The sequence below is a fragment of the Castanea sativa genome, chromosome 7 (genome assembly GCF_040712315.1).
Source record: "Castanea sativa cultivar Marrone di Chiusa Pesio chromosome 7, ASM4071231v1".
Classification (NCBI taxonomy): Eukaryota; Viridiplantae; Streptophyta; class Magnoliopsida; order Fagales; family Fagaceae; genus Castanea; species Castanea sativa.
The window spans coordinates 26,664,375-26,736,463 of NC_134019.1; the positions used below are offsets into that span (position 1 = coordinate 26,664,375).

General features: G+C 35.2%; 1 protein-coding gene across 1 annotated transcript; it reads left to right on the forward strand.

The window, feature by feature from the left end:
- Positions 1-34,299: 34,299 nt before the first annotated feature.
- Positions 34,300-35,439, forward strand: LOC142644239 (uncharacterized). The gene is made up of 3 exons (XM_075818891.1): positions 34,300-34,391; positions 34,488-34,681; positions 34,751-35,439. Exons 1-3 carry the CDS (start codon positions 34,300-34,302, stop codon positions 35,437-35,439), a joined length of 975 nt encoding a protein of 324 aa, XP_075675006.1.
- The last annotated feature ends 36,650 nt before the right edge of the window (positions 35,440-72,089 follow it).

Sequence of the window (72,089 nt, forward strand, 5' to 3'; positions counted from 1 at the left end):
ATGCTGCATAAGCAAGTTGAAAATATGTGGATGATCTTGTAGTAAAAATGAAAAATCCTTTTAAGCATTTGGTGCACCTGAGACAAGTCTTTGAAAGATGCAGGGAGCATAATTTGAAGATGAATCCTTCTAAGTGTGCCTTTGGAGTATCTTCAGGGAAGTTCTTGGGGTTTCTTGTTCATCATAGGGGAATTGATTTAGACCCTACGAAAACTGAAGCAATAAACTACTCTTAGTCCCTACAACTCTGAAAGAGTTGAGAATTTTTGTGGGAAAAATTTCTTATTTGAGAATTTTTATTCTATGACTAGCCAAGATTTTAACGCCTCTTATGGAGCAGACAAAGAAATGAGTAACTTTTGTATGGTGTGATCAATTTCAGAAAGCATTCAAGAAGATTCAGAGATATTGGTGGATCCCCACACCATGGTGGCCCTTGTACTTGGAAAACCTTTGCTATTGTACATAGCAAATACAGAACAATCCTTGGGAGCATTATTAGCACAAGAGTAGGAAAGGGTAAGAAGCCGGTGTACTATATAAGCCGACTCATGAAGGGACCAGAGTTAAGATTTTCAACTGCTGAGAAAGTATGTTTGTCTTTAGCTTTTGCTGTGACAAAGTTCAATCATTACTTTCTAGGGCATCGTGTATAGCTAGTGACTAAGAGTAAATCCCGTGAAGTATCTTTTGATGTGACCTCAATTATCAGGAAGAATGGCACAATGGGCCATCCTGACATCATGTCTTGACATCGAATGCATACAACCAACTGTCGTCAAAGGCCAAGCAATGGATGATCTGCTGGCTAATTTTCCTGGGACAAGTGATTTTTCACCCCCTCAACAAGAAATTATGGTGACAGAGGAACAAGAGTGGTCAATTTATTTTGATGGGTCATCTACGGTTCAAGGAAGAGGTATAGGAGTAGTTTTAAATTCACCAGGGGAATAGCATACGTTTGCCTACAAATTGTATTTCCCTTGCTCTAACAATGAGACAAAATATGAAGCCTTGTTGGTAGGGCTGAAAGCTGCCAAAAGATTAGGCATAAAAGAATTGAAAGTATTTGGTGATTCTAAGTTGGTGATAAAGCAAGTTGAGGGAATTTATGGAGTGAAGAATCCTAGCTTGGTTGTGTTAGGATTAGTGCCCTTAAATCCTATTGTATGATGCTATGTATGATATTAAGTTGTGATTAATAAAGTTGTTTTATTATTACCTAAAATAATAGTAACATGAATATTCGGACATTATCATATAGTCCATGAAATGCATAGTATGTGATTTATGTGATTTAGTTACAGAAGATATAAGTCACAAGTTCTTTATAAACTCAGAATTTAAGTTTGTAGTCGGTGATGAAATTGGGTATTTCATCTGCGAAGACTATAATATATCAATTAAGATGATTTGTCTTGATCACGGAAGTGGAGACTTCTAGTTAGTATGTTGATATGTTTTCAGAGTTAAGACATATTGAACTGAACCGCTGTGAGATATATTATTCTCCTAATGACTGTCAAATGAATAATAAATCTCACGACTTCTACTTGCATGAACTCTTAATCCTAAGAGAATAATGGACCTGATCATGAGGTGTAGGTTGCTTTAATATATCAGGAGTGAGATCTAAAGTAACGGTCAAAATCTCAGTATGTTGGGCAGCCACATTTAGTGTTGATGGAACATATATTCTCAAGATAAAATTCATAATCTCTTAACGGAGATATAAAATATTCCATTGAGATAAGTTTAATGGGTTTGATTATTCAGAGTATTAGGCCTAACCACTTTATTAAAGAAATACTAAATTATATATTTATGAAATTGGATTTCATAAATATATGATGAATAACTTAAAGGATTAAGATGTAGTAATCTTCAAAGTGGCAGTCTACATTTATGACTTTGTATTACTACGAATATTTTATGAAGGGGTTGCATGTATTATAAAGTCTTGGGATATAATCTATTAATAAGGCCTAGAGTGCAATTATATTTATATAGTGGTATTAAATATAATTAATGATAACTTTGGACTTGTCAAGAGTTGACAGAAAAGCCTATTGGAGTTAGTGTCTTATTGGTCCCTTTTGGTCTCACTCTAAGCCACACACTAAAGCCCAATTGGAAAGGCCCAATAGGCCAGCCCAATTAGATAATCAGTTAGTTATAAAGGGAGAAACATACAAAATTTTTTATTAGAGAAAAAGAGAAAAGGAGACATCATTGTGAAATGGTGGATATGTGCGAGTGAAGCTACTTGATAATTCTCCCTTGGAAACTGATTGAGAGATCACATTTCTTGGGCGTAAAGTGGAATTAAAGTGAAGATTAAAAGTGTTCTCAAGTACTTCTAATTTTTTGTTTTGAATTTCACCACAACAAGGGACGCTATCTTGTTCTTAAATTCTGAAATTTACATAGTGCATGTTGTCAATCATGAATGAAATAGATCCATGTTTGTCGCTTCTGCTGTGTGTTTTGTGTTAGGATTAGTACCCTTAAATCCTATTGTATGATGCTATGTATGATATTATTTATGACATTATGTATGACATGATGTATGACTTTATATTTGATTGATAAAGTTATTTTATTATTATCTAAAATAATGGTAACATGAATATGGGACATTATCATATAGTCCATGAGATGCATTGTATGTGATTTATGTGAAAAGTCACAGAAGATGTAAATCACAAGTTCTTTGTAAACTCAGAATTTATAGTTCGTAGTCGGTGATGAAATTCGGCATTTCATCTGCGAAGACTATAACGTGTCAACTAAGATGATTTGTCTTGATCATGGAAGTGGAGACTTCTAGTTGATATGTTGATATATTTTAAGAGTTAAGACATATTGAACAGGACCGCTGTGAGATTTATTATTCTCCTAACGACTGTCAAATGAATAATAAATCTCACGACTTCTATTTGCATGAACTCTTAATCCTGAGAGAATAATGGACCTGATCATAAAGTGTAGGCTGCTTTGATATATCAGGAGTGAGATCTAAAGTTACGGTCAAAACCTCAGTATGTTGGGCAGCCACATTTAGTGTTGATGGAACATATATTCTCAAGATGGAATTCATAGTCTCTTGATAGAGATATAAAATATTCTCTTGAGATAAGTTTAATAGTTTCAGTTATTCAGAGAGTTAGGCCTAACCACTTTAGTAAGAAATTACTAAAGTATATATTTATGAAATTGGATTTCATAAATATATAATGAATAACTTTAAAGAATTAAACCGGGTACTCAAGGATAAGATGTAGTAATTTATAAAGTGACAGTCTACGTTTATGACTTTGTGTTACTACGAATATTTTATGAAGGGGTTACGTGTTTAATAAAGTCTTGGGATATAATTTATTAATAAGGCCTAGAGTGCAATTATATTTATATAGTGGTATTAAATATAATTAATGGTAACTTTGGACTTGTCAAGAGTTGACGGAAAAGCCCAAGGCCCATTGGAGCTAGTGTCTTATTGGTCCCTTTTGGTCCTACTCCAAGCCACACACTAAAGCCCAATTGGAAAGGCCCAATAGGCCAGCCCAATTAGATAATCAGTTAGTTATAAAGGGAGAAACATACAGAATTTTTATAAGAAGAGATTAGAAAAGAAAAAGAAACGGTGTGTGAGAGTGTGTGAGACACTTTCATTCTCCCTTTGAAAAACTGATTGAGAGATCACACATCTTGGGCGTAAAGTAGAATTGGAGTGAAGATTAAAAGTGTTCCCAAGTGCTTCTAATCTTTGTTTTGAATTTCTCCACACCAAGGTACGCTATCTTGTTCTTAAATTCTAAAATTTACATAGTGCACGTTATCAATCATGAATGAAATAGATCCTAGTTCGTCGCTTTCGCTGTGGGTTTTGCATGAGATGCAAAACCAGTTTTTTTTTCCTTCAATTGGTATCAGAGCCAGGTTTTCATATCATGATTGTATAGCGTGTGATTAAATTTTAGAATTTATAAAAACCGTCATCTTTGTGTAGACATGGTTTGATTATCATGGTTTTATGAATTTACGTTATTAGCGTTGGAATTTATATGCCATGATTCATATATGCAATAGGATTGATTTCGTATGTTATAATATGGAATTAATCTATATTTGTGGTTGTTATCATTCGGTTATATATTCATAAGCCGTCAAGAACTAGCATGTATATAATTGTAAGCAGTTAATGGTGGAATGATATTTGCCAAATGGGGTCCACGAGATCATGCATAAAGCAAAACCTTTACACGGATTGAATGCAATAGTTTTGTAACCGTTTGGTCAATGCACTGCTTGATATTTTCTTGCACCTTTTGGACTATATTGCATGGTTTGACCATTCTTTTGCTTTGAAAGAAAGTGAATCCGTGTGGCATTGCTTGTTTTTGGCTTGCACTTTCATGCATGGTTTGACCATTGAATGAGATGGCCACTTTTTGCTTGGAAAAATGAATCCGTAAGGATTCTTCCCTTTTGACCATCATATATTGTATTATATATATATAATATAATATAATATAATAATCATATGTTGTATTATATATATATATATATTATAATATAATATTGTTTTATAATATATGAGTTTTTATTACGTTATATATATAATATATATATAATGTAATTAAATATATATTACATATATTAATTGGTATATTATATTATATATAATATAATGTGAATTTTTATATGTAATAAGGGTTTTTATTACGTTATATATATATATTTATATATGTTAATGCTAGGATTATAAAATTTATTCCTAATTAGATTAGGATTATATTTTTTCACGTGTCTAGCATTATTATCATTCTTGATCTTAAAAACCTTTATTTTAAAATATCTAGTGGGAGAGAGATACAAGGGTTGGATCTCATGGCCTCCATTGTTGGTTCATAGTAGTGTGAAATTTATACTTTGTCTTTGCCTCGAGCTTAGCATTCCATGCGGAAAGTATTTATTTCATGGTCCTACAAGATTGAATTTCCTGATTTATAGTAGTTTGATAAACACCTTGTCTTAGCTTCGAGCTTTGCATTCCATGCGGAGGGTGCTTTATCATGGTACTACAAAATAAGCCTGTTAAAGGGATGAAATGTGGTTACACATAATTCTAGACAATGGTATACACTAGACTAAGTATTATAGTATCCTCTAGGCTGAGTTCTTACTATTATTACTTAGAGGCTAAATGTAAAACGGCATATTATTAGTGTTTGATAAGAGTTATCATGATAGCACTAATAATGAGAATAGTTCTCAATCAATCATAGTATTTTATGTTCACTCTATGCTGAGGGATATTGAATATGAGATTGGGTTGTCGTTGCATATATTATTTTATGGTTTTATTAAGGTTCCATATTATATGCTTTTATGCTAAATTGATAATGTCCAATTTACTTATTATATTCATGTTTATTATTTTCAGATTTTGTCATGGCATCATTTAGCCCACTTGTTTCTATTCTTAACCAAAACAAACTAACTGGATCCAACTATGTTGACTGGAAAAGAAATTTGGACATTGTTCTTACTGCTGAAGAGCACAAGTATGTGCTTACTCAACCATGTCCTAAATTTCCTTCATTAGATGCTCCTCTTGAGGAAAAACAACGATATGATCGTTGGCAGAAATCTAATGAGATGGCCAAGTGCTACATCCTAGCATCTATCTCAAATATTCTATAGCATCAAATGCAAGATGTAGAACTTGCTTCGGACATAATGCATAGTCTAAAGGAGATGTTTGGTGAGCAAGGCCGTTCTGCAAGGCAAGAAACCATGAGGCAAATTTATAATACCAAAATGGCTGCAGCAAGTTCAGTGAGAGAGCATTGTCTTAGGATGATTGCTAATCTGAACACATTAGAAGTTTTAGGTGCCGACATTGTTGGAGAATCCCAAGTGGATATGATACTCCAGTCACTACCAGAATCATTCAAGGAATTCAGACTCAATTATAATATGAACAAAAAGATTTATTCTTTGTCTGAATTAATGAATGAGTTAGTGGCGGCGGAAGGCATCCTTGGTAATTCTAGTGTTGAAGCCAATGTGGGTGAAGCTTCTACTTCTCAACCTAAGTCGAAAGGCAAGGGTAAGAAGAAGAAGAAGAAGGACTTTACTAAGAAAGATGGTAAACAAATTGCCTTAGGGGTTGCCAACAAAGGAAAGAAAACCAAAGGAAAGTGTTTCCATTGTGGTGAGAAGGGACATTGGAAGAGGAATTGTCCAACATTCAAGGCTGCCAAGAATAAGGGTATGAAAAGTTCATTTCTTCTTGAAATATGTTTGGTACAGAATCCAACAGATTCCTGGTCTGTGGATTCAGGTTGTACTAATCATATCTGCAATTCTTTGCAGGGGTTCTAGGAGACCAGAAAGTTTAATAAGGGAGATCTATTTCTTACTTTGGCTGATGGGAGCAAGATTCTGGTTGAAGCTGTTGGAGTGTTTAATTTGTGTTTTAAGACTAGAGTTTTAATATTGGAAGACTGTTTGTATGTACCTAATGTTCGTAGGAATTTAATTTCTGCAACTTACTTAGGTAAACATGGATATTGTGTTATCCTGAAAGACAATGTTGTAATTAAGAAGGATAAAATGTTTATCTGTTCTGGCAATATTATGGATGGTCTTTATATTTTAACTCCTGATAAGCATGAATTATACAATTCTGAATTAGATAGTAGCTCTCATGTGAAATCATTAAAGAGAAAGTTTCCTTCTACTAGTGATGCATATCTATGGCACTTGCGTTTAGGTCATATTAATTCAAGTAGGATTCAAAGGCTAATCAAAGATGGACTTTTACAGCCCATGGACTTTGATGGTTTTCCAGTTTTTGAATCTTGTTTGGAAGGTAAGATGACCAAACGACCTTTTAATGCAAAAGGTTGAAGAGCGCAAGATTTGCTAGAACTAGTACATTTAGATGTATGTGGTCCTATGTCAATCCAAGTAAGAGGTGGCTATGAGTATTTCATTACTTTCACTGATGATTACTCTAGATTTGGTTATGTGTACCTAATGAAACGGAAGTCCGAAACTTTTGAAAAGTTCAAAGAGTTTAAGGCTGAAGTTGAGAATCAATTGGGTAAACACATAAAGGCCATTCGATCTGATCGAGGTGGCGAATACCTTCTTGGTGATTTTAAGGATTACTTGACTGAAAATGGGATTATATCCCAATTGACTGCACCTGGATCTCCACAACAAAATGGTGTAGCAGAAAGAAGGAATAGGACTCTTTTAGATATGGTTAGGTCCATGTTGAGTTATTCGACTCTACCAATTTCTTTTTGGGGATATGCTTTAAATACTGCAATGTATCTTCTGAATTTAGTACCTTCGAAGTCTATTCCTAAAACACCTGTAGAGTTGTGGAATGGGCGTAAGCCTAGTATGAGACATCTCCACATTTGGGGTTGTCCAGCACATGTGTTGAAAGGAAAGTCTGACAAGTTACAGTCTAAAACGGAAGTGGTATTTTTTGTAGGGTATCCAAAAGGAACAGTTGGAGGTTTATTCTATAGTCATAAGGATAATAAAGTGTTTGTTAGCACAAATGCCAAATTCATGGAAAATGACTATATGAATAATTTTACTCCTAGAAGTAGAGTTGTCTTGGCTGAAATGAATGAACCTGTAGTTGAACAACCAATGGATGAAACTAGGGATGATGTGACTGTATTAGATACACCACAAGATACTACTCATGAGATGTCTAGTACACAGGTGCCTCGTCGTAGTGGGAGAATTATTCGGCCTCCTATAAGATTCATAGGTTTGGGAGAAACTTATGAGGCTATCTCAGTAGAGGCTGAATCGGATCCTTACACTTATGATGAAGCAATGAATTATATAGATGCACATCATTGGGTCCAAGCTATGAGATCTGAATTGGATTCTATGGATTCCAATCATGTATGGGATCTTGTAAAGGCGCCTAACGGCATTAAACCTATTGGTTGCAAATGGGTTTACAAGAGAAAGAAAGGGATAGATGGAAAGGTTGAAACTTTTAAAGCAAGACTAGTGGCGAAAGGGTATACACAAAAAGAAGGTATTGATTATGATGAAACTTTTTCGCCAGTAGCCATGCTTAAATCTATCAGAATTCTCTTATCCATTGCTGCTCATTATGATTATGAGATTTGGCAAATGGATGTCAAGACTGCATTTCTTAATGGCAATCTTGAAGAAGAAATATACATGTTGCAACCAGAAGGCTTCATAGCAAAGAACTAAGAGCATATGGTATGCAAGTTGAATAGGTCCATTTATGGACTTAAACAAGCATCTAGGTCATGGAACATCAGATTTGATCAAGCAATCAAATCATTTGGTTTTGAACAAAATCTTGATGAACCATGTGTGTACAAAAGACATCGAGACAAAGTAGTAATGTTCCTAGTGCTCTATGCTGATGGTATTCTACTCATTGGGAATAATGTAGGGGTAATGTCATCGGTTAAAGTTTGGTTGTCAAGCCAATTTGATATGAAGGACTTGGGTGAGGTTAACTTTATTCTAGGGATCAAGCTTTGGCGAGATCGCAAGAATAAGATGTTAGGCTTATTACAAGCTGGATATATAGATAAGGTTCTAGAACGGTTTAGCATGCAAAACTCCAAGAAAGGATTGCTTCCTTTTAGACATGGAGTTCCTCTGTCTGATGACCAAAGGCCTAAGACTCAAGAGGAAGAAAATATGATGAGACAAGTTCCTTATGCTTCTGCAGTGGGAAGTCTCATGTATGCCATGCTTTGTACTAGACCAGATATTTGTTATTCAGTTGGCATGGTCAGCCGATATCAATCAAATTCAGGACCAAAACATTGGCAAGCCGTAAAGCATATTCTCAAGTATCTTAGGAGAACGAGAGATTATATGCTTGTTTACCATAGTGAGGATTTGATTCCCATTGGCTATACAGATTCAGACTTTCAGTCAGATCTAGATTTCAGAAAATCCACTTCAGGATGTGTTTTCTGTTAGGATTAGTGCCCTTAAATCCTATTGTATGATGCTATGTATGATATTATGTATGACATTATGTATGACATGATGTATGACTTAATATTGTGATTGATAAAGTTATTTTATTATTATCTAAAATAGTGGTAACGTGAATATGAGACATTATCATATAGTCCATGAGATGCATTGTATGTGATTTATGTGAAAAGTCACAGAAGATGTAAATCACAAATTCTTTGTAAACTCAGAATTTATAGTTCATAGTCGGTGATGAAATTCGGCATTTCATCTGCGAAGACTATAACATGTCAACTAAGATGATTTGTCTTGATCATGGAAGTGGAAACTTCTAGTTGATATGTTGATATGTTTTAAGAGTTGAAACATATTGAACTGGACCGCTGTGAAATTTATTATTCTTCTAACGACTGTCAAATGAATAATAAATCTCACGACTTCTATTTGCATGAACTCTTAATCCTGAGAGAATAATGGGCCTGATCATGAAGTGTAGGTTGCTTTGATATATCAGAAGTGAGATCTGAAGTGACGGTCAAAACCTCAGTATGTTGGGCAGCCACATTTAGTGTTGATGGAACATATATTCTCAAGATGGAATTCATAGTCTCTTGATAGAGATATAAAATATTCCCTTGAGATAAGTTTAATGGTTTTAGTTATTCAGAGAGTTAGGCCTAACCACTTTAGTAAGAAATTACTAAAGTATATATTTATGAAATTGGATTTCATAAATATATAATGAATAACTTTAAAGAATTAAACCGGGTACTCAAGGATAAGATGTAGTAATTTACAAAGTGGCAATCTACGTTTATGACTTTGTGTTACTACGAATATTTTATGAAGGGGTTACGTGTTTAATAAAGTCTTGGGATATAATTTATTAATAAGGCCTAGAGTGCAATTATATTTATATAGTGGTATTAAATATAATTAATGGTAACTTTGGACTTGTCAAGAGTTGACGGAAAAGCCCAAGGCCCATTGGAGCTAGTGTCTTATTGGTCCCTTTTGGTCCTACTCCAAGCCACACACTAAAGCCCAATTGGAAAGGCCCAATAGGCCAGCCCAATTAGATAATCAGCTAGTTATAAAAGGAGAAACATACAGAATTTTTATAAGAAGAGATTAGAAAAGAAAAAGAAACGGTGTGTGAAACACTTTCATTCTCCCTTTGAAAAACTGATTGAGAGACCACACATCTTGAGCGTAAAGTGGAATTGGAGTGAAGATTAAAAGTGTTCCCAAGTGCTTCTAACTTTGTTTTGAATTTCTCCACACCAAGGTACACTATCTTGTTCTTAAATTCTAAAATTTACATAGTGCACGTTATCAATCATGAATGAAATAGATCCTAGTTCGTCGCTTCCGCTGTGGGTTTTGCATGAGATGCAAAACCAGAATTTTTCCTTCATTTTCACCTTGGGAGGTGGAGCCATAAGTTGGAGGAGCGTTAAGCAATCTTGTATTGCTGACTCCACCATGGAAGCCGAGTACGTTGCTGCTTGTTAAGCAGCAAAGGAGGCTGTTTGGCTCAAGAAATTCCTTTCTGATCTTGGTGTTGTGAGAATGGGGCAAGTTCCCATCACATTGTTTTGTGACAATAGTGGAGCGGTTGCACAATCCAAAGATCCAAGGAATCATAAGAAAGGAAAGCACATTGAGAGGAAGTACCACATCATTCGAGACATTGTTGCTCGTGGAGATGTTGTGGTAGCAAAAATTAAAGTGCAAATAATCTAGCAAATCCCTTTACCAAAGCCTTGCCTCAAAGGACTTTCGAGTCACATTTGGAAGGAATGGGAGTTAGATTAGTACACAATAGTCTTTAGGGCAAGTGAGAGATTGTTAGGATTAGTGCCCTTAAATCCTATTGTATGATGCTATGTATGATATTATGTATGACATTATGTATGACATGATGTATGACTTTATATTGTGATTGATAAAGTTATTTTATTATTATCTAAAATAATGGTAACATGAATATGGGACATTATCATATAGTCCATGAGATGCATTGTATGTGATTTATATGAAAAGTCACAGAAGATGTAAATCACAAGTTCTTTGTAAACTCAGAATTTATAGTTCGTAGTCGGTGATGAAATTGGGCATTTCATCTGCGAAGACTATAACGTGTCAACTAAGATGATTTGTCTTGATCATGGAAGTGGAGACTTCTAGTTGATATGTTGATATGTTTTAAGAGTTAAGACATATTGAACAGGACCGCTGTGAGATTTATTATTCTCCTAACGACTGTCAAATGAATAATAAATCTCATGACTTCTATTTGCATGAACTCTTAATCCTGAGAGAATAATGGACATGATCATGAAGTGTAGGCTGCTTTGATATATCAGGAGTGAGATCTAAAGTTACGGTCAAAACCTCAGTATGTTGGGCAGTCACATTTAGTGTTGATGGAACATATATTCTCAAGATGGAATTCATAGTCTCTTGATAGAGATATAAAATATTCCCTTGAGATAAGTTTAATGGTTTCAGTTATTCAGAGAGTTAGGCCTAACCACTTTAGTAAGAAATTACTAAAGTATGTATTTATGAAATTGGATTTCATAAATATATAATGGATAACTTTAAAGAATTAAACCGGGTACTCAAGGATAAGATGTAGTAATTTACAAAGTGGCAGTCTACATTTATGACTTTGTGTTACTACGAATATTTTATGAAGGGGTTACGTGTATAATAAAGTCTTGGGATATAATTTATTAATAAGGCCTAGAGTGCAATTATATTTATATAGTGGTATTAAATATAATTAATGGTAACTTTGGACTTGTCAAGAGTTGACGGAAAAGCCCAAGGCCCATTGGAGCTAGTGTCTTATTGGTCCCTTTTGGTCCCACTCCAAGCCACACACTAAAGCCCAATTGGAAAGGCCCAATAGGCCAACCCAATTAGATAATCAGTTAGTCATAAAAGGAGAAACATATAGAATTTTTATTAAGAGAGATTAGAAAAGAAAAAGAAACTGTGTGTGAGAGAGTGTGAGACACACTTTCATTCTCCCTTTGAAAAACTGATTGAGAGACCACACATCTTGGGCGTAAAGTGGAATTGGAGTGAAGATTAAAAGTGTTCCCAAGTGCTTCTAATCTTTATTTTGAATTTCTCCACACCAAGGTACGCTATCTTGTTCTTAAATTCTGAAATTTACATTGTGCACGTTATCAATCATGAATGAAATAGATCCTAGTTTGTTGCTTCCGCTGTGGGTTTTGTATGAGATACAAAACCAGATTTTTTCCTTCATTTTGTATGAGATTCAAACCAGTTTTACCAACAATTGGTATCAGAACCAGGTTTTCATCTCATGCTTGTATAACATGTGATTGAGTTTTAGAATTTAAGAAAACCGTTATCTTTGTGTTTCAATTTGTTACATAAAGTTATTGTCCAAGAGAAATCCTTTTTAAAGAATTTCATTGCCAAGGATAACCGTTCATGATGATAACCGTTGTATTACATCTTGGTTTGTTTTAATGGTGTCGTGTCCTAATTGTAATTGCCAAGGTTATCATAGTTATTGAATGGTATTGATCAAATGACGTGTCCTAAGATTTGTCATGGACATCTTAGTTAATGAATGGCATTGATCAAGTGCCATGTTCTAAGATTTGTCAATGGACATTTTAGTTATTAAACGGTTTGGGATTGAAAGGCACTATTTTGGATTGAAAGGCATTGTTTCATGGCCCACGGTTGCATTTTTTATCTTTAAGGATTCACTTGAATCTTTGTAATATATTGTAGACCGAATGAAACATGCACTATATATTGTTATAACTGTCCTGTGCACGTTGATGTTGCACCACTTGGATTCTTATTGCACCGCTTGGCATGATATACACCAAGTAATTGTCATGTGCCTTGGAAGAGTTGAATCCGTATATTATATAAAGGATTCTAACAATCTGTAAGTTATATATATAATGTAATAATCGTATATTACATATAATAATCTGTATATTATATTATATATAATGTAATATGGGTTTATAATGTAATATGGGTTTATATTACATTATACATATTTATATATATATATATATAAGTGCTAGAATTAAAGAATTCGTTTAATGAAATTTATTCCTAATGAGATTAGGATTATGTTTTCAAAGTGTCTAGCATTTTTATGGTTTTTTTTATCTTAAAAACCTTTAATTTAAAATATCTAATGGGAGAGAGATACAAGGGTTGGATCTTACGGCCTCCATTATCGGTTCATAGTAGTGTGGATAAACACCTCGTCTTGGCGTATATGTCTCGCGATCCCAAAGGAGGGTGTTTACTTCATAGTACTACAAGACTGAACTTACCCATTTAAAGTAAAGTGGACAAACACCTCGTCTTGGCGTATATGCCTCGTGATCCCAAAGGAGGGTGTTTTGTTTCATGGTACTACAAGTTTAAACACTATAAAAGGGAGATAAAATGTGGCTACAGATGACTCTAGATAATGGTGTACACTAGACTAAGTGTAATGTTAACCTCCCAAAGGAGCTATGTCATTATTACTTAGAGGCTAAAGGTAATACGGCATATTGTTAGTGTTTGATTAGAGTTATAATGATGGCACTGATAATGAGAATAGTTCTCAACCATTAATGTGTTTATAATAAACTTGCTACCAAGGAATTATAGACATGGATTGAGTTGTCGTTGCATATATTATTTTATGGTTTTATGAAGGTTCTATATTATATGCTTATATGCTAAATTGATAATGTCTAGTTTACTTATTATATTCATGTTTATTATATTCATATTTATATCATGGCATGATTTAGCCCACTTGTTGCTATTCTTAATCAAAACAAACTAACTGGATCTAACTATGTTGACTGGAAAAGAAATTTGGACATTGTTCTTACAGTTGAAGAGCACAAATTTGTGCTTACTCAATCATGTCCAAGCTTTCCTTCATTAGATGCTCATCTTGAGGAAAAACAGCGATATGATCGTTGGCAGAAATCTAATGAAATGGCCAAGTGCTATATTCTAACATCTATTTCAAATGTTCTACAGCATCAAATGCAGGATGTAGAACTAGTTTCGGATATAATGCTAAGTCTGAAGGAGATGTTTGGTGAGCAAGGCTGTTCTGCAAAGCAGGAAACTATGAGGCAGATTTATAATACCAAAATGGCTGAAGGTACTTCAGTGAGGGAGCATTGTCTTAGGATGATATCTAATCTGAATACATTGGAAGTTTTAGATGCCGATATTGATGGACAATCCCAAGTGAATATGATACTCCAATCACTACTAGAATCATTCAAGGAATTCAAACTTAACTATAATATGAACAAAAAGATTTATTCATTGTCTGAATTAATGAATGAGTTGATAGCGGCGGAAGGCATCCTTGGTACTTCTAGTGTTGAAGCCAATGTTGGTGAAGCTTCTACTTGTCAACCTAAGTCGAAAGGCAAGGGTAAGAAGAAGAAGAAGAAGAACTTCACTGAGCAAGATGGTAAACAAATTGCCTTAGGAGTTGCCAACAAATGAAAGAAAACCAAAAGAAAGTGTTTCCATTATGGTGAGAAAGGACATTGGAAGAGGAATTGTCCAATATTCAAGGCTGCCAAGAATAAGGGTATGAAAAGTTCATTTCTTCTTGAAATATGTTTGGTACAGAATCCCACGGATTCTTGGTGTGTGGATTTAGGTTGTTCTAATCATATCTGCAATTCTTTGCAGGGGTTCCAGGAGACCAGAAAGTTGAATGAGGGAGAACTATTTCTTACTTTGGCTGATGGGAGCAGCATTCCAGTTGTAGCTATTAGAGTGTTTAATTTATACTTTGAGCCTAGAGTTTTAATATTGGAAGACTGTTTGTATGTACCTAATGTTCATAAGAATTTAATTTCTGCAACTTACTTAGGTAAACATGAATATTGTGTTATCCTGAAAGATAATATTGTAATAAAGAAGGATAGAATGTTTATCTATTCTGGCAATATTGTGGATGATTTTTATATTTTAACTCCTGACAAGCATGAATTATACAACTCTGAATTAGATAGTAGCTCTCATGCAAAATCATTAAAGAGAGTTTCCTTCTACTAGTGATGCATATCTATGGCACTTGCGTTTGGGTCATATTAATTCAAATAGTATTCAAAGACTAATCAAAGATGGACTTTTACAGTCCATGGACTTTGATGGATTTCCAGTTTACGAATCTTATTTGGAAGGTAAAATGACCAAACGACCTTTTAATGCAAAAGGTAAAAGAGCCTAAGAGTTGCTTGAATTAGTTCATACAGATGTATGTGGTCCTATGTCAACCCAAGCAAAAGGAGATTATGAGTACTTCATCACTTTTACGGATGATTACTCAAATTATGGTTATGTGTACCTAATGAGATGGAAGTTCGAAGCCTTAGAAAAGTTCAAAACATTTAGGGCTGGAATTGAAAATCAATTGGGTAAATGCATAAATGTCATTCAATCTGATCGAGGTGGCGAATACCTTCTTAGGGATTTCAAGGATTACCTAATTCAAAATGGGATTGTCTCCCAATTGACTGCACTTGGAACTCCCCAACAAAATGGTGTAGCGGAAAGAAGGAATAGGACTCTTTTAGAAATGGTTAGGTCCATGTTGAGTTATTCAACTTTACCAATTTCCTTTTGGGGATATGCACTAAAAACTGCTATGCATATTTTGAATTTAATTCCATCAAAATCTGTTCCCAACACACCTAAGGAATTGTGGAGTGGGCGTAAACCTAGTATGAAAAATCTCCACATTTGGGGATGTTCAGCACATGTGTTGAAAGGGAAGTCTGATAAGTTGGAAACTAAAATGGAAGTATGCATGTTTTTAGGGTATTCAAAGGAAACCAAGGGTTATTTATTCTATAATCATAAGGATAACAAAGTGTTTGTTAGCACCCATGCCAAAATTTTGGAAGATAATTATATGAATAATTTTAATCCTAGAAGTAAAGTTGTATAGGCTGAATTAGATAAACCTGTAATTGAACAATCAATGGATGAAACTAGGAATGATGTGGCTGTATTGGATACACCACAAGACATTACTCATGAGATGACTAGTACACAGGTGCCTCGTTGAAGTCGGAGAATTGTTCAGCCTCCAATAAGCTGAATTGGATTCTATGTATTCCAATCATGTATGGGATCTTGTAAAGGCGCCTAAAGGCATTAAACCTGTTGGTTGCAAATGGGTTTATAAGAGGAAGAGAGAGATAGATGGAAAAGTTGAAACCTTTAAAGCAAGACTAGTGGCGAAAGGGTATACACAAAAAGAAGGTATTGATTATAATGAAACTTTTTCACCAGTAGCCATGCTTAAATCTATCATAATTCTCTTATCTATTGCTGCTCATTATGATTATGAGATTTGGAAAATGGATGTCAAGACTACATTTCTTAATGGCAATCTTAAAGAAGAAATATATATGATGCAACCGGAAGGTTTCATAGCAAAGAACCAAGAGCATATGGTATGCAAGTTGAAAATGTCCATTTATGGACTTAAGCAAGCATCTAGGTCATGGAACATCAGATTTGATCAAGCAATCAAATCATTTGGTTTTGAACAAAATCTTAATGAACCTTGTGTGTACAAAAGACATCGAGACAAAATAGTAATGTTCCTAGTGCTTTATGTTGATGATATTCTACTCATTGGAAATGATGTAGGGGTAATATCATCGATAAAGGTTTGGTTGTCAAGCCAATTTGAAATGAAGGACTTGGGTGAAGCTAAATTTATTCTAGGGATCAAGCTTTGGCGAGATCGTAAGAATTAGATGTTAGGTTCATCACAAACTGGGTATATAGATAAGGTTCTAGAGCGATTTAGCATGCAAAACTCCAAGAAATGATTACTTCCTTTTAGACATGGAGTTCCTCTATCTGATGACCAAAGGCTTAAGACTCTTGAGAAAGAAAATATAATGAGAAAAATTCCTTATGCTTCTGCAATGGGAAGTCTCATGTATGTCATGCTATGTACTAGACCAGATGTCTATTATTCAGTTAGCATGGTTAGTCAATATCAATCAAATCCAGGACTTAAACATTGGCAAGCTATAAAGCATATTCTTAAGTATCTACGGAGAATGAGAGATTATATGCTTGTTTACAATAGTGTGGATTTGATTCTCATTGGTTATATAGATTCAGATTTTAAATCCGATCTTGATTTTAGAAAGTCGACTTCAGGTTGTGTGTTCACCTTGGGAGGTGGAGCCATAAGTTGAAGGATTGTTAAGCAATCTTGTATTGCGGACTCCACCATGGAAGCTGAATATATTTATACTTATGAGGCGGCAAAAGAAGCTGTTTGGCTCAAGAAATTCCTTTCTAATCTTGGTGTTGTGAGAATGGAACAAGTTCCCATCACATTGTTTTGCGACAATAGTGGAGCGGTGACACAATCCAAAGATTCAAGGAATCACAAGAAAGGAAAGCACATTGAGAGAAAGTACCATATTAGTCGAGACTTTGTTGCTCGAGGAGATGTAGTAGTAGCAAAGATTGATAGTGCAAGTTATCTAGCGGATCCCTTTACCAAAACTTTGCCCCAAAGGACTTTTGAGTCACATTTAGAGGGAATGGGAGTTAGATTAGTACACAATAATCTTTAGGGCAAGTGGGAGATTGTTAGGATTAGTGCCCTTAAATCCTATTATATGATGCTATGTATGACATTATGTTGTGACTAATAAAATTGTTTTATTATTATCTAAAATAATAGTAACATGAATATTCGGACATTATTATATAATCCATAAGATGCATAGTATGTGATTTACGTAATTTAGTCACAGAAGATATAAGTCACAAGTTCTTTGTAAAGTTAGAATTTAAATTCGTAATCGGTGATGAAATTGGGCATTTCATTTGCAAAGACTATAACATATCAACTAAGATAATTTGTCATCATCATGGAAGTAGAGACTTCTAGTTAGTATATTGATATGTTTTAAGAGTTAAGACATATTGAACTAGACCGCTATGAGATTTTTTATTCTCCTAACGACTGCCAAATGAATAATAAATCTCACGACTTCTATTTGCATGAACTCTTAATCCTGAGAGAATAATGGACTTGATCCTGAGGTGTAGGTTACTTTGATATATCAAGAATGAGATCTATTGTAACGGTCAAAATCTCAGTATGTTGGCACTTGCGTATGGTCATATTAATTCAAAAAGAATTCAAAGACTGATCAAAGATGGACTCTTAGAGCCAATGGACTTTGATGGATTTCCAATTTGTGAATCTTGTTGGGAAGGTAAAATGACCAAGCGACCTTTTAATGCAAAAGGTAGAAGAGCCAAAGAGTTACTTAAATTAGTTCATACGGATGTATGTGGTCCTATGTCAACCCAAGCAAAAGGAGGTTATGAGTACTTCATCACTTTCACGGATGATTACTCAAGATATAGTTATGTCTACCTAATGAGACGGAAGTTCGAAGCCTTTGAAAAGTTCAAAGAGTTTAGAGCTGAAGTTGAGAATCAATTAGGCAAACGCATAAAGGTCATTCTATCTGATCGTGGTGGCGAATACCTTCTTGGGGATTTCAAGGATTACCTAATTCAGAATGGGATAGTATCCCAATTGACTGCACTTGGAACTCCTCAACAAAATGGTGTAGTGGAGAGAAGGAATAAGACTCTTTGGAAATGGTTAGGTTTATGATGAGTTATTCAACTTTACCAATTTCCTTTTGGGGATATGCACTAAAAACTGCTATGCATATTTTGAATTTAGTTCCATCAAAATCTATTCCCAACATACCTAAGAAATTGTGGAGTGGGCACAAGCCTAGTATGAAATATCTCCACATTTGGGAATGTCTAGCACATGTGTTGAAAGGGAAGTTTGATAAGTTGGAAGCTAAAATGGAAGTATGCATGTTTTTAGGGCATTCAAAGGAAACCAAGGGTTATTTATTCTATAATCATAAGGATAACGAAGTGTTTGTTAGCACTCATGCTAAATTCTCAGAGGATGATTATGTGAATAACTTTAATCTTAGAAGTAAAGTTGTTTTGGCTGAAATAGATGAACCTGTAGTTGAACAACCAATGGATGAAACTAGAGATGATGTGGTTGTATTAGATACACCACAAGATACTACTCCTGAGATGTCCAGTACACAGGTGCCTCATCGTAGTGGGAGAATTGTTTGGCCTCCTGTGAGATTTATAGGTTTTGGAGAAACTTATGAAGCTATCTCAGAAGAGGCTGAATTGGATCCCTACACTTATGAGGGGGCAATAAATGATATACATGCACATCATTGGGTCCAAGCTATGAAAGCTGAATTGGATTCTATGTATTCCAATCATGTATGGGATCTTGTAAAGGCGCCTAATGGCATTAAACCTGTTGGTTACAAATGGATTTATAAGAGGAAGAGAGGGATAGATGGAAAGGTTGAAACCTTTAAATCAAGACTAGTGGCAAAAGGATATACATAAAAAGAAGGCATTGATTATGATGAAACTTTTTCGCTAGTAGCCATGCTTAAATCTATCAGAATTCTCTTATCCATTGCTGCTCATTATGATTATGAGATTTGGCAAATGGATGTCAAGACTACATTTCTTAATGGCAATCTTGAAGAAGAAATCTATATGTTGCAACCGGAAGGTTTCATATAAAAGAACCAAAAGCATATGGTATGCAAATTGAATAGGTCCATTTATGGACTTAAGCAAGCATCTAGGTCATGAAACATCAGATTTGATCAGACAATCAAATCATTTGGTTTTGAACAAAATCTTGATGAACTATGTGTGTATAAGAGACATCAAGACAAAGTAGTAATGTTCTTAGTGCTTTATGTTGATGACATTATACTCATTGGAAATGATGTAGGAGTATTGGCATTGGTTAAAGTTTGGTTGTCAAGCCAATTTGATATGAAGGACTTGGGCGAAGCTAATTATATTCTAGGGATCAAGCTTTGGCGAGATCGAAAAAATAGGATGTTAGGTTTGTTACAAGCTAGATATATAGATAGGGTTCTAGAATGGTTTAGCATGCAAAACTCCAAGAAAAGATAACTTCTTTTTAGACATGGAGTTCCTCTGTCTGATGACCAAAGGCCTAAGACTCAAGAGGAAGAAAATATAATGAGATAAGTTCCTTACGCTTCTGCCGTCGGAAGTCTCATGTATGTCATGTTTTGTACTCAACCAGATATTTGTTATTTAGTTGGCATGGTCAGCCAATATCAATCAAATCCAGGACCTAAACATTGGCAAGCTGTGAAGCATATTCTCAAGTGTCTTAGGAGAACGAAAGATTATATGCTTGTTTATTGGTGTGAGGATTTAATTCCCGTTGGCTATACAGATTTAGATTTTCAGTCGGATCTAGGTTTCAGAAAATTCACATCGAGTTGTGTATTTACCTTGGGAGGTGGAGCCATAAGTTGGAGTAGTGTTAAGCAATCTTGTATTACGGACTCCACCATGGAAGCCGAATATGTTGTTGCTTGTGAAGCAACAAAGGAGGCTGCTTGGCTCAAGAAATTCCTTTCTGATCTTTGCGTTGTGAGAATTGAGCAAGTTCACAAGAAATGAAAGATTGATGGTGCAAAGAAAGGATCCAAGGAATCACAAGAAAGGAAAGCACATAAAAAGGAAGTATCACATCATTCGAGACATTGTTGCTCGTGGAGATGTGGTTGTAGCAAAGATTGATGGTGCAAAGAATCTGGTGAATCCCTTTACCAAAGCCTTGCCCCAAAGGACTTTCGAGTCACATTTGGAGGAAATGGGAGTTAGATTAGTGCACAATAGTCTTTAGGGCAAATGAGAGATTGTTAGGATATGTGCCCTTAAATCCTATTATATGATGCTATGTATGACATTATGTATGACTTAATGTTGTGTTTAATAAAGTTATTTTATTATTATCTAAAATAATGGTAACATGAATATTGGGACATTATCATATAGTCCATGAGATGCATAATATGTGATTTAGTCACAGAAGATATAAATCACAAGTTCTTTGTAAACTCAGAATTTTAGTTCATAGTCAGTGATGAAATTGGTCATTTCATCTGCAAAGACTATAACATATCAACTAAGATGATTTGTCTTGATCATGAAAATGGAGATTTCTAGTTGGTATGTTGATATGTTTTAAGAGTTAAAACATATTAAACTGGACCGCTGTGAGATTTATTATTCTCCTAACGACTGTCAAATGAATAATAAACTCACGACTTATATTTGCATGAACTCTTAATCCTAAGAAAATAATGGACCTGATCATGAAGTGTAGATTGCTTTGACATATTAGGAGTGAGATCTATTGTAACGGTCAAAACCTCAGTATGTTGGGCAATCACATTTAGTGTTGGTGAAACATATATTTTCAAGATGAAATTCATAGTCTCTTAACGGAGATATAAAATATTCCCTTGAGATAAGTTTAATAAGTTTGTTATTCAGAGAGTTAGGCCTAACCACTTTAGTAAGGAGTTACTAAAGTATATATTTATGGAATTGGATTTCATAAATATATGATGAATAACATTAAAGGATTAAACCGGGTACTCAAGGATAAGATGTAGTAATTTACAAAGTGGCAGTCTACATTCATGACTTTGTGTAACTACGAATATTTTATGAATGGGTTGCATGTACAATAAAGTCTTGGGATATAACTTATAAAGAAGGCCTAGAGTGAAATTATATTTATATAGTGGTATTAAATATAATTAATGGTAACTTTGGACTTGTCAAGAGTTGACAGAAAAGCCCAAGGCCCATTGGAGCTAGTGTCTTATTGGTCCCTTTTGGTCCCACTCCAAGTCACACACTTAAGCCCAATTGGAAAGGCCCAAAAGGCCAGCCCAATTAGATAATCAGTTAGATACAAAGAGAGAAACATACAGAATTTTCTGTAAGAGAATTGCAAGAATACTATTGTGAAGTGTTGTATGTAAGTGTTATACACTTTGACATTCTCCCTTTGAAAAACTGATTGAGAGACCACACATCTTGGGCGTTAGTGGAATTGGATTGAAGATTGAAAGTTTTCCCAAGTGCTTCTAATCTTCGGTTTTGAAATTCACTACTCCAAGGTAGACTCTCTTGTTCTGAAATTCTGAAACTTACGTAGTACGTGTTAACATTTATGAATGAAGTAGATCCGCTATTTTTCCGCTGCGTACATGCATATTTCCATTACTGTTATCCCAATAGATTTGGTAAGGCCAACAGTGAAGTTGGCAGAGATTGTAGGAATACCTAAGGAAGACTCTTTGGAAATTATGAAGGAAATGCGTGACAATGCTACCTCTCATAACCGCCTTTACTAGGCTAATATTAAGGCTAGGAAGGCCAAGTCAAAGAAAGAAAGTTTCAAGTGAGAGAACTTATTTGGAAAGTTACTCTACATGTATGAGGAGTTGCTGGAGCTGTCAAGCATATGTTTTCTCCCAAATGGGAAGGAGTATACATAGTGAGGAAGCACATGCAATAGGACATTTTTTACTGAAGGATCAAGCAAGTATGAAGGCATATAGCCCCATTAGCGGAGCTTACCTTAAGAAATATTATGCTTAACTTTGTAAAAACATTTTTTTGTGGCCATAGTGATTTTGTGTTTTGCGAAACCTATACTATTATAAATAGAGACTTATATGCAGGTATCTCATATGATGTTGTTCATGAATCATAATATGCATGCAAAGTCTAAATAGTTGGTGAAATAAGGCATGGTAAAGTTAGAGTACAACCCCATGGCCTTTCAAGACCACACAAAAAATATTACAACTTTAAAATTAGAGAATGTTTGTGAGAAAACTAAAATTTTCAGGAGAGATGTCTAAATCGCTCAGAGCTCCTAGCTCGCTTTCCAACTTCTCAATCTCTTCTCTTAGAGGTTTACATTTGGTGGTAACACCTTCTATTTGAGTTTGAAGGGAAGAACTTGCTTCTTGCTAAGATGACAATTCTACTTGAAGTCTGCTGATTGATTCTTGGAGCTGAGTGATTGAGGTAGCATGCACTTGTAACGTTGATTCTGCTTCCTTTGCTTTGTTGATACATGAGTTTTCTTTAATTCTTAAATCACAAAGTGAGGACAAGGAAGTTTGTATAGAGAGTCCTGCCTTCTTTAAGTCCCTTAATGCTATGACACGGCTCTTTAACCAGCCAACATTGACACTTAGGCTCTCAGCCTTACTCAGTGTGGAAAGGAAATTGTCAAGAGAGAGAGCCAGACATTCCTCTTTACCCTTTAACTGTAGTTGGGATATGATAAACCCAATTTGCTGTAAGAGAAAGCCTCTAAGTGACAGGGTTCACTTGCTGGTATCCCTTATGGTTTTAGGATATTTAGAGAGTAATAGAGACCAAATTGCTCTAAGATTGGGAGAAACCAGTGAGAGCAAGGGATCAGATGTTGTCGGAGTGCTTTCACCCTCTTGTTCCTTGGAAGTAGCTTCTGTTAAGTCTTTTTTCTCTTGAGGATTTTTGGTGTACTCCCGATTTGAACCCTCCCTTTCCGTGTTAGACTCTGTTTCTTCATTGGAAGTCACTTCTTGTACAAAAACCTCGAGGTTTGAAGAAATGGCTTTAGCTTTGCGCTAAACTTGAGGAACAGAGCCTGTAACCTGTCAAAGATAAAAAATAAAGCAAAGAAGAAATGAGACTTGAGTTCAGGGATAAAAGAATTGGTTCCAAGAAACAGTTACTATAGAGAAGAGAATATACCTTGGGCTTCTTACTAGAAGGAGTTTTCACATTCTTCTTTCTCTTGGTACTTGAGGGTTTGGCTTTTGGAAGGGGCTTCAAAGTCAAATCTCCTTGAAAGATAGGTGGAACGTCCACTCATTGGGCACCACTCTCCCCAAAATTTCTAACACGTTCCCTAATGTCTAACCACCATGACTTGAACCTGGGAGAAGGCTGTAGACACTCAATTTTGCACCCATGATTTAATCAAGGAAGATTACTAGAATGACCAATTATATACCCAATACTCATGATTGCATTTCATGCATTAATTTGTCCATTGCATATCATAAAAATGATCTTCAGATTCTAACGTTCACGACGGTATGCCCGGTTTCCAAATTAGACCGTCGGATCGAAAGATATCACATGATCAAGTTTGCACGGTCAGCATGCATTGTGTTTAGGTAGAATCAACCACGCATGATTAATTTAAATTAATTATGATTGGTTAGACGATTAAAATTAATTAAATAATTATGTGATTGGTTGTTAGTTAGTGTCAAAAATAGGCTTTCTTGCACAGGAATAAAGAGGATAATTGGATAACAATGAGATTGTAGATAATCCAGACTTTTTGGAGTATTTATCTACAAGATAATTTTTGCTGAAAATACCTATATTATCCAAAAAAGAGTTTAATTTTTAGAATACGGATTAAAAACGCGTCTAAGTACAAGTCCCAGCTCAAAAAACCTCAAAAAAGGAGTCCAAAATTGACCAAAACTCAAACGACGGCTTGGCACTAAAAAGTGCCAGAAGTGCCGATTGGCACAAACTCCAGCCTTGGCCCGAGGGCACGTCCCAGACCGTATTCTGATCATTTGGCTAAATTTTCGAACACCCTAGCCTCTATAAACAGAGGCTAGATCTCAGAATTTAGCACACTTTTTCACACTCTCTGATTTCCCCTCTTTCTAACTCTCTTTTCTATTATTCTCTCCCTTACATTAAAGACGTTATGGAGGCTCTAGCCTTAAGAATTTCTTTTTTGTAAGTAAGGTATTTTAGGTTTAAAAGATAATTGAACAAATTTCTTTGAACCCTAAAATATTCCCTCAAGAAGAAGAGTATGCCCATGCAAGAGGTGGTTTTTCTTTACCCTTTGTCTTCTGTTTCTTTTAATTTAATGATGTATGAGTAAATTTTCTTTCAGTTTTAATTTCTAAATGCTCATATCATGTGTTGTCAATATTTTGTTGAAATATGTTCTTGATGTCTTTATTGTCATGATCTATTTTTTAGTTTAAAAAATCTGCTTAGTACTACATTGTTTTTTCAAGACAAAAAATGATTTACGTCTTCCTTAGATGCAAATCTGATTTTTTTCAAAACAAAAAACGGATTTGTATCTTCCTTAGATGCAAGTCTGAATTTTTTTCAAAACAAAAATGGATTTATATCTTCCTTAGATGCAAATCTGATTTTTTTTTTCAAATCAAAAACAGATTTGTATCTTCCTTAGATGCAATCTGGTTTTTTTTTTAACACAAAAAATAGATTTATATCTTCTTTAGATGTAGATTTAAAATTTTCAAACATAGCAGATTTTGAAATAAAAAAAAGAAAGTCATGAGTAATGTTTTGTTTGTTTTGTTTGAATGCAAGTATCATGGGTTTATTTCATGAGTGTATTTCTCTTCTAATTTTTTTTTTTTTTAATTTCACACAAAAAAACAGATTTGATATTTTTTAGTCAAAATACCTTGTTTTGCTTAACAAAAATAGATCTGATTTTTCTTCACCAAAAACTTTTTTTTTTTTTTTTTACATATAAAAAACAAATCTGGTTTCTTTTTAATGAATCAAACCAAGTTTTTCATCATAACAATAGATCTGAATTTTAAAACAAAGAAGAGGACACATTCATAAATAAACTTATGTGAATTAATTCATTTAAGTGTTTAATGTATGCAACATATCATTCATATTGTGCATAAAGGGGTACATTGGTCATGAGAGTTTAGAAGGCTAGACTCTGTCTGGGCGGAATGGTGTGCCTAACACCTTTCCATTCCGTAACCTAGCCTCCGAATTTAGTGTCTTTAGATAGGCAGACCTAGGTTTTATCTTTGTTTTTATTTTTGGGTAGATTTTAACTAGGACAAAAAGCCATGTATTTTTGGTAGTTTGGAACTAGGACCCAAAGCCATGTAATACTCAAATTATCAAGTTTGTATTTTTTATTCAATCAATGAGAATGGAACAATTCAGTCATGTAAAGTTGTCTTTATTTTTCTCTTATTTTTTGTATAAAAAATAAGTGGCGACTCCACACCACTTACCTAAAAAGAGGTGTCTTGAAAAAGCACCCGAATCTCTTTTTTGAGAGTACCAAAACTCCCAGTTCTCTCACAGTGGCGACTCCACTGGGGATGTCGAGGGTTAAACTTCGTATAAGGCTTAAGTGATCAAATATGTACCTCTGTTTTTGCATGGTCTTGCATGATATTGTTGTTTGTTTGTTTGTTTATTTATGTTTGTTGAGATTGTTGTATGATATTTGGTGGTTTGTATTGTTTGTTAAGAGCTTTCCTAAAATTTCCAATCTTTTTGTTCATATTATTTGTCATAGTGTGTGCCAGCAAAACAACAAATATGTATGCACCCCTTTCAACAACATGTGGTGATAGTAACCATGGATCACCAGTCTTCATTAGATTCAAGTACCGAGTGGTGAACTCACCAACTCATAGCCTAAAGTCACTGGATCATTTCTTATTAACTGTAAAGGACAGGTCATGCCATTCGGACCAACGCAATGTTCATTACATTACAAGTTGGGAGGTGTAATATCCTAGCTATGAGCAACAATAAAACAACAAACCCACCCTACAACGTAATGCTTAGAACCTACCCTTAGGCCAGTCCATGTTAGAATTGCATCGCATATTGTGTGTGATTGTTTGATTGATTGATATAGATGGGGACCTAGTTATGATTAACCCGACCAAGCCTTATCTTAGGGGAGAATTTGGTTAAGATCCGAAGGAAGGCTCTAAAGAGAACCTAAGGCCGACACTCAAGCCAGTAGCTCAAATTCCAAGCCCATCACTCCCATTACAGTACTAAAGCCCGGAAGTATAGAAGATACTCCACTGCTGCAACATCACAATCCCATATTCGACCTACAAGATAGTTCAAGCCACAAGAAGGCTGGAGCTCCTAACACTATGGCAAAAGAGGGAGAACATCCAAACACTGAAGAACCCATGAACACTCAGGAGCTACTCAACACCATGGTAGCTAGTCAAATCTAGTTGAAGGAGGACATGAACCTTGTGGTGCAACAATTTCAGAGTCTGAAGAGTAACCAAGAGGAGAACAAGGCTGACCATAATTCGCCAACCATGGAGAGTGAGAAGAAGATCAACAAAAGAATGAACAAAATGAAAGAGATGATTAGGAGAGCCTGTAAGATGGAAGACCTCATGGACTACCAATCCCTTTCACTTTTCCCTGATATGCACCTCCTAAGTTTAAGAGGCCGACCTTAGACAAGTTCAATGGGACTAGTTGCCCAAAGTCCCATTTAAAGATGTACATGAGGGCTATGCAGCCCCTATGTGTGATGGAGGAACTTCTTGCTCAAATGTTCCAAAACACTCTGACTGGAGCCACTCTTAGGTGGTTCCTCAACTTGGAAGATACTAGAGCAAGGAGTTTGGAGAACATCTGCCAAGAGTTTCACAAGCAATATAAATACAACAAAGAAGTGGATATAACAAGGAGAGATCTTAAGACTACAAAGCAAGAGTTAAAAGAATCTTTCTCTACCTTCATTACCAAGTGGAGGTCCAAAGCTGCACAGATAATGAACAGGCCAAGTGAAGAAGAACAATTAGTTATGGTTGTAAAGAATTTATTACTTGTGTTAGGACATATGTGATTCATGTTAGGAACATATGTTATCATGTTAGGAACATATGTTATCATGTATTAGTTAATCCTTTGACAAAACACACTTTACTTGTAATTGGGTAGAACTAGGATGTGTTTAATGCTTCAAGGAACAAGGTTTGTGATGCGAACCTCAATCGATACGCTTTGAGACCCAACAAAAATATTGGAATATTTAACCCAGGAAAGCTAAAAATCAAATTTATGATAGAAACTCTGACCCAACGTTTATAATTGAAACGCGAACCAAAGGTATAAGTTGACATTGACCCAATGATTATAAAGAATCACAAACCAAAGGTATAAAGTTTGAACGCCACAAGGAAGAATCCTTGATAAGTTCACAGTTCTTGAAGAACCAAAAGAGAGCAAAGCCTCACCTTTTCTGAATTTTATTTAATAATATTATAAAAAACGTTTACAGACTTCAGAGCCTATTTAAGGGCTCCATAAAACTTGACAGACAAGAAAATATATTCTAAAATAACTCCTAATTGATACCTTACCATACCAGGAATCAAGTTTGACCTAAAAAGCATTAAATGCACCTAAAAACAAGGAAAATACCTAAAAAACGTACTAAATAATAAAACCCTAAATAAAAGTTGATTTGGTCTGAAATTAGCAGATCCAAAATAGGAAAAAATCTGTCTTAACTGATATAGAGCTGGAAAGTCAATCAGCCATTAATTCACGCCATAAATCACTCCCAATTAAGCCAGATCAGCCCTAAATAGCTTGAATTAAATTTATTACGCTTTCATCTTCCTTTGGGTCAAGCTTGGAATGTCCTGCGTTAGAATCAACCCAAATCTCTTGAATCAGCCCATTAAGTGCTTCTTTGATCTTCTTGGATCTTGCTCTTGTAATAGGCCCAACTGGAACATGCAATGGATCCTTGAATGCTTGTTGATTCTCATCAGTTTGAAGTTCAAGTATTAAAGCCATGCAAGTCTATCCAATAATCAAGTAATGAAGTACTGGTTTTTAAAGCTCGGCAGCTAGTATCTATCGAGATTTAAAAAGCTGTCTAAGCCCGAAGCTCGACAGTTGCTTGACAGATAGGGTATCTATCGAGAATTATGAAAATCAGGTTTTCAGTTCGTATTTCATTCCAATCCATGAGTATATGTTTGGGATTTTTTTTCTCACAACCTTAAACAAATATAAGGATTATTTTTTAAGGGCCGTCACAAAAGTGCACAATTGCACAAGTGTGGAGAAAAGTGTTGTTCATGCAAATTGTGAACGGAAACCTAGTTTCCCTAGTTTTTCCTTCTCTTGACGAAGCTGCTGTGTTTGTACACCGTAGGGTTTTGTGACCAAGCAACTTCGTGATCTTCATCGTGTGATGAACTGAAGAACTTTGCAGCCAACATCCTTCTCAGGTTAGTGATCAAGTCGCATATTGGGATCCACGCATCTATTGGTTAGTCACGTACTAGGAGCCGTGCATTAAAAGGAGAGATTGTCACTCCAGAACAAGTCCAATTGGCTATTGGGGTAAGGGTTCAACTGTATGTTGGTATAAGGAACTAGGATTCCTTTACTTGTAACCGCTTGTTGTGATGATAGTGAATTCTCGGGAGTGGTGACCTTAAAATCACCCGGAAGGGTTTTTACCTTGGAGGTTTTCCCTATTAAAAAAAAAATCAACTTGTCAACTTTATTTTCTGCTGCATTTTATTTTAGTTGGTGATTTGTTTGTGCTACCACGTACATTGCATGTTAATTTAATTAATTAATAAACTTGACTAATTAATCAATTAATTCATTACAAGGGGTCAATACATTTTTGGCCATTCAACATGTATACCATAAGTACTTGTTTGCTCAGTATTTTCCTAATTTTAAAGCTTTGATCTCTGCTAGAACCCAAATTGAGGATGCAATAAATAACGGCACTATAAAAAATAAGGACCCACTGAGGTTTAAAAAGAATTTCGGATCTAGTTCTAAGGCTACAAAGTTTCTAATATTCATAAAAATAATCCTTGTCAATTGATTGCACCCATTGCACCCGTACAAATATCAGAAGGTCCACCTCCAAGGCCAAGGAGAGAGTTTCATGAGTTGTATATGCCTATGAGCCAAGTATTTGAGAAGTTGAAAGTAAAAGGGTTACTAAAACCCTTAGACCCAAGACCCATTCCAAACCTTCTACCTTCATGGTTTGATGTAAGTAAGAGATGAGCCTACCACCAAGGCCATGGCCATGATACTGACAAGTGTTTTGGCCTTCGTCATGTAATTCAAGACCTAATAGACAACAAAGTGATTACACCGCCTGCAAGGCCCTGCATCACTAATAACCTCTTACCCAACCACAATTTTGGGAGAGGACCGAGGATTAATTGCCTGATGACTGAAGAGGAAAGTAAAGAAGACCCATCTGAATTGATCTAGGACCTACCTGAGTGCTTTATGATGACATGGGAATAATTGATGGATAGAACATCCACTATAGGATATGATATATGGAGTAAAGATGTACTAGAAACTAAAAATTACCCAACATCCACAAATGGGGGGAGACACTTCAAACCCCAATCAAGTTACCCAATACCCACAAATAGAGGGAGACACTTTGAATCCCAATCAAGCAACCCAACACCTACTAATGGGGGCAGACACTTCAAACCCCAATCAAGTTGCCTAATACCCACAAATGGAGGGAGATACTTCGAACCCCAATCAAGAAACCCAATACCTACAAGTGGGGGAGGACATTTCGAACCCCAATCAAATGGCCCAACATCCACAAATAGGGGGAGACACTTCAAACCCCAAGACACCGACCTGAACGACCCGACAGAAATTGCCCACATTATAAAGGGGGAGACACTTCAAACATCTACATGTGGAGACTGGCAACCCGGTGGAAGCCTTGAATAAATCCACCCAACAAACACTCGCTAAAGAAGATGGGGTCCTTAAGTATTTTCAGAAGACACAAGCCAACATATCCTTATGGGGTTTACTTATGGCCTCATACAAGCATCGCCAAAATTTGGTTGACCTTCTTAATCAAATCCAAGTCCTTATAACCACTACTTCTCAAGATTTGAATGCTATGATTAGGCCCATAAGTAGGGAACTCACTATTTCCTACTCTGACAAAGATTTGACAAAAAATGGGAAGCACCATAATGACCCATTACATACTACTATAGATGCTAAAGGCAAGAAGATCCCGATGGTTCTCATTGGTGATGGAAGTGCCTTAAACGCGTGTCCTTTAAAAACTGCAAGTTGCTTGGGTTTAAGCATTGAACGTTTTGTGCCAACTGACCAGCATGTGAAAGCTTATGACAATAGTAGAAGGGAGGTCTTGGGAACCATAACATTAGACCTCACTGTAGGGCCAATGATCGAAAAGGTGGATTTTCAAGTCCTCAACATAGCTTCGTGCTTCAATATGCCCCTTGGGTGACTATGGATCCATGACACAGAGGCTGTACCTTCATTCTTATACCAAAAGGTTTGGTTTCCACATGAAGGAGCTATTGTAACCATATATGGAGATACTTTAACTGTGCCAAAGCCTATCTTACGTATTGATTCAGAGAAAGAGCCATTGACCTTGGATGGCTTTGAGATTGAGAGGCCTAGCTTTGAAAGAAGAGAAGAGGAAGTGGAGAAGATCTCGATGGACTTTGCTCCCTATAGCAACAACAATGTGGTAGCAATGATGAGGAAAATGAATTACCTTTCGGGAATGAACTTGGGGAAGACCGGGAAGAAGCCAATTGTTCGAGACCTAATGATTCCCACTGCCACACCACCTTTTGGGCTAGGCTATAAGCCCACTGACGATGATTTATTAGAGATGGAAGTGAGGAGAATGGCCCGTGCCGAAGCCAAAGCAAAAGGACTTCCTTGTCCCCCAAAGCCCCTAAGGCCCTATACTTCAATATTAAATGGAAAGTTTGTCAAAGCTGGAGATAGTCAACGCTATTGGGGATTCCCTGAGCCAAGATTTGACCTTGAGACCAAAACTATGATGCTTGGGTTTGAGCTACTACTTGATTGCAACAACAAACTTCCAGAACTAAAGAAGGAAGATAGAACCTGGGTTCCTACTAATTGGGCTAATTACATGGACCCTGATGCCATGACTACACTCCTTGGAGATGCCATTTGCAATATAGAAGAAGAAGAATGCTGGGAGGCTTGCCAACATGCATTGAAAAGCTCGTATGAAGCAAAAAGCGCCAATGATGAAGATAAGGAAGGGGAAGCAGCCCCTAGTGATAATGATGAAGGAAGTGATGCCAAGAGTGATAGTAGTAGTGACAACAACAGAAGTGATAGTGGAGATGGTGATGACAATAGCAACAGTGATAGTGAAGACTATGATAGCCAATACAGTGGTAATGATTAGGGTGAACTCCCTAGTGATAGAGAATATGAAGATGATACTCTCTATTATGAAGAGTATGATGATGATGTAGACTACTATGCTGAAGATATTGAAGATGATGCTGAAGCTAACAGGTGGAGCAATACTGATAGTGACCAATACAGGCTGGTAAATGTATTAGAAGATGCATGAGAGGAGATTAGAGAAGCCAATGATGTAGACTATGATGACTACCCCTATAGGCGTCCTTTAGATTGGAGCCGCATTACAGACGTTAATTCAAAGTCAAGTCCTCGGTATGACAAGCATGGTAGAGAGATTCCAGAATTGAGGTCCTATTACAATTCAAAACCCAGCTCACTGACCCCGAATACCAAAGAGGAGGATGACATAGATGCTAGATTGGCTGCTCTAGACTAAAAACTGATGGTTCACGGTCTTAGAATCCTAACACTTGAGAATGCTAAAAGTGATAATGAGAAGATGGAAGAGAACGAGTCAAAACACCTCCCTCAACACACCCACTTGAGCAACAAAGGGAAGCAAGATCTGTTTGATGAGTGGATGGATAGCATAGAGCGCCTGGATGCTTTCGTGACCGACAAGCCCATAGATATGGAGATTGATGATGAAGCCACTAATTATATGGATGAAGACCCCCAGGTACTAATGCTAAAGGAATAAGGAACTTAATGAGAGACACCTGCCATCATTGAAGCCAAAACTGAGTTGAAGAATTGGGCATGGAAGGGAGCCACCCACCCCATGGAGGACTCCATGAAGAAAATTAAGACTGTCAAGTCTGTCACTCTCGCCAAGAAAATCAAGACCGTCGAGCTAGTTACCCCTGCCAAGAACATTGTTTTTGTCCCCATTGAGTCTATTTCTGCTAGTATTTCTATTCCTGCTAAGTCTGTTTGTGATAGTATTCCTGTTGAGTCTGATTTAGTTAAGTCTATTGAGTCTGTTAAGAACTTTTTTCCTTATAATATGATTTCTGATTCTGCTTATTTATTGGCTTTGAATGTTTTTATTTCTGAAATTGGTAAAGAAACTCTTAATAATAAGGAATTAAAACAAGGACACCTAGAACCCATAAAAGGAGAAACCTAACCCATTAACCTAGGAACTGATGATAAACCTAAAATGATACAAGTGGGCAATACTCTAACCACTTCCGAGAAAGATGCATTAGTGGCACTACTGACTGAATTCAAAGAAGTCTTTGCATGGTCGTACGAAGACATGCCTGGGATTGATACAGATATAGTACATCATTGCATTCCATCAGATCCAACCATGAAGTTAGTCAAGCAGAAATTGAGAAGAATGAAGCCAGAGTGGACTCTCAAGATGAAAGAAGAGGTTGAGAAACAGTATAATGCAGGATTCCTGAGGGTGGTCAACTATCCAAAGTGGTTAGCTAATGTGGTTTAGGTGCCAAAGAAGGATGGGAAGGTCAGAATGTGTGTAGACTTCCAAGATCTGAAAAAGGCCAGCCCAAAAGATGATTTTCCATTGCCTCATATTGACATCCTAATTGACAATACAGTAGGGCATGCCTTGCTATCAAATATGGATGGGTTTTCAAGGTATAATCAAATTAAGATGGCTTCAAAAGATATGGAGAAAACCTCATTTATTACTCCATGAGGGACATATTGCTACAAGGTCATGCCATTTGGCCTTAAAAATGCTGGTGCTACTTACCAATGTGCAGTCACCACTTTGTTGCATGACTTGATCCATAAAGAAGTAGAGGTTTATGTCGATGCTATGATAGTAAAGTCCAAAGACCATGAAAGGCATATACCAGCTTTACGAAGTTCTTTGAAAGAATTTGGTTCTACAAGTTATGGTTGAATTCAATGAACTGCACTTTCGGAGTCACATCCGGAAAGTTGTTAGGGTTTATGGTAAGCCAGAGAGGAATTGAAGTCGACCTGGACAAAATCAAAGCAATTGTAGAGATGAAGCCTCCAAGAACTGAAAAGGAGATTTGAGGATTTTTAGGGAGGATACAGTACATCAGCAAATTCATAGCCCAGTTCACCAAGACATGTGAACCAATTTTTTGATTGCTCAAGAAGGAAGTTCCTACAGTATGGAATGAACAATGCCACAAAGCTTTTGAAAAGATCAAGAATTATCTTATGAAGCCACTAGTACTCATCCCACTAGTACCTAAAAAGCCATTATTGTTATATCTCACAACTACAGATACAGCAATGGGGGCTTTGCTTACTCAATACCTAGAAGAGTCTCGGAAGGAGAATGCAATCTACTACATCAGCAAGAAAATATTGCCTTATGAAGAAAAGTATTCACCACTTAAGAAGACATGAGTAGCACTTGTATGGGCAACCTGCAAACTTAGACATTATATGCTTGCTTACAAGTTCTTGTTGATTGCAAGAATGGATCCTTTGAAGTACTTAATGGAAAATCCTCTGCAGGATAGGAAGACAGCTAAATGGGTCTTGCTTTTATCAGAATTTGATATTGAGGTGGAAGCATGGAAGATGTATTTTGATGGAGCAACTAACCAAAATGGAAGTGGCATTGGAGTTCTCCTAATTTCTCCAAAAGGGACGCATATTCCATTTTCTGGTAGACTTAACTTTCCTGCCACCAACAATGCCACTAAATATAAAGTCTACATCATGGGGTTATGAGCAGCCCTAGGTCTTGGAGTAAAAGAGTTAGAAGTATATGGAGATTCAGCTTTAATAATGCCTCAGATTCAAAATAATTGGAAGATCAAGGAAGAGAGCCTAATGCCTTATCATGAATGTCTTCAAAGTTGGGCCTCAAAATTCAGTAAGATCCAATACCAATATGTGCCAAGGATGCAGAATCAGATTGCAGATGCTTTAGCAATAATGGCATCCATGATGGATGGACCTAAGGAAGACAAAACAAAACTGATAGAGGTGGAACAAAAAGAGGAATCAGCTTATTGCATGACAATACAAGAAGATGAAGGAAAGAATGGGGAAGGTGAATGGTATTCAAACATCCTACAATACCTTAAGGATGGGACATACCCACCATCTGCAAATAAGAATGACCAATTGACCATCAGAAGGATGTCCACTAATTACATCATCTATAGGGAAAGACTATACAGAAGATCATATGATGAAATTCATCTCTTTTTTGTGACCGTTAAAGAAGCACAACATATAATTAAAGAGGTTCATGAGTCAAGTTATGGGCCACATATGAATGCACACATGCTGTTAAGGAAGATAATGAGACAAGGTTATTACTGGACCACTATGGAAGCTAACTATGCAACTCATGTTCGAAAATGCCATCAATGCCAAGTTCATGGAGATCTGAAGCACATGCCGCCTATGCCATGACATACCATGACATCACCATGGTCGTTCTCTACATGGGAATAGACATTATTGGGAAGATTCACCCAACAACATCCAATGGTCATGAATTTATACTCGTAGCCATAGATTATTTCACTAAATGGGTAGAAGCTGCCTTATACAAGGTTTTGAACTCAAAGAAAGTTGCCCAATTCATTCAGACAAATATCATTTGCAGATACGGGGTACCACACGAAATTATCTCTGACAGTGAGCTGCATTTCAAAGGAGAAACAGAGATGCTGCTACGACAATTCAACATTCAGCACCATAAGTCTTCACCTTATCGTCCTCAGACTAATGGAGCAGTTGAGGCTGAAAATAAGAATATAGGGCGAATTTTGAAGAAGAACACAAAAAACTACAAGGATTGGCACCTACAGTTACCCTATGTACGTTGGGGGTATAAGACATCAATTCGATCTTCCATAGGAGCCATTCCTTATTCATTGGTGTATGAGATGGAAGCAGTCCTTCCCATTGAAATGGGTGTCTGTTAATTGAGAACAGTATTGGAAAGTGAAATTCTTGAAGTATATTGGTTGCAAAGAAGATATGATCAGTTATGCATGCTGGATGAGAAAAGACTCAAGGCCCTATATCATATTTAGGGTTATCAAAGGAGACTCAGGAAAGCTTTTAACAAAAAAGTGAGAACCAGAGATTTGAAATTGGGAGATTTAGTGCTAAAAGAGATTCGAGCCATGATTCAAGGCAAGCCCAAACATTATCAAGCAGATATACTCCGGAGAAGCAGTAAGGTTGTGGATTTAGTGTTGGAAAATACAGGGAAATACGTATTTGTATCTCATGCAAACATGCGTAGTGGAAAAAATTAACGGATCTACTTCATTCGCAATTGATAACATGTACTATGTAAGTTTCAGAATTAGAGAACAAGAAAGCGTACCTTGGAGTGGTGAAATTCAAAACCGAAGATTAGAAGCACTTGGGAAGACTTTTAATTTTCACTCCAATTCCAATTAATGCCCAAGATGTGTGGTCTCTCAATCAGTTTTCATCAAAGAGAGAATAGGAGAGTGTCCAACACTCATATACAAAACCATTTCATTCCTTGTATGAAAACACTTATGAAAAGGTCTCATGAAAAACTTAATGAAATTTTGTATGTTTCTCTCCTTATATATATATATATATATATATATATATATATATATATATATATATATATATATATAAAACTGATTATCTAATTGAGCTAGTCTTTTGAGCCATTCCAATTGGGCTCTTGTGTGTGGCTTGGAGTGGGACCAAAAGGGACCAATAAGACACTAGCTCCAATAGGTCTTAGGCTTTTCTCTCAACTCTTGACAAGTCCAAAGTTACCATTAACTATATTTAATACCACTATATAAATATAATTGCACTCTAGGCCTCATCTATAAATTATATCTCAAGACTTTATTATACATGCAACCCCTTCATTAAAATATTCGTAGTAATACAAAGTCATGAATATAGACTGCCACTTTGAAGATTACTTCATCTTAATCCTTGAGTACCCGGTTTAATCCTTTATGCTATTCATTATATATTTATGAAATCCAATTCTATAAATATATACTTTAGTAACTCCCTACTAAAGTGATTGGGCCCAACTCTCTGAATAACCAAACCCATTAAACTTATCTCAAGGGAATATTTTGTATCTCCGTTAAGAGACTATGAATTTCATCTTGAGGATATATGTTCCATCAACACTAAATTCGGCTGCCCAACATACTGAGGTTTTGACCGTAACTAATATATCTCACTCCTGATATATCAAAGCAACCTACATCACATGATCAAGTCCATTATTCTCTCAGGATTTAGAGTTGATGTAAATAGAAGTCGTGAGATTTATTATTCATTTGACAGTCGTTAGGAGAATAATAAATCTCACAGCGGTCCAATTCAATATATCTTAACTCTTAAAACATATCAACATACCAACTAGAAATCTCCATTTCCATGATCAAGACAAATCATCTTAGTTGATATGTTATAGTCTTCGCAGATGAAATGCCCAATTTCATCACCGACTACGAACTACATCTTGAGTTTACAAGTAACTTGTGATTTACATCTTCTGTGACTAAATCACATAAATCACATACAATGCATCTTATGGACTAAGATAATATCCCATTAGTTTATTTATAAATAACCTCATATAATTAAACAATTTAATTATTTATGACATGCCAATAAATTGGATTTTAGGGCATAAACCCCAACATTTAGATGCAAATCCTTTCACTAAGCCAACCAACATGGATCAATTGAAGAAGTACCATGTCTAAGGTGGTAGTCTCAAAATACCACATCTGGAGGGGTTGTAAATTAAAGGACATCCTAGGCAAATGATAAGGCAAATAAAAAATAAATGAACTACGTGATGACCTGATCCTTCTACCAAGGAGGTACGTAGGCAACCATGCATTGGTTTGGTCACAACTTTCCCAAACCCACCATTGGCCCATTAAACAAAAAAAAAAAATTCCAAAATTTAACCATTCCATTAAACCATGCCATTACACGAAATCCAAAAAACCAAATCCAAAATACCAAACCCTAAAAACTCAAACCCTAAACCAAATCCTAAAAAGGAAAAAAACCAAACCCCAAAAACCTACACCTTAAACAGAGCCTTGACCTAAAAGTCCTGAATAATTCCTAAATTTGAGTGTTTCATATCCAATTTTAAAAAATAAACATGTTCAAAGCCAAAAAATAAAATGGTCATTTTTTCTTCAGTCTTTTCCCTTTCGGTCGTTCATTGCTTTCATCTATGCTAGATACTGTGTCACCTGGGTACCTCCTTTTAAATTCATAGTTGTCAGTCTCGTGTCTTTCTCGGTTGTCTCTGAGGAATTGCTTTCTCATAGCAACCATGTCAGCCTCTTTGTCCACAATCTTGTTCACTAGCTGGTTAGAGTAGTCTATGGTCATCCTTTGAAAGTGAACCTTAACAAAGGACTGATCCACTCGGTCAGCCATCTCGAAGCCCAACAACATGTTCTTTATAGAAGTAGGATTCGTTTCTGCAGGAGTAAAAGGTTTTCTTCTTTTTCCACCAAGCATTCCTTGCTTATATTGGAAATACCTCAAGAGTCTGTCAACCTTGTAGAAAGTCACTTTCCTTAACCTAACTAGGAAGACGTGATCTGATCCCAGAGACCATAACAAAGGGGGTGGGCACTTTCACCAGTAACAATTCCATCGAATAGAGGCACTGCATTTTTTGTTCAGAAATTTCACCCAGTCATTCTTAGTTTAACACTCAGTTTTGAGAATAGTCATATTGAGAAAATTGGCAGGACCATAATCAGCAACAGAAGGGATGGCAATCATGTCCAATCTTTCCATCAAACATATTTGCAAGCCAACGGACTCCGATGAAAGTTCTGTGATTCTCCACCCTAGAAAACAGAGTCCAATCCCAGAAGAGTTTCTATTGAGATTAAAGGAACTGGATTATCACCATCTTTAATCTAATTCACAACACTTATGGCTCAAGCATCCACAAAGCTAGGCCTTCCAGAGCAAAGTAAGAACTTTCCCACAAAGTAGAGAGCTAAGAACAAATTCTTCTGCATGTTGTCAGCCACTCCGTGAGTACGTTTATTGATCAATCTGGAAAAAACCATATGAATATTCACCATGTACCCTTCAATCATGCTATTGGTAATCACAGTAGGAAGTCCTAGAGCATCAGACAAATTTTCCCTATGTCTGGAATCACAAGAAACTACTACTGACTTCTTGCTAGGATCATAACCCAAGATAGCTAAAAACTCTTCAATGTTGGGAAAAAGTTTAGCAGTTTGAAACTGGAACACACGATCTTCAGTATCCCAGAACTTCACAGCAACACGAAGAAAATCCCACTTGATCTTGATGTTCCTCAAAGCCTTGATTCCCTCTAGTTTAAAGGCTGTAAAATTGGTCTTGGTGCTGAAATCAAGGCTGCGAACCCATTTGTTGATATCATGGATTGTTGAATGAGAAAAATTTTGTTTGTTTGCCATAGATAACTCTTGCTTGTAATTATTGTGTCTTGCTAACTTTTATGTAGAGAGTTGTTGCAGGAAAGATTGCTAAGGTAAGCTACATCATTTCTTAATCAAGTTTAAATAAGATTCAAAGAGTTTGTAGCTGAGTAGGAAAGTGTTTCATGGACACAAACGAAGAAAATATTGTTCAAAAAACCTGAAAACGCAAAACACGCGCTGGAAAGACATGAGGAGGCAGTCCACCATGGCGTAGGCTAGCCCACATAATAGAGTGCCATTCGGCACTCTAAAAGTGCCGTGTGGCACTCCCAAAGTGTCAAATGGCACTCAACCCCACAAATACTCATTTACAAAATTTCATATTTTCAAGCACTCTCTTGATCATTTTTTACCTTATTTGACACTTAAAAGGATTTTTTTGGTTAAACTGGGGCATTTAGACATGCCTAACTCATTTGTTTTCAAAAAAAAAAAAATCATCACCTGCATCACTATTTTCAAAAATTGATCAAATCATGATTTTTCAAGATCATGAATACATCTCTCAAACTAGGGGAATTCAACCATGCCTCAGCCATTTTCTAAAAGAGACCACCACCATCATTTTCTCATAAAAACCAAGATTCCAAGATTTCCAAAAATCATGCATTCATTTTTTCAACTAGGGACATTCAGCTCTACCTCATTCAAATAAGTGCAAATTCCATCAAAGTCAATCAAGATAAGTTTACATTGGTACTACAAGACCTCCTTAGGTGAATTCTAAACTTATCTCATTTAAAGTTTCCACATGATCTAAAAGAATTCCAAAGGCAAAGAACTAAAAATGAAAATTAATATAAGATTGTCTAAGGAAAACTTCTTCTTGTTTTGCTGTGAAGACCTCCTCAATCCACCTCTAGAAGAGCCGCCTTCAATGTTTCCTTCTTGACTCGCATAGAATCAAGGATCATGCTACTGGTTCTCAAGCTCAAGAGTCCTAATCCTTTCCTCCAAGGATCTTCTTTGGGCATCAGCCAGCTCTAGTCGGCTCACCTAAAAAATCAAGCAAACACAAGTGCTAGATCCTTTATTAGGAAAAGTCTAAACAAGAGACACTTAGAGAGTATCATCTTATACCCAACGTGCTTCATTGATCACATATTGGGAAGACTGAGTACGAGCCACCAGTTGCAAGCCCCCAATCATCTGCATACTTTCCTCCATAAGATCAACACCGACCTAAAGTACAAATGCATCAATTCATGAACAACTCAGAGATCCAAAAGAAATGAAGTCAAGGAACTGAAAGATTCAAGAACACACCGCATCGGGCCAAGGAACATTTGGGGTGTGCTCTAGCCTATCCAAAGGCATGGAATTATATGATCCATCAGGATTCATCACTTCATATTGTCATGCAGGAAAAGGGGGATAAGTCTCCATGAAAGAACTAGAAGAGCCGCTAGCATGACTAGGAGGGGGATTTTCTTCTTCCTCCTCCTCTTTTTCAGAAGATGAAGCCTAAAAATGCAACATGTAGACATTGTCATAATGAGGAAATATGGGAAAGGAGCATACAAGGCAACAACTCAGATCGAAGTAGAAAAGCCATTTGATCGACATTTCAACTGCAAGATTGAAGTAGAAAAGCCCTTTGATCTACATTTCAACAGCAAGATCAAAGTAGAAAAGCCCTTTGATCGACATTTCAATAGAAAGATCAAAGTAAAAAAGCCCTTTGATCTACATTTCAACAAGATAGAAGTAGAAAAGCCCTTTAATTGACCTTTCAACAGCTCAGATCGAAGTAGAAAAGCCCTTTGATCGACATTTCAACAGCTCCGATTTCGAGGTAGAAAAGCCCATTGGTTACCTTTCTTCAAGATCGAGGTAGGAAAGCCCTTAGGTTGTCACAATTCCGATTTCGAGGTAGAGAAGTCTATTGGTTACCTTTCTTCAAGATCAAGGTAGAAAAGCCCCTTGGTCGTCATAGCTCTGATTCCGAGGTAAAGAAGCCCCTTGGTCACCGTTCATAAGATCAAAGTAGAAAAGCCCTTTGATCGACATTTTAGCAACTCATATCAAAGCAGAAAAGCCCTTTGATCAACATTTTAGCAGCTCAAATCGAAGTAGAGAAGCCCTTTGATTGACATTTCAACAGTCAAGTTCTGAGGTAAAGAAGCCCCTTGGTCACCTTTCATTAAGATCAAAGTAGAATGATCGACATTTCAGCAGCTCAAATTGAAGTAGAGAAGCCTTTTGATCAACATTTCAACAGTTTGGTTCTAAGGTAAAGAAGCCCCTTGGTCGCCTTTCATCAAGATTGAAGTAGAAAAGCCCTTTAATCGACATTTCAACAGTCTAGTTCCGAGATAGAAAAGCCCCTTGGTTAACTTTCTTCAAGATCGAGGTAGAAAAGCTAATTGTTCGTCACAGTTCTGGTTCCAAGGTAGAGAAGCCCCTTAGTTACCTTTCTTCAAGATTGAGGTAGAAAAATCCCTTAGTCGTCACAGCTCTGATTCCGAGGTAGAAAAGCCCATTGGTTACCTTTAATCAAGATCGAGATAGAAAATCCTTTTGGTTGTCACAGTTTCGGTTCCGAGGAAAAGAAGCCCCTTGGTTACCTCTCTTCAAGATCGAGGTAAAAAAGCCCCTTAGTAGTCACAGCTCCGATTCCGAGGTAGAAAAACCCCTTGGTTACCTTTCTTCAAGATTAAGGTAGAAAAGCTCCTTGGTTACCTTTCATCAGATTGAGGTAGAAAAGCCCCTTGATCGACCCTACAAATTCAAAATGAGATAGAAAAGCCTCTCAGTCACCTCAGTTATCAAGAATCATCAAAATTCATCAGCTATCAAGTAGGTTAAGTATTTACAAGGCACTAGTTCTATGTTCCAAGATTTTAGATTCAAGGGCTAGGTAATCTTTGAAAAATTCAACCTCAATTAAATCATGGCCACTAAAATCAGTGTCTTTGTTTTACATTGACATTCGCTTTCCAAACTCTGTCAATGAGGGGCATTATGTAGACACTTGATTTTGCACCCATGATTTAATCAAGGAAGATGACTGAAATGACCAATTGTATACCCAAAATTCATGATTGCATTCCATGCATTAATTTGTCCATTGCATATTATAAAAATGATCTTGAGATTCTAACGTTCATGACAGTATGCTCAATTTCCAAATCGGATCGTCGAATCGAAAGATATCGCATGATCAAGTTTGTACAGTCAGCATGCATTATGTTTAGGTAGAATCAACCACGCATGATTAATTTAAATTAATTCTAATTGGTTAGACAATTAAAATTAATTAAATAATTTTGTGATTGGTTGTTAGTTAGTGTCAAAAATAGGCTTGCTTGCATGGGAATAAAGAGAATAATTGGATAACAATGAAGTTATAGATAATCTAGACTTTTTGGAGTATTTATCTACAAGATAATTGTTTTGAAAAGACCTGAATTATCCAGAAAAGAGTTTAATTTTTAGAATATGGATTAAAAACGCGTCTAAGTATAAGTCCCGGCTCAATAAAACCTCAAAAAATGAGTCCAAAATAGACCAAAACTCAAACGAGGGCTCGACACCCAAAAATGCCATTTGGCACTTTTGGAGTGCAGATCAGCACTTTCCAAGTGCCAATTGGCACAAACTCTGGCCCTAGCCCAAGGGCACTTAAATCGAGGTAAAACTCATCTTTTTCGATTTTTTAGAAATAAGGACGCGTCCCAGTGCGTATTCTGATCATCTGGCTAAATTTTCAAACACCCCAGCCTTTATAAATAAAGGTTGGATCTCAAAATTCAGCACACTTTTTCATGCTCTCTGATTTTACCTCTTTCTGACTCTCTTTTCTATTATTTTCTCCCTTATGTTAAAGACGTTCTGGAGGCTCTAGCCTTAAGAATTTCTTTTTTGTAAGTAAGGTATTTTAGGTTTCAAAGATAATTGAAAAAATTTCTTTGAACCCTAAAATATTCCCTCAAGAAGAAGAGTACGTTCATGCAAGAGGTGGCTTTTCTTTACCCTTTTTCTTATGTTTCTTTTAATTTAGTGATGTATGAGTAAATTTTCTTTCAGTTTTAAGTTCTAAATGCTCATACCATGTGTTGTCAATATTTTGTTGAAATATGTTCTTGATGTCTTGATTGTCATGATCTATTTTTTAGTTTCAAAAATCTGCTTAGTATTACATTGTTTTTTCAAGACAAAAACTTATTTGCATCTTCCTTAGATTCAAATCTGAATTTTTTCTAAATCAAAAACTTATTTGTTTCTTCCTTAGATGCAAATTTGAATTTTTTTCAAAACAATAATGCATTTATATCTTCCTTAGATGCAAATATGATTTTTTTCAAATCAAAAACAAATTTGTATCTTCCTTAGATGCAATCTGGATTTTTTTTTAACACAAAAAACATATTTATATTTTCTTTAGATATAGATCTAAATTTTTCAAACATAGCAGATTTTGAAATAAAAAAAGAAAGTCCTAAGTAATGTTTTGTTTGTTTTGTTTGAATGCAAGTAGCATGGGTTTATTTCATGAGTGTAGTCTCTTCTAAAAGATTTTTTTATTTCACTCAAAAAACAGATCTGATATTTTTTTAGTCAAAAAACCTTTTTTGTTGCTTAACAAAAACAGATCTGATTTTTCTTCACCAAAAACTTTTTTTTTACATGTACTAAAATAGATCTTGTTTCTTTTTAATGAATCAAACTAAGTTTTTTCATCATAACAACAGATCTGAATTTTTAAACAAAGAAGAGGACACATTCATAAATAAACTCATGTGACTTAGTTCAGTTAAGTGTTTCATGTATGCAACATATCATTCATATCGTGCATAAAGGGATACATTGGTCATGAGAGTAGTCTCTTCTAAAAGATTTTTTTATTTCACTCAAAAAACAGATCTGATATTTTTTAGTCAAAAAACCTTTTTTGTTGCTTAACAAAAACAGATCTGATTTTTCTTCACCAAAAACTTTTTTTTTACATGTACTAAAATAGATCTTGTTTCTTTTTAATGAATCAAACTAAGTTTTTCATCATAACAACAGATCTGAATTTTTAAACAAAGAAGAGGACACATTCATAAATAAACTTATGTGACTTAGTTCAGTTAAGTGTTTCATGTATGCAACATATCATTCATATCGTGCATAAAGGGATACATTGGTCATGAGAGTCTAGAAGACCAGACTCTGTTTAGGCGGAATGGGTGTCTAACACCTTCTCATTCCGTAACCTAACCTCTGAATTTAGTATCTTTGGATAGGTAGACCTAGGCTTTCTCTTTGTTTTATTTTTAGGTAGATTGTAACTAGGACAAAAGGCCAAGTATTTTTGGTAGTTTGTAACTAGGACCCAAAGCCATGTAATACTCAAATTATCAAGTTTGTATTTTTATTCAATCAATGAGAATGGAACAATTCAGTCATGTAAAGTTGTATTTTTTTTTCTTATTTTTTTGTATAAAAAATAAGTGGCAACTCCACACCACTTACCCAAAAAGAGAGGTGTCTTGAAAAAGCACCCAAATCACTTTTTTGAGAGCACCAAAATTCCCAGGTCTTTCACAAAGGCAGTCCATTTCTAGTGGGGGAAGTAAGGGGGATCTTAGGGCTTGACACTAATATCTTGATGATATTTTCCTGAAGCTACCACAGTGGGCAAAACTAAGGTAGAGAGATGTCCCAGAATGCCTTGGTCAAAACCAAGTTGGCAGGAAAACCTATGGGGGTTGTATGTTTGAGTTTCATTATCATCTTGAAAACGAGCCTGAAAATGAGAAGGAAAAGTACAAGAAACAAAAGAAAGTTCTTCCTTAGACCAAGGGGTGTCTCTGTAATGAGAAACATAGATGTTTTATAAGGAAGTGAACAATGGAGGAAGTCCACCATCCAAGGCAGAATAAGGTCTAGCTATCAAGTCAGTTGGGTTGTTTAACACTTTATTAAGAAAATTGTTGGAAGATGCTGCTACTTTATTCCAACGCCAAGAGCGTGGCAAACCTTGGGGTAATGGTAGACTAGTCTTATGAGAGCTTAACACTCTAGGGATGGGAGCATAATTCCAAAAGTGTTCCTACAACCATATTTGTAAAACCACAACGGGTACAAATGTTTCAACTTGAAATCTTCCCTACAAACATTGCAAGTCAAGGATAAAATGATTTAGGTGAGAATATAAAGTTCCTAGAAAATATGGGGCAAGGGGGAAAAATGTTCATCTGGCTAGTTTAGCAAATAAAGGGAAATGTCTACTTAGAATCTTTTCATGAGGGTATCCCTCAAATAAATGTCAGGAAAGCAATTTCGCAATAAAGGCTTCAAATTCATAGGAACTAGAGTTACATTTTCCAACAACAAAGTTTGTACCTTCCTTCAGGGAGTCTCCATTGGCTTCCTTATCCACGCCATCAGCATATTCCCTCCAGAAATATCTGATCCATCCTCAAAAGTTGGCTCTAGGGCCTTTATCTATGCCAACACTAGCATCTTCTGGTACTTCCTCGCTGGGGGCTTTCTCTCTCTTTGCCACTTTCAGAACTGGTTTCTTCAAAGTTTTCTTCACTGCATATTCAAGGAATTTCACAGCCTTGGATTCATTAGGAGATAGAGAAATGTTGACCACCTCACCGTCTCTAAACAGGGGAAGTCTCAATATCATATAGACATCTTCCAGAGATATAGAGATTTCTTGACACCCTGTGAAGAATGTATGGGTGACAGAGTTCCAGTGGTACAGAAAGGAAAGTAGACTTTCACTGTCCTTGCTAATTTCTAAATTGGAGAATACAAGGATGGTCTCCACAAGCTTCACTCTCTGCAAGATGTCCATGAAAGGAGGATGAGCTAACTCTCTTCGACACCAACTTCTCCAACCACTAGAAACTGAAGTGTGAGATTTAAAGACCAAAACTATGCTGGAAAATCTGGTTTTATATCTCATACAAAACACACAACGAAAGCAACAATCACAGATCTACTTCATTCATGAGGAATAACATGTAGCCTTGAATTCTAGAACAAAGAATAGAAAGCCTACCTTGATGCAATGAAATTCAAAACCAAGACTTGAGAATACCTCTAATGTTCACCTCAATTCCACATAATGCCCAAAAAATGTGGTCTCTCAGTTAGTTTACATGTATGTGTTCAAGAGAGAATAATAGAGTGGCTTACATACACACCATTTTCATCTTATGAAAAAACTGTATGTTTCTCTCCTTATTCATAATTGATTATCTGATTGGGCTAGCCTTTTAGGCCTGCCCAATTGGGCTTTAGTTTGTGGCTTGAGATTGATGAAAAATTACATGTTTGTATCGCATACAAAACATACGCAGCGGAAAAATAACAAATCTACTTCATTTGCAATTGTTAACATGTACTATGCAAATTTCATAATTCAAGAACAAGAGAGCGTACCTTGGTGTGGTGAAAATCAAAACCAAAGTCAGTAGTACTTGAGAACACTTTTAATCTTCACTCCAATTTCACTTTACACCCAAGAAGTGTGGTCTCTCAATCAGTTTCCAAGGGAGAATGATAGAGTGTCTCACTCTCACATACACACTATTTCACATGATGTTTCTCCTTTTCATACATTAAAATTCTATATATTTCTCTCATTATAACTGATTATCTAATTGGGCTAGCCTTTTGGGCCTTTCCAATTGGGCTTAAGTGTATGGCTTAAAGTGTGACCAAAAGGGACCAATAAGACACTAGCTCTAATGGGCTTTAAACTTTTCTGTCAACTCTTGACAAGTTCAAAGTTACCATTAACTATATTTAAAATCACTATATAAATATAGTTGCACTCTAAGTCTTATTTATAAATTATATCACAAGACTTTATTATACATGCGACCCTTTTATAGAATATTTGTAGTAATACAAAGTCATGAATGTAGACTACCACTTTGTAAATTACTACATCTTATCCTTGAGTACTCGGTTTAATCCTTTAAAATTATCCATCATATATTTATGAAATCCAATTTCATAAATATATACTTTAGTAACTTCTTACCAAACTGGTTAGGCCTAACTCTCTGAATAACTAAACCCATTAAACTTATCTCAAGAGATATCTCCGCTAAGGGACTATGAATTCCATCTAGAGAATATATGTTCCATCAACACTAAATGTGGCTGCCCAACATACTGAAGTTTTGACCGTTACTTTAGATCTCAGTCTTGATATATCAAAGCAACCTACACTTCATGATCAGGTGTCCATTATCCTCTTAGGATTAAGAGTTCATGTAAATAGAAGTCGTGAGATTTATTTTTCATTTGACAGTCGTTAGGAAAATAATAAATCTCACAGCAGTCCTCAATATGTCTTAACTTTTAAAACATATCAACACATCAACTAGAAGTCTCTACTTTCATGATCAAGACAAATCATCTTAGTTGATATGTTATAGTCTTCACAGATGAAATGCCCAATTTCATCACCGACTACAAACTATAATTCTGAGTTTACAAAGAACTTGTGATTTATATCTTTTGTGACTTTTCACATAAATCACATACTATGCATCTCATGGACTATATGATAATGTTCAATATTCATGTTACCATTATTTTAGATTATAATAAAACAACTTTATTAATCACAATATTAAGTCATACGTCATGTCATACATAATGTCATACATAATATCGTATATAACATTATACAATAGGATTTAAGGGCACTAATCCTAACAAAGATGGGACCAAAGGGAACAAATAAGACTTTAGCTCCAATGGGCCTTGGGCTTTTTTGTCAACTCTTGACAAGTCCAAAGTTACCATTAATTATATTTGATACCACTATATAAATATAATTTCACTCTAGGCCTTATATAATAAATTATATTTCAAAACTTTAATGATATCATTTGACCCCTCCATTAAATATCCATAGTGAACAAAGTCATAATGAACTATTACTTTGTAAACAACTATTTTATCTTTGAGTACCCGGCTTAATCTTTTAGTTATTCACATTTATTGAAATCCGATTTCAATAAATATAAACTTTAGTAACTCCTTACTAAAGTGGACGTCCTGAATGACCAGATCCCATTAAACTTATCTCAAGGGGATATTTCGTGTCTCTATAAAAAGAGATTATGGATTCCATCTTGAAAATATGTGTTCCCTCAACACTACATGTGGTTACCCAACATACTGAAATTTTAACCGTGAAATATTAGATCTTACTCCAGATATATCAAAGTAACCTACATTTCATGATCGGTTTCACTATCCTCTCAGGATTGAGAGTCTATGAAATTAGAAGTCATGAGATTAATTATTCAAGTGACAGTTATTGATTGAATAATTAATCTCACAGCGGTCCAGTTTAATATGTCTTAAATCTTAAGACACATCAACACATCAACTAGGAGTCTCCACTTCCATGATTAAGACAAATCATCTTAGTTGATGTGTTATAGTCTTCACAGATGAAATGCCCAATTTCATCACCGATTACAAACTACATTTTGAGTTTACAAGGAACTTGTGATTTATATCTTCTATGACTAAATCACATACAATACATCTCAAGGATTATGACAATGTCTCATTAGTTCATTTATAAATTGTCTCAAATAATTAAATAATTTAATTATTTATGACATGCCATTAAATTGAATTTTAGGGCATAAACTCCAACAATCTATAATGGAAGCAAAATCTCCCCAACATGTGCCAAGCCTTGGAATGTGCTTCAATTCCAGGTCCATGGTTAGAAGATCATCGGGTTCCCCGCATGCTGTGTAGGGTCTTCAAAACAAAGGATTAAGTCCCAATCGAGACTTATATCAAATAAATAATCTTCAAAGAAGGGAGGTATGATCCATTGTTCTTCTATGGAAGGATTTTCATCTCCTCCTAGAAGAGTTTTGTTACCTTTTGAAGCAAAAGATTCTGTAAATTTGGCCGAGCTAGATCAAAGACGATGTTTAACACCTATGGTTTGATCTATGAGAAAAAATTTGGGTTTCGGGTTGAAGAAGGAGAAGTAAAAGACAAGGGCAAAAGGAGAAAAATAAGGGAGGAAATATTTGTTTTCCTTTTATACTTTGAGAAGTTAGTGTTTCTCTCCAAAAGAAATTGGTTCAAAATAGGAGACATCTTTTCAAAATTAACACATGTCAACATGGGAAAGAAACAGAATTTCTAACATGGAATGGCAGTTAATGGTGCTAAAATCAAGAAAACCGTCTTAACAGTTCAAAGGCAAAGGCACAACCCTTCACTAACAGGTCTGATTTAATTCATTGCATTTCACATTTTTATTAACTGATATGTGTTAGGGTTTGTGTCCTAAAATCCAATCTATTAGCATGTCAAAAATAATTAAATTGTTAATTATATGAGACTATTTACAAATGAACTAATGGGACATTATCATAGTCCATGAGATGCATTTTATGTGTGTTGTGAAATTTTAAAATACTCGCAAGTGTACGAACCGTACCGAAGTAAAGTTTGACAAGAACGAGGTCGAACCCACAGGGACTTGAATGAACGTAGGAAAATTAATTAAATCTTAACCAAATTAATCCTAATCTAGTTTAATAAAAATTGGTTGTTTTGAAATTAAATAAACTAATCAAATAATCAAATTAAGCATATAGTTAAACTAAGCAAAAGATATAAAGCAATAAAAAGATGTAAACAATCAAAGAAAATGAATTAAGGTTTTGGAATCCGCCTTCTAAGTCATATCAGCATATATTTATGATCATTAATTTTTCCCAACTCACTACATGATAATCTAGAAATCAATCTTGCTATCATGGAAAATATTCTCATTAAAATCCTTATTTTGAAAATCAAAAGTATGTTCTTCGTCGCTTCTTAAGTATAAAATCAAATCATCAATTGTATCTGTAGCCAAACAAATCATAAGATATATCCAATTCTAAAAATCAAATCATAAATTGTATCCATTGACTAACAAATCACAAACGATATCCAATTTTATAATCAAGAATTAATAAACCAAGCATTCAATTAATTAAGACAAATCCTAAATCATGAGAAAAACATGATTGAACTCATATCTAGAATCTCATCTCAGTCAATTGATATGAAGTAAGAACAATTCAAATCATTAAAAAACAATTATTGTGGGAAAAATCAAATCACATAAATATTATTGATAATCTTTAACAAGGTTTCATCCTCAACCCTAATTATAAATTTAGCTACTCATAATAATTAAAATAAAACACAAGAATAAAATACTAAATATTAAACTAGACAAATAAAACAAAACTAATTGTCATTATAGAAAACCAAAGAAGTAGCCGCACTCTCTATGTTCAGCCCCCAGCCCTAGCACTAGCCTTTTTAAATTTTGCCCTAAAGAGCCTTTAAATAGGTCAAGGAATCCTATTACAAGTTGAATTTCCGTTTGGGGAAAATCCCAGATTTTTAGGTTTCACTTAACTGACAATTTTGGCCCATTTAACGTCATAATTCGGACTTTTGGTAAACTACAAAGTTGTATCCCTTTAAGTTAAATTTCCAGCCCAACTTGAATCATCTAGATTGGACATTTGAGCCGAAAGTTATGCCAAAAATACAAACTGATGTGCAGGCTGGAATCCCAATCCGAATTGGACTTGGATTTGATGCAAATTTCCTTTGATTCCCTGCTCCAATTGGACTTAAATTTAATTGGGTTGGCCTTCTTTAACTTCATCATGGCCCTTGTAAATGTAAAGTCTATTAGCATTCTTCTTTGCACAAATCCACTTATTTAATTCCATTCTCCTACAAAAGACAAATTCACGCAACTAGATTCAATTAAGCACAAAATTGATTATTCAACATTATTCCAAAACCAAATATAAAATGCATGAATTAACTCAAAATAAGTATGATAATGCCTTTCTAACAATGATATAAATATGCAAAATTAAGCTATTATCAATGCACATCGATGTGATTTATGTGATTTAGTCACAGAAGATATAAATCATAAGTTCCTTGTAAATTCAAAACGTAGTTCGTAGTCGGTGATGAAATTGGGCGGTACATCTGCAAAGACTATAACACATCAACTGAGATGGTTTATCTTGATCATGGAAGTGGAGACTTCTAGTTAATGTGTTGATGTGTCTTAAGTATTAAGACATATTGAACTAGACTGCTGTAAGATTAATTATTCAATCAACAACTGTCACCGGAATGATTAATCTCACAACTTCTAATTTCATAGACTCTCAATCCTAAGAGGATAGTGAACCCGATCATGAAATGTAGGTTACTTTGATATATCAAGAGTGAGATCTAATATTGATAGTCAAAACCTCAGTATGTTGGGTAACCACACATAGTGTTAAGGGAACACATATTCTCAAGATAGCGTATCTTGGTGTGGTGAAATTCAAAACCAAAGATTGAAGTACTCGGGAATACTTTTAATCTTCACTCCAATTCCACTTTACGCCCAAGATATGCGGTCTCTCAATCAGTTTTCAAATGGAGAATAAAAGTGTGTCTCTTTCTCACATACACACTATTTCTTATATCACTAATAAAAATTCTGTATGTTTCTCTTTTTATAACTAACTGATTATCTAATTAGGCTGGCCTATTGGGACTTTCCAATTGGGCTTTAGTGTGTGGCTTGGAGTGGGACCAAAATGGACCAATAAGACACTAGCTCCAATGAGCCTTGGGCTTCTCCGTCAACTCTTGACAAATCCAAAATTACCATTAATTATATTTAATGCCACTATATAAATATAATTGCACTCTAGGCCTTATTAATAAATTATATCCCAAGACTTTATTGTACATGCAACCCCTTCATAAAATATTCGTAGTAATACAAAGTCATGAATATAGACTGCCACTTTAAAAATTACTATATCTTAATCCTCGAGTATCCGGTTTAATCCTTTAAAGTTATTCATTAAATATTTATGAAATCCAATTTCATAAATATATACTTTAGTAATTTCTTACCAAAGTCGCTAGGCCTAACTCTCTGAATAACTGAACCCATTAAACTTATTTCAAGGAAATATTTAATATCTTCATCAAGAGACTATGAATTCCATCTTGAGAATATATGTTCCATCAACACTAAATGTGGTTGCCCAACATACTGAGGTTTTGACCATTACTTTAGATCTCACTCCTGATATATCAAAGCAACCTACACGTCATGATCAGGTCCATTATTCTCTCAGGATAAAGGGTTCATGCAAATAGAAGTCGTGAGATTTATTATTCATTTGATAGTCGTTAGGAGAATAATAAATCTCACAGCGATCCAGTTCAATATGTCTTAACTCTTAAAACATATCAACTAGAAGTCTCCACTTCCATGATCAAAACAAATCATCTTAGTTGATACGTTATAGTCTTTACAGATGAAATGCCTAATTTCATCACCGACTACGAACTATAAATTCTGAGTTTACAAAGAACTTGTGACTTATATCTTCTGTGACTAAATCACATAAATCACATACTATGCATCTCATGGACTATATGATAATGTCTCAATATTCATGTTACCATTATTTTAGATAAAAATAAAACAACTTTATTAAACACAACATTAAGTCATACATAATGTCATACATAGCATCATACAATAAGATTTAAGGGCACACATCTTAACAATCCCCCACTTGCCCTAAAGACTATTATGCACTAATCTAACTCCCATTCCCTCCAGATGTGACTCGAAAGTCCTTTGAGGCAAGGCTTTGGTAAAGGGATCTGCTAGATTATTTGCGCTTTTAATCTTTGCTACCACAACATCTCCATGAGCAACAATGTCTCGAATGATGTGGTATTTCCTCTCAATGTGCTTTCCTTTCTTATGATTCCTTGGATCTTTGGATTGTGCAACTGCTCCACTATTGTCGCAAAACAATGTGATGGGAACTTGCTCCATTTTTACAACACCATGATCAGAAAGAAATTTCTTGAGCCAAACAGCCTCCTTTGCTGCTTCAGAAGTAGCAACGTACTCGGCTTCCAAGGCGGAGTCTGCAATACAAGATTGCTTAACACTCCTCCAACTTATGGCTCCACCTCCTAAGGTGAAAACACATCCTGAAGTAGATTTTCTGAAATCTAGATCCAATTGAAAATCTGAATCTGTATAGCTAATGGGAATCAAATCCTCACTATGGTAAACAAGCATATAATTTCTCGTTCTCGGTAGATACTTAAGAATATGCTTTACAGCTTGCCAATGTTTTGGTCCTAGATTTAATTGATATCGGCTGACCATGCCAACTGAATAACAGATATCTAGTCTAGTACAAAGTATGGCATACATGAGACTTCCCACTGTAGAAGCATAAGGAACTTGTCTCATCATATTTTCTTCCTCTTGAGTCTTAGGTCTTTGGTCATTAGACAGAAGAACTCCATGTCTAAAAGGAAGCAACCTTTCTTGGAGTTTTGCATGCTAAACCGTTCTAAAACTTTATCTATATATCCAGTTTGTGATAAGCCTAACATCTTATTCTTACGATCTCGCCAAAGCTTGATCTCTAAAACAACGTTAGCCTCACCCAAGTCCTTCATATCAAATTGGCTTGACAACCAAACTTTAATCAATGACATTACCCCTACATCATTCCCAATGAATAGAATATCATCAACATAAAGCACTAGGAACACTACTACTTTATCTCGATGTCTTTTGTACACATATGGTTAATCAAGATTTTGTTCAAAACCAAATAACTTGATTGCTTGATCAAATCTAATGTTCCATGACCTAGATGCTTTCTTAAGTCCATAAATAGACCTTTTCAACTTGCATACCATATGCTCTTGGTTCTTTGCTATGAAACCTTCCAGTTGCAACATGTATATTTCTTCTTCAAGAGTGCCATTAAGAAATGCAGTCTTGACATCCATTTGCCAAATCTCATAATCATAATGAGCAGCAATGGATAAGAGAATTCTGATAGATTTAAGCATAGCTACTGGCGAAAAAGTTTCATCATAATCAATACCTTCTTTTTGTGTATACCCTTTCGCCACTAGCCTTGCTTTAAAGGTTTCAACCTTTCCATCTATCCCTCTCTTCCTCTTGTAAACCCATTTGCAACCAACAGGTTTAATGCCGTTAGGCGCCTTTACAAGATCTCATACATGATTGGAATACATAGAATCCTAGCTTGGATCCAATGATGTGCATCTATATCATTCATTACTTCATCATAAGTGTAAGGATCCGATTCAACCTCTTCTGAGATAGCCTCATAAGTTTCTCCCAAACCTATGAATCTTAGAGGAGGCCGAACAATTCTCCCACTACGACGAGGCATCTGTGTACTAGACATCTCATAAGTAATGTCTTGTGGTGTATCCAATACAACCACATCATCCCTAGTTTCATCCATTGGTTGTTCAATTACAGGTTCATCTAATTCAGCCAATACAACTTTACTTCTAGGATTAAAATTATTCACATAATCATCTTCCAAAAATTTGGCATGGGTGCTAATAAACACTTTGTTATCCTTATGATTATAGAATAAATAACCCTTGGTTTCTTTTGAATACCCTAAAAACATGCATACTTCGGTTTTAGATTCCAACTTATCAGACTTCCCTTTCAATACATGTGCTGGACATCCCCAAATGTGGAGATATTTTATACTAGGCTTGCGCCCACTCCATAATTCCTTGGGTGTGTTGGGAACAGATTTTGATGGAACCAAATTCAAAATATGTATAGCAGTTTTTAGTGCATATCCCCAAAAAGAAACTGGTAAAGTTGAGTGACTCATCATGGACCTAACCATTTCCAAAAGAGTCCTATTCCTTCTTTCCGCTACACCATTTTGTTGGGGAGTTCCAAGTGCAGTCAATTGAGAGACAATCCCATTTTGAACTAGGTAATCCTTGGAATCCCTAAGAAGGTATTCACCACCTCAATCAGATCGAATGGCCTTTATGCGTTTACCCAATTGATTTTCAACTTCAGCCCTAAACTCTTTGAACTTTTCAAAGGTTTCGGACTTCCGTCTCATTAGGTACACATAACCATATTTTGAGTAATCATCCATAAAAGTGATAAAGTACTCATAACCTCTTTTTGCTTGGGTTGACATAGGACTACATACATCTGTATGAACTAATTCAAGCAACTATTGGGCTCTTCTACCTTTTGCATTAAAAGGTCATTTGGTCATCTTACCTTCCAAACAAGATTCGCAAACTGGAAATCCATCAAAGTCCATGAGCTGTAAAAGTCCATCTTTGATTAGCCTTTGAATCCTATTTGAATTAATATGACCCAAATGCAAGTGTCATAAATATGCATCACTAGTAGTAGAAAACTTTCTCTTTAATTATTTTACATGAGAGCTACTATCTAATTCAGAATTGTATAATTCATGCTTGTCAGGAGTTAAAATATAAAGACCATCCACAATATTGCCAGAACAGATAAATATTTTATCCTTCTTTATTACAACATTGTCTTTCAAGATAACACAATATCCACGTTTACCTAAATAAGTTGCAAAAATTAAATTCCTACGAACATTAGGTACATACAAACAGTCTTCCAATATTAAAACCTTAGACTTAAAGCATAAATTAAACACTCCAACAGCTTCAACCGGAATCTTGCTCCCATCAGCCAAAGTAAGAAATAGTTCTCCCTCATTTAACTTTCTGGTCTACTGGAACCCCTGCAAAGAATTGCAAATATGATTAGTACAACCTAAATCCACACACCAGAAATCTGTTGGATTCTGTACCAAACATATTTCAAGAAGAAATGAACTTTTCATACCCTTATTCTTGGCAGCCATGAATGTTGGACAATTCCTCTTCCAATGTCCTTTCTCACCACAATGGAAACACTTTCCTTTGGTTTTCTTTCCTTTGTTGGAAACTCCTAAGGCAGTTTGTATACCATCTTTCTTAGTGAAGTCCTTCTTCTTCTTCTTCTTACCCTTGCCTTTCGACTTGGGTTGAGAAGTAGAAGCTTCACCCACATTGGCTTCAACACTAGAAGTACAAAGAATGCCTTCCGCCGCTACTAACTCATTCATTAATTCAGACAAAGAATAAATATTTTTTTTTATATCAGAATTGAGTCTGAATTCCTTGAATGAATCCGGTAGTGACTAGAATATCATATCCACCTGGGATTCTCCATCAATGTTGGTACCTAAAACTTCTAATGTGTTCAGATTAACAATTATCCTAAAGATAATACTCCCTCGCTGAACTTCCTTCAGCCATTTTGATATTATAAATTTGCCTCATAGTTTCTTGCCTTGCTGAACAGCCTTGCTCACCAAACATCTCCTTCAGACTAAGCATTATGTCCGAAGCAAGTTCTACATCCTGCATTTGATGTTGTAGAACATTTGCGATAGATGCTAGGATATAGCACTTGGCCATCTCATTAAATTTCTGCCAACGATTATATCGTTGTTTTTCCTCAAGAGGAGCATTTAATGAAAGAAAGCTAGGACATGGTTGAGTAAGTACATATTTGTGCTCTTCAACAGTAAGAACAATGACCAAATTTCTTTTCCAGTCGACATAGTTGGATCCAGTCAGTTTGTTTTGATTAAGAATAGCAACAAATGGGCTAAATGATGCAATGATATAAATCTGAAAATAATAAACATGAATATAATAAGTAAACTGGACATTATCAATTTAGCATATAAGCATATAATATAGAACCTTAATAAAATCATAAAATAATATATGCAACGATAACCCAATCCATGTCTATAATTCCTTGGTAGCAAGTTTATTATAAACACATTAATTGGTTGAGAACTATTCTCATTATTAGTGCTATCATGATAACTCTTATCAAATACTAACAATATGCCGTATTACCTTTAGCCTCTAAGTAATAATGACATAGCTCCTTTGGGAGGTTAACATTATACTTAGTCTAGTGTACACCATTATCTAAAGTCGTGTGTAGCCACATTTCATCTCCTTTTTATAGTGTTTAAACTTGTAGTACCATGAAACAAAACACCCTCCTTCGGGATCAAGAGGCATATATGTCAAGACGAGATGTTTGTCCACACTACTTTAAACGGGTAAGTTCAATCTTGTAGTACTATGAAGTAAACACCCTCCTTTGGGATCGCGAGGCATATACGCCAAGACGAGGTGTTTACCCACACTACTATAAACCGATAATGGAGACCGTGAGATGCAATCCTTGTATCTTTCTCCCACTAGATATTTTAAATTAAAGGTTTTTAAGATCAAGAACCATAATAATGCTAGATACTTTGAAAACATAATCCTAATCTCATTAGGAATAAATTTCATAATCCTAGCATTAATATATAGCACATATATATACATGTATCTCCATATAAATGGCAACATATGAAACTCACTTTAATGTATGCATCCAAGACATTCAAGGCATATAACACATGCTACGTTCACCATTCATATATTAATATATATATATATATATATATATATATATATATTAATCAATTCATGAAATAACCTTGAAGTCATATAAACCCATATAAAATTATATATATAAATCAATGCATACAAGAGAGTGATACCTTTAAACCACTAGACCATTCGGTCTATAGTATATGACAAGGATTCAAAAGAATCCTCATATCATTTAACTGTGGGCCATGAAACAAAAAACTTTCAATCCTGAAACAGTGCCTTTACAAACAAGTACATTGTAAACCCATATATATTTATACACGGATTGGTTGAAGCCTTATAATTTCCAAGTGTTGCAATCAACATGGTTCACTCATATGGTAGTTACAAAAATGGTTACTTCAATAATCAATAACTACCATAAAGCATTGCAATCCGTACATCAACTATGAATATAACAATCAATGCATCAACACTCAATTGTATTCATATCCAAGCACTTTACTACAAGGCACGACTTCACACAAATAACAATATATCCTTGTGAAGACACGGATATGTATATACAAGTGATGCAATTCTCTTCATTATATCCATATGATGCAGAAAATTAAAACACAAAGATAACGGTTTTCTTAAATTGTAAAATTCAATCACACTTTATACAAACATGATATGAAAACTTGGCTCTGATACCAATTGTTGGAAAAACTGGTTTTGTATCTCATACAAAATACATGGCGGAAGCAACAAATAAGGATCTATTTCATTCATGATTAATAACATGCACTATGTAAATTTCAGAATTTAAGAACAAGATAGCGTACCTTGGTGTGGTGAAATTCAAAACCAAAGATTGAAGTACTCGGGAATACTTTTAATCTTCACTCCAATTCCACTTTACGCCCAAGATGTGCGGTCTCTCAATCAGTTTTCAAAGGGAGAATGAAAGTGTGTCTCTTTCTCACATACACACCATTTTTTATATCACTAATAAAAATTCTGTATGTTTCTCCCTTTATAACTAATTGATTATCTAATTAGGCTGGCCTATTGAGCCTTTCCAATTGAGCTTTAGTGTGTGGCTTGGAGTGGGACCAAATAGGACCAATAAGACACTAGCTCCAATGGGCCTTGGGCTTCTCCGTCAACTCTTGACAAGTCCAAAGTTACCATTAATTATATTTAATATCACTATATAAATATAATTGCACTCTAGGCCTTATTAATAAATTATATCCCTATACTTTATTGTACACGCAACCCTTTCATAAATTATTCGTAGTAATACAAAGCCATGAATATAGACTGCCGCTTTGAAAATTACTACATCTTAATCCTTGAGTACCCGGTTTAATCCTTTAAAGTTATTTATAAAATATTTATGAAATCCAATTTCATAAATATATATTTTAGTAATTTCTTACCAAAGTCGTTAGGCCTAACTCTCTGAATAATTGAACCCATTAAACTTATTTCAAGGAAATATTTAATATCTCCATCAAGAGACTATGAATTCTATCTTGAAAATATATGTTCCATCAACACTAAATGTGGTTGCCCAACATACTGAAGTTTTGACCGTTACTTTAAATCTCACTCCTGATATATCAAAGTAACCTACACGTCATGATCAGGTCTATTATTCTCTGAGGATTAAGAGTTCATGCAAATAGAAGTCGTGAGATTTATTATTCATTTGACAGTCGTTAGGAGTATAATAAATCTCACAGCGGTCCAGTTCAATATGTCTTAACTCTTAAAACTTATCAACTAGAAGTCTCCACTTTCATGATCAAGACAAATCATCTTAGTTGATACGTTATAGTCTTCGCAGATGAAATGCCCAATTTCATCACCGACTGCGAACTATAAATTCTGAGTTTACAAAGAACTTGTGACTTATATCTTCTATGACTAAATTACATAAATCACATACTATGCATCTCATGGATTATATGATAATGTCTCAATATTCATGTTACCATTATTTTAGATAAAAATAAAACAACTTTATTAAACACAACATTAAGTCATACATAATGTCATACATAGCATCATACAATAAGATTTAAAGGCACACATCCTAACAGTCAAGTCATCCCACATCGGTAAGGTGTGATATTGAAAAGGAGTTTATCACTTGCTCCACGACACTAACTGCCGTATGCAGTTTTGGTGTTAGCGTGTAAGTGTATTCCCTTATCTCATCCCCCTTCTCTTATGTGTGTGTGTGTGTGTGTGTGTGTGTGTGTGTGTGTGTTTATCAAATAAAAAAAGAATTCAATGTTGTCGAGTCATCCTGCATCAGTAAGGTGTGATATTAAGAAGGGGTTTATCACTTACTCCGTGACACTAACTGTTGCATGCAGTTTTGATGTTGGCATATGAGTGTATTCCCTTATCTCATCTCCCTTCCCCTACATGTGTTTGTGTGTGTGTGTGTGTGTGTATGTTTATCAAATAATAAAAAAAGAGTTATTAAATAAAGTAACTTCCAAAAGTAGTTAGATGTACGTATGATGAAAAGAGAAGAAAACAGTTTTTCTCTACAAGAAAAAGAAGTAGAAATTTTCTTTGAGAATCAACGTACATAAAAACTGATTGAAAGACCACTCTTCTTGTGCACTATGTGGAATTGGGATGAAGTTTAAAGGTATTCTCAAGTCTTGTTTCTTGGTTTTGAATTTCACTGCATCAAGGTATGCTTTCTATTCTTTGTTCTAGAATTCAAGGTTACATTGTATCTCTCATGAATGAAGTAGATCCGTGTTTGTTACTTTCACTGTGTGCTTTGTATGAGATGCAAAACCAGATTTTCCAACAATTGGTATCAGAGCGGTCTTCAATATCATGCTTGTACAACATCTGATTGAGTTTTAAAATTAAAGAAAACTATTTTCTTGGTGTATCAAAATTATGCAGTAATTTTTCTGCATAATTTTGATTTAGAACTATTGTTCAATAAACCCTGTGTGCATTGATTAATATATGCTATATGTTGTTTTGTATGGTTTGAAGAGGCCACGTTTATATCTGTTTTCTTTTCAGTGCCATGTGCTTCTGTTCATCGCTAAGTTTATTGAGATTGACATAAGCCTTTTGTTTTCTCATTATCAAGTTAGCGATAGAATCGTAATAGTGCAATCAATGCACCGTTTCACTTCTATGTTGGTGTTGGAATTTAAATGCCAGAACTTGACAAGTAATGAAACATATTAGTGTGTTTTCTTTCTTGGATGGCAAAGTTGCTTATTTCCCTTGGTCAATTTTGTTTTATTATTTTTGATAATAAGACATGGTATCCATTATGTTTGTTGACCATTTTAAGAACATGTACAGATGTTAGTCTAGTGTTATATTTTTATGATCAAACAGTATGTTAATGCTAGTATTATGAAATTTATTCCTAATGAGATTAGGATTATGTTTTCAAAGGTTTCTAACATTATTAGGGTTCTTGATAATTATCTTGAAAAACCTTAATGTTTGATCTGTGAATCTTCATTCATAAAATCAAAAGGTGTTTTTGATGGAAAAACTATGAAAATGTGGTTATTAGGAAATTCTGAGAAAAATTCAGTTTTGCAAATTTCAATCGATCAAGAATTCCCTTCTATCAATCGAATGTTCTTTTCGATTGATCGAAGAGGAATTGAGAACTGATCCATTCAGGTGGAAACACTATGATGAAATTTTCATTGTCTCGATCAATCGAGAATCCCTTTCGATCGATCGAATATTATTTTCGATCGATCGAACAGGAATCGAGAATCAATCGAATGAGGCAGTGGCTTTGTAATGAATTTCCTCATTTTTCGATCAATCTAGAAATAGGTTCGACCGATCGAAGGCACTAAATTTTGAATTTTTCACTTGTTTTTTACTAAGCGTTAAAACTTTGATAAAAGGCAATGTTATGTGTGATGAGATTACACATGGTTCTATATAAAGTGATTAATTTTTATGGTCCTTAAAAATTAAGGACATTTATTAATCATTATCTTACTAAAAGATCTAATAAATTCAAAGATATTAGTTAAATAGAACTCTTAGTCCTAAATAATTTATGATTTGTCTTTTAGGAAACATTCTAATGAGATTAGAATTTTTGTATGATTAAAAGTCCTTAATTTATTTTAATAAGAGGTTTTGAATGAGATTAAAATTCTAATTAAAGTTATATAGTTTCTAATGAGATTAGAATCTTTTATTTAGTAAATTAAGGATAAAGTTCTTTATAACTAATTTTTGATCCATTAGAGTTTAAGGAATCCTAAATAGTTTAGGACTTCCATTTTAGTTATTGATTCTAATGAGATTAGAGTCTTCAACAAGTGCAGGGTTATTAGTTGTGATGGGATCACAATTATTTAAAGAAAAACCAAAATAACGAGTGGGAGTGCTGAAATAACCCTTTTATTAAGCTTATTGTAATGTGAATAGATACCTTGTTTTGGCCTTGAGCCTTGCATTCCATGTGGAGGGAATTTACTTCACGGATTACAAGGTTAACTTGTGATTACACGAATGTTCGTTACGCTATTGTGACATGACTTAGTCAGATCACATCGAATTTAAATAATTAAACACATCTGATGTGTAGGGTTAAAATTGTGATGAGATCACAATGATTTCAATACAATCCACTTGTTCTAAAATTTCTACTAGGAGAGAGATTCGAGGGTTGGATCTCACGGCCTTCATTGTCGGTTCATAGTGCTGTGGGGTAAACATCTCGTCTTGGCCTCGAGCCTTGCGTTCCATGTGGAGGGTGTTTATTTCATGGTACTACAAGATTGAACTTTTTGGTTTATAGTGGTGTGGGCAAGCACCTTGTCTTGGCCTCGAGCCTTGCGTTCCATGCAGAGGGCGTTTTGCATTATGGTACTACAAGATTAAACCTTACAAAGGTAGAGTTGTGTGGCTACACATGGGTCTAAGCAATGGTGTACAGTAGACTAAGATTGATAGTATCCTCCATGCTGAGTTCTTGCTTTTATTACTTAGAGGCTAAAGGAAGAGCGGCAAATTTTTTTTTTTTTAAGAGTTACCATGATAGCATTAATAATGAGAATAGTTCTTGCCTGATCATAGTAGTTGGTATTCACTCTATGTTGAGGAATACTAATTGCGGAATTAGGTTGTAGTTGCACCTAGTATAGTATGGTTTTTGGGTTTCATATTATATGGTTATGGATGCAAAATTATAATGTCCTTGAATTTAGGTTCATAATCTCAAGACAAAATTTGTCATAAATTTTTGTTCTCTAACTACTATTTTAATTGAATCACATTAACTAAGAAATCATTTTGGACATGGTGCTTAATGGAGCTGGAGTACATAAATATGTTTCGATTTAGCATTGTCATAATTTCCTATACATGATGCATTTATGGAAGATAGTTTATGATATGATCATAGTCTCCATTGAAATGCTAAAATATTATATTGGCTTCTATCTCAATTGTACTACAACATGAGATGCAAGAGTTAGTACTAGACTTGGACTTTATATTAAGTCTAAATGAGATGTTTGGTATGAATCATATTGAGTGCTAAGAAAGGCTTAAGGAGTTCCAATTGTATATCATTTGAAAATATTTATTTTTAAATGAATTGGAATTCTTGGATGTAGAGATTAAATGTTAATCTCATATGGATATGATCCACAAGTCCTTATTAGAATCATTTGATCAATTCAAATTGTTTTGAAAATAAATAAATTCTTTTTATATTATCTAAATTGATGAGTGAGTTCTACGCAATGGAAGACATCCTAAAAGCTAAGGGTAGGATCAATATGATTTAATTCAAATTCTTAGCCTAAACCGAAAGGTAAGGGTGGTAAGAAGAAGAATTATAATACCAAATAGTTGGACAAGCTAGTTGCCCTAGTAGTTGCCAAAAGGAAATTAGACTCAAAAGTATGACCAAAAGGAAAGTGCTTTTGTTTTGGTAAAGCAAAGCATTTTCCATGATTATTTTCTAGATGGAAATTTCCATGTTTTATTTTTTAAAAGAGAAAGTTTCACCCTTTGGTATTGTATGTTTTGGCACTTATTGTTAGGACATATGTGGTTCACTTGTTAAGAACATATGTCGTTCTTTTATGTAATTGGTTAATCCTTTAACAAAACGCATTTTGCTTGTATTTAGGTAAATCTAGGATGTTTTTAATACTTCAAGAAACAAGGTTTTAAGATCAAGTATTAAAGCCATGCAAGTCTGTTCAAGAAACAAGTTGAAGAAGTGCCTGTCATTAAAGCTCGATAGCTTGCTCGACAACTTCATCTATCGAGCTTTAAGAAGCTGCTCTAGCCCCAAGGCTCGACAGCTGCTCGACAGCACCTCGACACCTCTTACTGTCAAGGTTTAAGAAAAACAGAAATTTCAGATCTGTTTTGATTCCAATCCTTGGATATGTTTTTAGGCCTTCATTTCTCATAACCCTAGACATATAAAAGGATTATTTTAAAGGCCGTCAAAGTAGACACAAGTTGCACAAGCATTGGGCAAAGTCTGTTTAAGCAATTTGTGACTAGAGACAAAGTTTGCCCTAGTTCATCTCTTTGTGAAGAAGCTATTGTGTCTATGCACCGTAAGGTTTTGTAACCAAGCATCTTCATAGTCTTCATTGTGAGGATGAACTGAAGAATTTTGCAGCCAATATCTTTCTCAAGTTGGTGATTAAAGTCGTGTACTGGGATCCATGCAATTCGTTAGTCATGTACTGGAGCCGTGCATTGAAAAGGAGAGATTGTCACTACAGAACAAGTGGATTCTCGGGAGTGGTGACCTTAAAATCACCCGGTGGGGTTGTTTCCTTGGAGGTTTTCCCCATTCGTAAACAAATCACCCGTGTTAATTTATTTTTCCGCTGCACTTTAGTTTATTGGTGATTTGTTTGTGCTACCACGCGTTTGCATATTAAATTGATTAATTAATTAAACTTGGCTAATTAATCAATTAATCCATTACAATGGGTCAATACGTTTTTGGCCTATCACTTACGTCTAGATCTTATTAATCTAAATGATATTCAAGATTGGTGAAAGATTGAAGGTATTCTCTAGTCTTGTTTCTTGGTTTTGAATTTCACTACATTAAGGTACGCTTTCTATTCCTTGTTCTAGAATTCAAGGTTACATGTTATCTCTTATGAATGAAGTAGATTCGTGTTTGTTGCTTCCGCTGTGTGTTTTGTATGAGATGCAAAACCAAATTTTCCAACAATATGTTTATCCTTATGTGTTGTGCAGAAATTCAATGTATTATAAAATAAACATAGAATACAACATAAAAGGAAAACAATAAACATATAATAAATAATTTTCTTTCTTTTATATATTTTTGTGTTTGAGATTTTTTTTTTACTAAACATAAAAGAAGGATTTACATGATTTGGCCCTTTTGGCCTATCACCTCTTTTCTAATAATAAAAGGACACAAAGATTTATATTCAAAATAAGAAAGAAAAAGTTTTACAACTTAAGTTAGAAGTCAGCTAAACAAAATAAACCTAAATAAAAAAAGAGATAATAAATAAACAAAAGAAAAGCAGCAGGTTCAACAGCAAGCAACTCAATGAGAACTTGGCGCGTAGGCATCCATATCATCCCCAGAGTCTTCTTAGGGATAACATGGAGCCATGTACTCCATCTCCTCATTATCATCATCATTATCCTCTTCTTCCTCCTTCTCACCTTCATCATCGCTCAAGTCAGAGCCATCAAAGGAGCCCTTAGAAGAGCTATCAAAAGAGTCTACCTCCGGGGAGTTTGAAAGCTCGAAAGCGCTAGACTCTAAGCTTGATTGACCAAGCCTTCACCTTCTCCTACAACGAGTGGGTGCGTCCAAGAATGCAGTAGTCACTGCATCTTCAGCTTCCTCTTCGGTCCTTAACCAAAGGTCTTCGAAGTCCTCCCCATCCTCGTCACTTCAATTGAAGGGAGCAACTTCCTTAGGAATGAAGTATTGAGAAGGTAGAGGGTGAATGGGAAAAGGGAGAGGAGGGTGCACGAGACTTGGTGGTGGAGAAGGAGTGTGTTTGCTTGAAACACTCCCAAGATAACTTGAGGAGTGCTATGGGGAGTTAGAACCGTTAGAGGAAGAGTTTGACATTTTTTTTCGTGGAGGTTAAGGCTTTGAAGAAAGATCAGAAAGACACAAAAGGAATGAAGATTAAAGAAGAAACATTCCTTATTTAAATCTTCAACTGCAGTTAAGTGAATGGACATGACATTTATGAAGAATAATGTCTGTCTACCAAAACGCAAGAAACGAAGAGGCGCCAAAATGGCTAGGAGCATCCTTTTAAGCCACGTGTCCATTTTGAACGTCATAAGGTATGATTACTGAAGTGTTAATGCCTGAACCAGTGTCAATGCCTTTGCCATTAAACGTCGTTGACAGTCAAGGGGCTAATGTACATAACACCACCAAGGCATAGGAGAATGTATAAAGTGGTTGAATCTGGACTCTACACATGGAGCAGTTATGAGATAAGGAAGAGTAGTTGATAGATAAGAGACTTTGTCTTGGTCAGGGCCAAAGATGTGACTGCCTTGGGAAGGAAGTGAGATTTACACTTGACACGGTACTCAAGTGTTACCAAAAAGGGACATAGTGACTATTCAGAGTTGAAGGCTATGAGAACATCACTTATTGGTTGAATGCATAGTGAGTCACCTTGGAGACACGTGTACCAATCACAGTATTCTTGATGTCCCTCTTGATGAACAAGACTTGTCTCCCAAACAGTGGCAAGGCTACCTACTTACGGGTCTCAGTGCCACGTTGGCACAGTCATTATCCCTTAGTCAACAGATAATTTCATAGCTGTAGAAAGATCTTGAGAGAGAGATTATAATAACTTGACACCTATCCTTGTACTCAGCCATGTTCCTTAGAGCATAAAAGGAACATGCAACTGAACTTCTAGGGGAAGAACCCAACTAGATATTTTGAGAATAAAGTGGAGAGTTGGTAGGAAAAAAGGGCAACTTCTTTGTAAATTAATCTCTTTTTGATACATAATACAAGCTAAGCTGAGCAAGAATGTTGTGTTCTTGCTCAAGTCGTGGTTTTTTATTCCTTCTCTAGGGTTTTCCACGTACATCTTGTGTTGTTTTGATAGTTAGCTTCTTTTTCTTCTCTAAATGTGCATCTTTTTCATGTCCTACTATCACTTTCTTTATTTTATTGACTGTCATGTCAAAGCTTGCATCTTATTTCACTCTCATAAATAAGCTCAAATCTAACTTGCACGTACAATGGCGTAGTATTTTTTTTTCATGATTTCGTTGAGGTAATAACAATGATTTGTTCTTGGCTGCAATTGATTTGTTTTTGTATATCAAAAATTGAAAATTATAACTGATCTGTTGATACGATCAATCAATCCATTGAAAATTATAATCCAGTTGTATTATAGGTTTTTTTTTTTGACATTTTCCCTGGAAAATGTTTTACATTGGAGAACTAAACACCAGAAATACTTTTGTGGTGTATTTCCTAGAACACAACCAAATGGATGAAAATGTTTTCCTTTTCGTAAAATATTTTCAACTGAAAATATTTTACACTTGAAAATTATTTTACATGTTGCCAAACACAGCCTTAGTATTTTGATTTTCAATAACAATTTTGTTAAAAGGCCTAATTTGAAATTACTTTGTTTAATTTTATATATATATATATATATATGCAACCTCATTTGGAATTTGAGTTTTTGAAAAATCAAGTTTCACTTGAAACTTGATTTTTCAAAACTTGAGTTCCATGGAGAATAAACCTAAGTTAAGATGTTTTTAATTCCTAATCGTTTTTTTTTTTTTAATGAACTTGAATTTAAGAGGGTCGAGTTCTTCACATTGGAAGTCGACTCTTAGAAACTCAAATTCCAAATGAGGCTAGAGTTTATTCACTTGGTAAAGTCTCTGTTAGGGCACATTTTTTCACACCTAATTTTATTTAAATACCACTTATTTGTTTTCAAACACTACATATAAGTTATTGGGCTTTCCCAAATATTTTTTGCCCTATTATTATGTTAACCACAAATATTTCATATCTTATTATCTAAATTGGGTCATGATATAAACTATCACAAAAAACCCAAAAAAATAATATTTTATCCAATTTTATTATTATTTAGCTAAGCCCAAAACCAACCCTTTGAGCCCAACGCACACATCCCATTCTATTTAAAGTCCAAGAATACTTATGTTTGGCAATATCAAAAGTTCAATTCTCATTAACAATATCAAAAGTCCAATTCTCATTAGCAATACTAAAATCCCAATCCTCGCTGGCAATAGCAAAAAACCCAATTCTGTTTGGCAACATCAAAAAGTCGAATTCTCATTAGCAATATTAAAAGTCCAGCCCTTGCTGGCAATTTCAAAAAGTCTAATTCTCATTAGCAACATCAAAAGCCTAGTTCTCACTAACAATATCAAATATCTCAATTCTCATTAGCAACATTAAAAATCCAGTTCTCATTGGCAATATCAAAAAATCCTAATTCTTATTGGCAATATCAGGCAATATCAAAATCTCAATTCTCATTGGCAATGTTAGAAAATTTATACCCCAGTTGATAGAATTAACAAGTATTAAACTCAAGTTGTTAATTAGATTTATTATGAATAAACCTTGTTAAAACAAACAAACATCAATATCATGTCAAAATCATGGGGTGGAAAAAATAAATAAGATAATATGATGACCCACAAAAACCAATGAAACAAACTAGTTTTACAGTAAAATACCTGAGGGGAAACCTTCCCGAAAACAATTCACTATAGTAAAGAAAAGTTTCAAATCTAATACAAAACCTTTGTCCCTAGACTCTACAATCCCCGTAGATGAACTTACAGCAGAAACCTTCTACTGTTTCAGAACATCTGAACTCTTCAATATATGAACACCACCCTTTTGCACGGATCCCAGTATGTGACTATTCAATGATGCATGGCTCCCAATACGTGACTCACTCACCAACTTGAGGAAGAAGAATGTTGGCTGCAAAGTTCTTCACTTCATCAACAATGAAGATCAAGAATCACTTGGTTACAAAACCCTAAGGCGTAAAGACACAGTAGCTTCTTTCAGAGAGAATAAGGCATCGGTTACCTTTTGCATATGTTCTCCTTGTATTCTCATATGTGACAACCTTTAAAATAAGCCTTATATATGTCTAGGGTTGTGAGAAAAGATTACTTACAAAAATACATAAGAATGAGCTGAAAAATCAAATCTGAAAAACTAATTTTAGTAATTCTCGATAGATAGAATTTGTTGAGAGCTGTTGAGACTCATTAAACCTCGATAGATAGCTATCTGTCGAGAGCTGTCGGGAATCTATCCAGCTTTAATGAACATCCCTTCTTCACTTGTTTCTTGGATAGACTTGCATAGCTTTAACACTTGAACTTGAAACCTTATTCATTGAAGTATTAAACACATTCTAGATCTACCTAAATGCAAATAAAGTGCGTTTTGTCAAAAGATTAGTCAATACACGATAACATATGTTCCTAACATGAATCACATATGTCTTAACAGACAATATTAAAAACCCAACATATTGGCAATACAAAAAGTCCAGTCCTTACTAGCAATATCAAAAAGCCCAATTCTCATTGACAACATCAAAAAGTCTAATTCTCATTGGCAATATTAAAAGCCCAGTTCTCAGTGACAATATTAAAAAACTCAATTCTCATTGGCAATATTTAAAGTCCAATTCTCATTGGCAACATCAAAAGCCTAATTTTCATTGGCAACATCAAAAGCCTAATTCTCATTGGCAATACTAAAAGCCTAATCTTTGCTGGCAATATTTAAAGATCCAATTCTCATTAGCAACGCCAAAAAGCCCAATTCTCATTGGTAATATGAAAAGCCCAATCCTCGCTGATAAAATCAAAAAGCCCAATTCTCATTGGCAATATGAAAATCCTAATCCTCGCTAGCAATATCAAAAAGCTCAATTCTTATTGACAACATCAAAAACTCAATTCTCACTAGCAATATAAAAAAAAAAAAAAAGCTTAATTCTCATTGGCAATATTAAAAGCCCAATTCTCGCTAGCAATATAAAAAAAGCCTAATTCTCATTGGCAATATTAAAAGCCCAATTCTCGCTGGCAATATCAAAAAAGCCTAATTCTCATTAGCAACATCAAAAACCAAATTCATATTGGCAATATCAAAAACCCAATTCTCATTGGCAATATTAAAAACCCTATTAAAAGCACAATTCTCATTGGCAATATCAAAATTCTAATTTACGTTAGCACTATTGAAAGTCCAAGCTAACTACTTGACACTATTTTATTAAAAGCCCAAGGTTATTAACACTTGGCAAAATACTATATCATAAGTATTTCACTTAAAAGTCCAATGATGAACAATGTTTTAATTTCTTAAACATTACTATAATATTACAAGCCCATAAAATCTATGGAAATTATCTGTTCTCAAAACCCATGGCAATCGTCTTATAAAAGCCCATGGAAATGTATGATTATTTATCTTCAAAATTATGATATTTATTTATTTCATACCATATCATAAACCCATGGAATTTATATTGTACGAACCCATGGTCACTATTTATATCACACCATTCATAATATTTATTCTCAAAGCTCATGGTAATTATTCATCCTACAAGCTCATCATTTAAATTATGACGTGATTATTGGGAACCATAAACATTACTTATGGTATGGAATTCATCATTTCAAAATAGTAAATATTATTTACAAAGTATTATGAAATAATTATAGCTCATGCTATTATTTTAAATATTACAACTCATTGCCCAAAGATCAATCACAAATATCTATCAAAACCCAAACTACATTGAATATCCACTAATAATAAGAGTCCATGAGGGATGAAAACTCATGGCAATGTGTGTCATTGATCTCCAATTTGTGGGTCCAAATATGTGATGAAAGGAGAACAAGCCCAAGTGAAAAAAGGCATGAGCATAGCCCATCCAAATAGTTCAGCCCGTGTGAATAGGCCCAGTCCAAAGAAGGCAGAGAACTGTACTAGCTAGTCAACTCCCTTCTTATTCATCCTTGACCAAGGTTCTGCCAGAGATAACCAAATCCCTAAGAATGAACTAAACTTTTTGTCATTGCCCCCATCACGTGCATAGTATTCCAAGGTTGTATTAGCAGCTAAAGCCCAATGGGCAATAGGATTTCATCATCTTCCTCAAAGCTCCACCTCCAGTGGAAGGGAGTCATAACCAAGTTACTCAAATCTCAACAAATCAATCTTATAAATGCTAAAAATGTTCAAAAACTGGTTCATGTGCCAAGCCCATGAATCCTACAAGGGAAAATTTAGGAACATGTGGTTTAGAGGGCATAAAGGGATCTCCAGCTGAGCCCTCTGAAGTGGGGTCAAACTTTGACACCGAGCTTGGAGTGTTGAATCCTACTTCCTAGGGTCCAAATCTTAAATGCAGTACCAAGATTCTACCTTAATACCTACCTTAACACCATTGGCTAAACACAATCTTAGAAATTTCAGCATTTAATGCAAGATTACTCAAATATTCACCCATGTGTGACATTGCCCAAAGAAGCAAGGCAGCCCAAAAGAAAAGCTACCATTTATAGCCAAATTCTTGAATTTCAGCTCCATTTGACATTACCCAAAGGAGACAAACACTCAAAAAGAAGTTCATACCATTTTTAGCCAAATCTCATGTGGATACTCTAAAAATTCCCTTACTGATCAGATTTGCTTTTGCTAAATGCTCCTTAAGCTTCACTAAAAAAGGAAAGTACCATCTACTCATGAAGGGGGACAAAATCCTCTCAAAGTCTCCATCAATCATGCCATTTTCAGCCTTCAATTCAGAAACAAGTTCCTTTTTTAATTCATAAAAGCCCATACCCATCAACTCACAAACATTCCTTCTCTTTTCTAACAAAACCCAGCACCATAAAGGCCTCATGATTAGTTACAATTAGTCTCTCTTCACCATGGCCAAAAATAGCCAAGTTCCTTTACCATTTTATTCCCACGTCACCATATATTTGCTCACCAACTCATATAAGAGTAGTTTCCATCATTTACCATACATCCTTCCATATATTCCATGATGGGCATAAGAACCTTGGTTAATATTTACTACACTAAGCTGGTGGTATGTGCTTTTATGAACTAAAAAA

What these genes read in the sequence shown, in the direction of transcription:
- LOC142644239 (XM_075818891.1), top strand. Translation starts at nt 34,300, where the DNA reads ATGGGGGCTTTGCTTACTCAATACCTAGAAGAGTCTCGGAAGGAGAAT. An exon ending in ATATTGCCTTATGAAGAAAA is followed by an intron (nt 34,392 to 34,487) that starts GTATTCACCACT and finishes GTTGATTGCAAG; the next exon opens with AATGGATCCTTTGAAGTACT. An exon ending in GACGCATATTCCATTTTCTG is followed by an intron (nt 34,682 to 34,750) that starts GTAGACTTAACT and finishes GGTTATGAGCAG; the next exon opens with CCCTAGGTCTTGGAGTAAAA.